Source organism: Nicotiana tomentosiformis, chromosome 10, assembly GCF_000390325.3.
Source record: "Nicotiana tomentosiformis chromosome 10, ASM39032v3, whole genome shotgun sequence".
NCBI lineage: Eukaryota > Viridiplantae > Streptophyta > Magnoliopsida > Solanales > Solanaceae > Nicotiana > Nicotiana tomentosiformis.
Window position 1 is genome coordinate 36,180,913 of NC_090821.1, and position 72,089 is coordinate 36,253,001.

A 72,089-nucleotide genomic window follows, 5' to 3' on the forward strand; every position below is an offset into this window, starting at 1 on the left:
ACAACTTCTGCCTAGAAAATAACCCTTCATGTTTGTGGAACATCTCTCGCGAATGCGAATACATGACTGCCTCTGCTACGCGATGGTGACATGTAACGACCTGACCAGTCATTTTGAGTTCTAGCATTTCGTTCTGCGATTTGATATTTTGAGTGTGTCATGGCCCCAAATCTCACCTCTAGGATTGTGATGGCACATAGTCTCTAAAACTAGGTAAGCCTAACACATGATGAGATTTAACAGAAATAAACAACATAGCTATTAAAATAAACTGATAAGTGACATAATAAAGCTGAAACTACTCAATAGTCATACATTTCACAAAACTGGTAGTACAAAATCATAAGCTCTAATAAGAGTAAACTAGAAATCTTAATACAACACTGTTTCGGAATGAAATTAAAAGTATCAATGAAAGACAACAGTAGGTGACTCCGAGGCCTGCGAGCGGGATGACAGGTATACCTTGAATGTCACGACCCAAAATCCACTAAAGGTCGCTATGGCACCTAACACCGCCGTCAGGCAAGACATCGGTGAATGATCAACTTAATTACTCATTTTAATATTCTGAAATCAAAATTTTCCTTAATTAAATAGTATGAAATAGAATTTACAGGGGTAATTGATAATATTTACACGAACTACAATAACGAACAACCCGTAGGAACCCCCAAAATCCGATGTCACAAGTACATGAGCATTTTCTAAGGAGTACAATAATAATACAACATCTGTTCAGAATGTAAAATAAGGCAGGATAAAATAACTAGTACGATGGAGACTCGGTGGACTACGATGCGTAGCCTAAGTTGCAGCTCACATAAAGTCTCCTTAACTGATGCGCCCACGCGCCAAGATGATCACCAAATGAACCTGTCAGATCCTGCACATTTAGTGCAGAAGTGTAGCATGAGTACGTAAATCAACGTGTACCCAGTAACTATCTAGCCTAACCCCAGAGAAGTAGTGACGAGGGGTCGACATCAATACTTACTAGAGGTCCAATAAAATAATATGATAATTCATAACAGATATAAAGTGCACAACAATAGTGGAGTAAATCCGTAAATTTCATAATTTTTTAATTATTTCTTTTAAAGTATAAATTTTTCGATCTTGTATTCTACCTTAATAGTTCAGAAAATGCCAAGTGTCAATATCAAATAAATAAGGAATACCATAAAATGCCGGGCATCAGTGGAAGGTTTATCTCCTGAATATTCAGACTACTAGCGATATAACGCATGATTCTGCCGAGGTCATTCGGCCCGATCCAGAATAATATGTACATTACCGAGGGTCGAGCGGCACGAACCATAGATGCATCTATTATACTGCCGAGGCATTTGGCCCGCTCCACAAGAAAGGAAAGAAGTTACCAAATTACGAGACACGTGTTTACAATACCGTACATTAGCACAAAAGGAATATAGTCTTACCGTTTCTCAAATAACTCACCCACAACTCAAAGTGTTAAGGCTCGGCCTATTATACATATATCTATGGCTAATCCAAATTCAGTTATAGCTTTAATTAATTAAGCCAGCAAAACGAGTTCAAATAATTCAATTATTTTCTTTGCAAATTACTTTCCCGTGCATTAGTCCGGCACCATGAAACATTATTTTCTTTGCAAATTTTACCGGGCTTTACACTTAAGTTCTTCAATATTTTTCGGGGTGTTACAACAAGGACCATTACCTCATCCTGAACTTAATAACGATATTTGCTCTTTAATATACCTCATATAAATCTGATTGCACCGATTTTAGGTCCAATAAACTCGTCTCACCTAGTACAAGCTATTCAGGCAATCAACCATCTTAAACACTGCCAAAACATTTCATACGACGTCAACAATGCGCCAACAAGCTACAAACTTAAATGCGATATATAAGAAAAAACAAACTCTGGAAAGGACCTACCCAGCCTGCGTAATGAATAAGACGGTCGAACAGACGCTATGAACCTACCTCAGGGATGAAAAACAAGACACACAAAATAAGTGTAAGGAACTATGCTCAATATCTCGCTATTACGGTGTATAACCAGATCCAATATGACACTGTTGCGGCATGCAACCCGATCCATATAACATGACCGTGGTGGCGTGCCACCCGATCCAAACAATATATTCGTGGCATCGTGCCACCCGATCCGCACTTAACAATCAAGAAGAAAACACACATCAAGCCGTAACACTTATACTTACGGAATGCCCAAATATCGACAACAAGCACGTCAAGTGCATAATACAAATCCTATGGAGACGGATAACGTCATACGCTATGAAACCCAAGCACAACTATGGTACAATAAATGACATGCATCTCGAGAGCCATCTTGCTCACATAACACCACAAGCTACACGGGACCTCAATACATGTGCGAATAATCAAGCCATATCACAACTCACATGGCACAATTGAGATTACACGAAATAGCTGACGACGGAAATAACATCCAATGCCCGACAACTCCTCCGTAGAAATGCTATGATGAATGAACACATCCGACCTGACGTACAACACACACTCATATTAGACCTACCAACGGACCTCAAACTGATTCTGATCATACTATACTGGGCCAATAACCTTCCAAAGATCCACAATGGCCCTATTTATGACACATAAGAACAACCGTCAAATCCGAAACAAACTCACACACGGTCCATAACCCCAGAAATAGAACGCCTCTCAGGCATAAACTCTCGCATTTGCGATATTACCATAACCTCCATACTTAGTTTTAATCTTTAACAATCAAGTGACTAACATGCCACACTTATACAAATCTCCCGTGGGGTACACTCCTACGACCTTCCACTCAAGTAGCAAAGTCCGCACATCCATACCACCAACCGTTCTAATTCTATAAATCAGATCAAGAATCTGCAAATAAATACACAAAGCCTCTTACACATAACGCCGTTCTCAGGTGACACTAAAGAAAATGCCAGCTTACTCTGAACATATGAATTTTCCCCTGCTCATCCGATCCCGTGACATTCTTGTCAACACCGAACTGCAACCTTGATTCCTCAACTTTCAAATTCCTATGCCGCTCACTGCACCTAACATGCCGCTATGTGATAATACAAGCATTCACCATAACCCTTGAACTACTAGTAGAATAAAAACTTCATTGGCTAGAAACCCTTCACTTAGTTCATTACACAAGAACCAATGCAACACGCAACTGAATTCCCAAACCACAGAAAATACAAACCTCAGGTGTTCCCATACTGAGTTTCCTGGCCTTTATTTGTATTACCCACAAAGCATACTGACTCTGGATTTGCTGGTCATAGATCACTTGTGTGACCCTCTCCACAAACTTCACAAAATGCCTAAACTTGTTACACTGGTTGAACTTGCTGCTTACTGAGAACCATGGCCATCTTATTGAACTGGTTGGCCAATGTAGCAAGATGCACCGATAATACAGAAATAGCATCTAACTCAAGGACCCCTGGGATTTTGTGGACTGTATGTCTGCCCGTTTCCCCTTGCCAATCAGGATTACTTTTGGAGAATTTGTTTAACAATGCATAAATCTCATCAAAGCTTTTCTCCAATACCTGACCACCGGCTGCAATATCTACCATGATCATAGTCTCTGGGAGTATCCCTTCTATGAAGGTATGAGCCAACACTTCATTAGTTTGATTATGATAAGGATAATCTCGAAACAGTCCCTTGAACCTCTCCTAAGTAGAATATAAGGACTCGCCATCCTTCTATTTAAAAGTGACTATCTCACTTTTGATCTTTGCAATTTTGCCTGAAGGGAAGAACCGTGCCAAGAATTTACAAGCTAATTAATTCTATGATGTAATAGTTAGCCGGTTTCGCCTTCAACCATCTCTTCGCTTTGCCCAAGAGAGAGAAAGGAAATAGTGTTAGCCTCACATAGTCTGGTGTGACTCCATTCGTGATTTAAGTATCACTGATCTCCAAGAAGTTCAAAATGTATTGTTGCAGATCCTTATATGGTAAACCCATGAATTGCCCGTTTGCATGTAATAGCTGGATCATGCTCTGTTTCAGCTCAAAGTGCCCAGTGATTCTAGGCTTCATGATGCTAGAGGTCACATTAGCAATGCTAGGTTTCGCCACCTCCTGTACCGCCAAAGATTGACCGTCTTCCATCTCTATATGTAGTTGAACAAGTGCTCGAAGATTATATGTGTCCCTTGCTTCTCTCAACCTTCTGTGAAATGTTCTCTCAGGTTCTGGTTCAAAGCCTTGAAGTCTATCTTGGCTCCTGACCCTTCACATTCAAACAAAGTTCCTGAGAGCGAGCAACCAATAAGAAATGTTAGACTTGATGAAATAAACAACAAAAGTTAAAGCTAGACTTGAACGAAATATATAAGTCTGCGGCAACGACACCAAAAACTTACTGCTCCCAAATGCACACGCAAATATACGTGGTCAACAAGCAATATAATAATGAGTAGAGTGTCGAACCCACAGAGACTTGTGTTTAACTATCTACTATTTCACTTAAATTGTTATTCAGTCGAGTAAATCAAGGTTGGGTTATGTGATTTATAGCAAAGCAGTAAATGTAACAATTAACTAATTTAGCAAGCAGAAAGTAGTTGTGTTGAGAATTCAATAGAGATAAACATTCTAGGGTCGTGATAGATTCACCAATTCTATTGTGTTCTAACTAACTCCTATTTTCATCCAATTCGCTTATGGTCGCTTATAATCGAGCAAAGTATACTCGTAATATTCTCCCGAATTACTACTGGCCTGTCCAAAATAGATTAACGCCTATGTTCCTATGGAATCAATCTATCAAGAATGCAATAAGATCACGATATTCAATTAAGCATGGTGATTAGGTATATTCTCATCCTAACCACAAATCTGCCCCTCACTTTAGAGTTAAGATCATGCCCTCTTCAATTCTTCTCTTTTTGCTTCAAATCGTGCCCTTTTGTAAGGCCCCATGAAATTTTACCTAGAATCCATGGTTTCGTGGTGTCGAGGCAGGCTAACGTTGGGGAGTTGGAAGAATAATTTTGTAGAACATGGTATTTTTGCGGTTCACTATGCGACCGCATAACCACTTCGCGAACCGCAGATCCATCGCAAAGTGAAACAAAAACCAAGCCAATTTTTGAAGGTCATTTAGCGGTCCAATATGCGACCGGATAATCATTTCGCAGGCCTCACTTCCAGGGTGATTCCGTAGTCCATTTTGGGGCCCCATAATTGGTATGTGGGCCGCAGACCTAACCCGAACAACCTAGTTTTTGGGACTATTTATGCGGTCCATTTTGCGGGCCGCAGACCTAATCTGTGGTGCACTCTACGACTGCATAGCTGAGTTCTGAGGGTCCATTTTGTATTTTTATAACCCGACCCCATTTTTATAAAACGGGTTTGGGGGTTATTTTGGCTGGTTTCAACAACTATTTTAGAGAGAGGAGGAGTGTTTTAGAGAGAGATCAAGAAGCTCCAACCCCTTGGCTCATCAATGCTTGTCCAATTTTGAAGATTCAATAGAAGCCACCCTCTAGACCATCAACTATCCGGGTAAGACTTTGTCCTAAACCTTCATGCACTTGTTATGAGTTTAAGTAAGTTGTGGAGTTGGAGATAGGCCATGCATGTGCCAATAGGAGGTAGTATGTGGGGTTGTTGAATTATTTCGGGTAGATTCCTGTTGAAATTGGTTGGGGAGGAAGGGCTTACTAATGTAGAGCCTTGTATTCAATTTTGCATAATAGGTGTTTGACAAAATTCCCAGGAGACTTATATCATGAGAATCCTTCTAATTATGATTCGATTTTTATCATCTTCCTATAGATTGAAATTCCTAGGAGTATTTGGACGTTGTAGTAACCTAAGTAAAGCTCAAGCGAGGTATGTTGGCTAAACTTATCTTATAGAGTCGAATTCCATGATGTTCTCGTATGCTTCAAGTTTGATTGGCCCTAGTTCTTATTTTTCTAGTTCCAAGTCATTCCTAATAAATTTGATTATTACAAATAAGCTTTGTGTCAAAAGATGTATACTTAAAATGTGTTTCGGTTGCTCCTATCACAGTATGCTCTCCTTCGGGAATGTATACAAGTATGGTTTATATATCATAATGCTATGGCATCAATTCATGTTTCAAATTCAAGATTTGTTATACCTTATTCTTGGGAGGAAAACTCAATGTGTTTAATACTTCCATTGCTCATATACATATTTATAGTCTTGATTACAAATGCTCTTATTTTTGGTAATCTATAATGATGCTTGAAAGTGAAAGAAGTGAGTATGAGATATAGAATGTGACCATCGTGCCAAGAATAAAAATTACACTTGCAGTCAATAGTGCCAATAAAATGAAAGAATGTGTGGAAGATTATGAAATGAGTTTTAATCCCTTTATATAATAAGTGTTTTGGGAGTATCGTTAGTCGCCGAGGAAGGGTAGGTTGAAATAACCTAACCCCGAAGCTACATGTGCCGGTGTAGGAGTAATTGATGGGTAAATCCCCGTATTGATGTGTTGAGATTATTCCCCTTAATTGGAATAAGATTGATGTGTTGAGATTATTTCCCTTAATTGGGATGAGATGATTGCTAGCGAAAACTGATGTCGACCCACACGGCATTATGGTGAGACGGCTTAGCCGATCAGGCTGAGATCAAATGCCACGCTACGCACATGGTGGTGTTGTGATTGGATGTCTTGGGGTTAGATGCCTTAGCCGATCGGGCCGAGATTGGACTCCATGCTAAAAGCACGGTGGTGTATCGGTACTAAAGATCTCCCAACTTAAAACATTGATATTCACTTGAAAAATTATCTTTCTCTTAACTTGATGCTTTAATATTGTTTGAGGCTCTCATTGACTCCATGTTTCTTTATCCTTGTATTGTTACTCGACTCATTGAGAGGGTGTTTAGTCTTACATACTAGCACTATTCCATATATACTAATGCCACTTTTGCCGGGGGTGCTGCATCTTTAATGGATGCAGGTGGTTCCATAGCAGGAAGCATGGATCAGTGATAGCAGAACACCCTCTTCTCAGCTACTTGGTTAGACCCACTTCATATCGAGGTCTTGTATCTTTTGCTCCTTATATATAGTATTTTGAGGTATAGATGGGGTCTTGTCACCGGCACCATCATATTACTCTTTCGCATCAATTAGAGGCTCTATAGACATAGTGTGGGTCGTATCTTGATTTTTAAAAGTCAAAATAAAAATGTTGTATATGTATCACATGTTTCCACTTCTGAACTATGAATATGTAATATATTTTTGGATCTATGAACTATAGACGGTGTGTTACACCCTATATTTTCGTACGTAAAAATGCATCGTAAGCAAACTAATGTAGGACCAAAAATGAGATAATATTTAAAAGTATATAAAGTAATTTAATCATGTTACCTCTGAGGTTACAAATATTGAAGATCATGAACAACAAGTACAAAGAGGGTTGGACGGTTCATAAGCTAAAGCAATTGAAGAAAATAATGTTTCGTCGAAAGTCGACAAGTTGGGAATGTTATAACATGTACCTTTCAGGTGAGACTAGGGTGCTTAACATTACAAGGTTATTATGTTATGATTTATGTTAGTCGTATGACATCCGTTTGTTATGTTTTGAAGTCAAGCGAGTTGTGGAACAAAAGTCGATGAAAGTCATCACAAGTTACATTCATAAGTTTTACTGAAACTTTGGGTCAAATATAACTGCGATTTTCTCCCAATATACTTAGAGTTATAGGGTGTTCCACCCATCAAATTAAAGATCTATGAGTCTATTTTCCAACACATTAAACCGTTTGTCAATACGACATTGGAGTAGAAAGATATGGGCATTTGTGTGATACTGCGCAAGCTGCTAGGTGACAAGTAGGTGTGTCACCTACTTGCTTAAATGAGAGCCCAAAAAATGGGCCATTTTGGGTCGTCCAATGAGTCCTTTTAAAGGCCTATTTTCTTCATATATTAGACTTAAAATAGAGCATAATAACCAGACATAAGCTCTGCAAAAAAAATCCTCCCAAAAATTTCCCACAAACCCTAATTGATTTTCTCTCCCTTTCAAGTTCTAATTGGAGGTAAAACCTAGAGTTTGAAGAACCAAGATAGGAGCTGAGTTATCCAACAAATAAGGTGAGTTTACTGCTCTCTTTCATCCAATTTTTCTTCTATAAATTCATGGTAAGTCGTTCTATACTTGTAAGAACTCACGGGACGGTGATCGGAAGCCGTGAGTTCGAGTTATTCACTTGTAGCGGACTGTTTTGTGGACTATTTTGTGTTGCTGTTGGGCTGCGTGTTTTACTACTATTTTGTGGAGTTTTGGAGGAGGAAGGGGGTTTATAAACACCATATAAATGTAGGGTGGTTGGCTGGTCGTTCGTCATAACATTTTCGGGTCGTTTGACACTACTACGGTGGTCGTTTTGTGTATGAAGAGATTGGGGTGTGTTGGGCTGTTTTGTAGTATTTGATGGTGTATATAGGGCTAGAAAATGATGTATATATGTTGTTATTGTTCTGTTCTTGTATTGTTGGTGTTATCTTGAATTTGGAGGAAGTAAGGATTATAGGGGAGATGCTGCCCGTTTTAATACAAAATAAGTTTGTCGTTCGTTGTGCGATAGTTGTACCTTTCGTAACTTAACGATAGTATTATTATCATTCTTGTAGATTAAGGTGCGAAGAGGTGAGTTCAACTTGGTGATTGGAAAGATTGTGATAAGGTATGTTAAGGCTAAGCCCTTCCTTCATTTTGGCATGATCTCGTAGCTACATGTGTTAATAATGAGACATAAAGAGAAGTTCGTATTCATGAATTCATTCACATTATTCTAGTCTCATAAGTTACAATATTATTCCTTATCGGGACTTCATATTCAGTTTAGTTTTGTCTTTATTCAGTCAAGAGAGCAGAGGGTCTATATATATATATATATATACAGTATTACACTATTTTCACCACCATCGAGCTATAATCGGTGGGCAGGCCCCTATTGGGCAACCTCTGATCAGATGGTAAGTTATATATACCGAGCCTACTGTGGCCGAGCGCCTATGAGCGAGACCAAGATGGCCGAGATACAGAGCCCAGTATGGCCGAGCGCCTATGAGTGAGCCTACTACGACTGAGCATTTACACGTACCGAGCCTTATAGGGCCGGACATTTATTTTGCTTACTATATTGAAGGAGTTTAGTCACTATCAGCAGGTAAGTATATATCCAGATCATCTTTGACTCCCAGTTACTTTCAGTTATTATATTATCAGTTCAGTTTTGATTTTCAGTTATGTTATTGCCTTACATACTCGGTACATTATTTCGTACTGACGTCCCTTTTCCGGGGATGCTGCATTTCATGCATGCAGGTTCAGATAGACAGACGAGTAGACCTCCTCAGTAGGTGTTTCCAGAGTTTAGCCTGATCGGTAAGCTCCACATCCTTCGGAGTTATCGGGTCTAGGTTTTTGTGTGCATCTTATGTATGTATTTATATATATAATATGGGTAGGTCGGGGTCCTGTTCTGATCACAATATATCTATCAGTAGAGGCTTGTAGACATATCATGTTAGTTAGTGCAGTATGTTGGGTTTGTAGGCCTAGTATGTATAATTTGGTGGTTTGTCAGTTGTAGTAGCTATGACGGCCTTTTCAGCCTAGCTTTATATTGATGTTTAGTTAGTGCTAGTTTCCATTCAGTTTTATATTTTGCTTCACAAATTGTTTTGCAAGGTGGCCCCATGGCCAAAGTATGACATTATATGTTCAGAGTCCCTTAGTTGCAATTTGGTACGCCAGGTTAGGTGAGGCACCGGGTGCTTGTCTCGCTCCTAGGTTCGGGGCGTGACAAACTTGGTATTAGAGCAGTTCTGTCCTAGGGAGTCTACAAGCCGTGTCTAGTAGGGTCTTATTTATAGATGTGTTGTGCACCACATTATATAAGCAGGGAACTACAGGGCATTTAGGAGTTGGTTACCCTTCTTTGAAATCTAAATCGTGCCATAGAACTGAGTTATAGGAAATTTGAATTAAACTTATGTGTTGGTATTTGCATGCATAGATGACGGTGACTAGGAAGACTACGGCTAGCCAGAGGAGAGATACAACAGCAGGTGAGGGGACCAGCAGGGTACCCCCAGTAGATGGGGCCCAGTCTGAGGCTCAAGGTGAGACCCCTACTCAGCCATTACCGGCTCCTCCACCAACTACGGAGATTCCTAGGGAAACCGCACATCCAGTTCCCCCTCCACTTCCATCAGATCAGGACTTGAGGAGTGCGGTGCATTTGTTGACACAGTTGGTAGCTACCCAGCAACAGGCTAGGGCATCAGCTAGTGCAGGAACTTCTGAGGGGTCTGGGAGTTCAAGGGTCCGAGAGTTTATTGCTTTGAGTCCCCCAGAGTTCACGGGGACAGATCAGAGGGAGGACCCGCAGGATTTCATAGATCAGCTTCACAGGATCTTTCGTGTTATGCATGCCACGGAGAAAGAGGCAGTTGAGCTAGCAGCTTTTCGACTCCGAGATATAGCCATCCTTTGGTACGAGGGATGGGAGAGGTCCAGGGGACGTGATGCACCTCCAGCTATTTGGGAGAATTTTTCAGATGCCTTCCTTGACCAGTACTTACCACGGGAGATCCGACAGGCTCGAGTCGATCAGTTTCTAGCCCTCAAGCAGGGTAATATGAGTGTTCGAGAGTATAGTCTCCGTTTTGACTCATTGGCCAGATATGCACCATCCATAGTTGCTACTATGCGGGACAGGATTCACAGGTTTATAGCAGGGTTAGCCCCAGAGTTAACCGAGGCATGTGCCACCGCTGCATTGCAGGATAGTATGGATATCTCCCGGATTCAGGCATTCGCCCAGAATATAGAAAGGGGTAGGCGTCGGCAGCAGGGTACAGAGAGGGCTGAGCAAGGGCAACGTAAGAGGATGAGATTTCCCAGGTCTCAGGAGCAATCTCAGGGTAGTTATAGGACCCAGTACTTCGGACGGCCACCTAGGCCTCCGCCACCTCAGTTACAGGGTTACGGGTATGACCGCTATACTCAGTCAGGACCAGGTGAGAGCTCACGGGCGTCGGGTTTGCAGCGACAACGAGGTTCTGCGCAGACATGGTCATTTCCTCTGCGATGTGACATATGTGGTAGAGGACACTTGGGCCAATGCTGAGCAGGTTCTGATGCTTGTTATACATGTGGGCGTTCGGGGCATATGATGCAAGATTGCCCAAATAGAGATTCTGGGGGAATGGCACAGCCAGCGAGTTCAGCAATAGGATTATCTATGTCCATGCATCCTTCAGGGCGCGAGTCTCAGTCTTCGGCTGGTAGAGGTCGAGGAAGAGGTAGATGTTCTAGTTCAGGTGGTAATCAAAACCGTATCTATGCTTTAACGGGTCGACAGGACCAGGAGTCTTCACCAGACGTTGTGACAGGTTTATTAACCATTTGCTCTCACGATGCTTATGCTTTGATAGACCCAGGATCTACTTTATCGTATATTACCCCATTTGTCGCGAGGAAGTTTGGTATAGTGCCTGAAATACTAAGTGATCCTTTTGCGGTATCTACACCGGTCAGAGAATCGATTATTGCTAGACGGGTTTACCGAGGTTGTACGGTGACAATTTGTAGTCGTCAGACCTCAGCTGACCTAGTTGAGCTAGAGATGATGGATTTTGATGATATCATGGGCATGGACTGGTTGGCAGCTTACTATGCCACAGTTGATTGCCAAGCAAAGGCAGCCAGATTTCATTTTCCGGGTGAGCCAGTCTTTGAATGGGTAGGTAATACACCAACACCCAGAGGTTGGTTTATTTCCTATCTGAAGGCGAGGAAAATGATCGCAAAAGGGTGCATTTATCATATTGTGCGAGTTAGAGATGCAGATGCTGAGATACCTACACTTTAGTCTATTTCCGTAGTCAAAGAGTATGCAGATGTGTTTTCAGATGAGCTTCCAGGTATTCCTCCAGAGCGAGAGATTGATTTTAGCATTGATTTGCTTCCAGGAACTCAACCAATATCCATCCCTCCGTATAGAATGGCACCTGCCGAATTGAAGGAGTTGAAGGAGCAGTTAAAAGATTTGCTGGAGAAAGGTTACATCAGGCCCAGTACCTCACCTTGGGGTGCACCGGTACTATTTGTGCGGAAGAAAGACGGCTCGCTGAGGATGTGTATTCGATTATAGGCAGCTGAACAAGGTAACTATTAAGAATAAGTATCCACTTCCAAGGATCGATGACTTGTTTGATCAGTTGCAGGGGGATAGATGCTTTTCAAAGATAGATTTGAGGTCGGGGTACCACCAGGTCAGAGTTCGGGAAAAAGATATTCCGAAGACAGCCTTCAGGACCCGATATGGCCACTTCGAGTTCCTTGTCATATCCTTCGGGTTAACTAATGCACCCGCTGTATTTATAGATTTGATGAATAGCCTATTCCGGCCATTTTTAGATCTGTTCGTGATAGTATTTATTGATGATATTCTGGTTTATTCCCGTTCAGAGGATGAGCATGCGGACCACTTGCGAGCGGTACTCCAAACCCTCCGTGATCGTAAGTTGTATGCTAAGTTTTCTAAATGTGAGTTCTGGTTGAAGTCTGTAGCATTCTTGGGGCATATTGTATCAGATGAAGGGATAAAGGTGGACACTCAAAAGATTGAGGCCGTGAAATCTTGGCCTAGACCTACCACTCCAACAGAGATTTGTAGCTTTCTAAGCTTAGCAAGATACTATCGGAGGTTCGTAGAGGGTTTTTCTTCCCTTTCGGCACCATTGACGAAGTTGACACAGAAAGAAACTAAGTTTCAATGGACAGAGGCTTGCGAGCGAAGTTTCCAAGAGCTTAAGAACAGGTTGACCTCAGCTCCAGTTCTAACACTTCCAGAGGGTCTAGAGGGTTATGCCGTTTATTGTGATGCATCAGGTGTCGGGTTAGGATGTGTCTTGATGCAACATGGGAAGGTAATTGCGTATGCTTCAAGGCAGTTGAGGAAGCACGAGAGGAATTATCCGACCCACGATCTCGAGTTAGCTGCGGTTGTCCATGCACTTAAGATATGGCGGCATTATTTATATGGTGTTCATGTTGATGTATTTACTGATCATAAAAGCCTACAATATATCTTCAAGCAGAAAGAGTTGAATTTGCAATAGAGGCGATGGCTTGAGTTATTGAAATATTACGATGTTAACATTCTCTACCATCCAGGGAAAGCTAATGTTGTAGCAGATGCCTTAAGTCGCCGATCTATGGGTAGCTTAGCACATGTAGAGCCCAAGAAAAGACAATTAGCTAGAGAGATTCATCAATTGTCTTCGTTGGGGGTTCGGTTAGTAGATTCTGAGGATGGTGGAGTTGTACTCCAAAACACTACAAAATCATCCCTCATAGCGGAAGTCAAGGAAAGGCAGTACGAGGACCCAGAGTTGGTCGAGCTGAGAGAGCGAGTTCCGCAGCAGAAGAAGCCACTGTTAGAGCTAAAGGGAGATGGGGTTCTCAGATATAGGGGTCGTTTGTGTGTTCCAGATGTAGCAGGGCTACGAGACAGGATTATGTCAGAGGCACATTATTCATGGTATTCCATCCATCCTGGGTCGATGAAGATGTATCATGACATTAAGGATGTGTACTGGTGGAACGATATGAAGAAGAACATTGCTGAGTTTGTCGCCCAATGTACTAGTTGCCAGCAAGTGAAGGTAGAGCACCAGAAGCCCGGAGGGCTAATGCAGACTATAGAGATCCCGACATGGAAATGGGAGGCGATAAACATGGACTTTATCACGGGTTTACCTCGTTCTAATCGTAAGTTTGATTCCATATGGGTGATAGTCGATAGGCTCACGAAATTAGCTCACTTCCTACCGGTCAGATCTACATATACAGCAGAAAATTATGCAAAGTTATATATTAAGGAGATAGTGCGGCTACACGGAGTACCAGTTTCTATTATATCTGACCGTGGGGCTCAGTTTATAGCATATTTTTGGAGGTCATTTCAGAGAGGTCTAGGGACTCAGGTGAATCTCAGCACAGCTTTTCATCCACAGACTGATGGACAAGCCGAGCGCACAATTCAGACGCTCGAGGATATGTTACGAGTATGTGTGTTGGATTTTAAAAGAAGTTGGGATGAACATCTACCTCTTGTCGAGTTTGCATATAATAACAGTTACCACTCCAGTATTCAGATGGCTCCGTACGAGGCTTTGTATGGGCGTAAGTGCAGATCTCCTATAGGGTGGTTTGATGTTGGGGAATCTGGGTTATATGGGCCAGACCTGGTTCAACAGGCCATAGAGAAAGTAAAGCTTATCCGGGAGCGACTGTTGACAGCTCAGAGTCATCAGAAGTCATATTCTGACGTGCGGCAACGAGACTTAGAGTTCAGGATTAATGACTGGGTATTCTTAAAGGTATCACCTATGAAGGGCGTGATGAGGTTTGGCAAGAAAGGAAAGCTTAGCCCACGGTATACTGGGCCTTATAGGATCATTCGGAGAGTGGGCCAAGTAGCTTATGAGTTAGAGTTGCCCTCAGAATTGGAGTCTGTCCATCCGGTTTTTCACGTATCTATGCTACGAAAGTGCATTGGCGATCCTACCCGAGTGGTGCCCACGGATGATGTACAGATTACAGAGGACTTGTCATACGAGGAAATTCCAGTTGCCATCCTAGACCGACATATCCGCAATCTACGAAATAAGGAGGTAGCTTCCGTAAAGGTTTTATGGAGGAGCAAGAATGTAGAAGAGATGATGTGGGAATCGGAGGAAGAAATGAAGTCTAAATACCCCCACCTATTTCAAACTGAATATATGGCTCGAGATGGGATGCTACAACACAGCTCTATTCAGGCTAGCAGGTCATCAGGTAAGCTTTTATTTTTCACTTTTAGTATTTATGATTTACGTTCGGTGAGGCAAAGTGTTGCTATTTATAAACATTGGCCATGTGTGGCATGCACAGTATGTTTTCTGGCTACGTGCAGGTTGGTTTTAACCTAGTGTACGAAGGATACTCTGGCAAAATTTTCCAAAGTCTCTACGAGTAAACATTAGAGGACGAATGTTCCCAAGGGGGGAATGATGTTACACCCTATATTTTCGTACGTAAAAGTGCATCGTAAGCAAACTAATGTAGGACCAAAAATGAGATAATATTTAAAAGTATATAAAGTAATTTAATCATGTTACCTCTGAGGTTACAAATATTGAAGATCATGAACAACAAGTACAAAGAGGGTTGGACGGTTCAGAAGCTAAAGCAATTGAAGAAAATAATGTTTCGTCGAAAGTCGACAAGTTGGGAATGTTATAACATGTACCTTTGGGGTGAGACTAGGGTGCTTAACATGACAAGGAGATTATGTTATGATTTATATTAGTCGTATGACATTCGTGTGTTATGTTTTGAAGTCAAGCGAGTTGTGAACAAAAGTCGATGAAAGTCATCACAAGTTACATTCATAAGTTTTACTGAAACTTTGGGTCAAATGTAACTGCGATTTTCTCCCAATATACTTAGAGTTATGGGGTGTTCCACCCATAAAATTAAAGATCTATGAGTCTATTTTCCAACGCATTAAACTGTTTGTCAATACAATATTGGAGTAGAAAGATATGGACATTTGTGCGATACTGCGCAAGCTGCTAGGTGACAAGTAGGTGTGTCACCTACTTGCTTAAATGAGAGCCCAAAAATGGGCCATTTTGGGTCGTCCAATGAGGCCTTTTAAAGGCCTATTTTCTTCATATATTAGACTTAAAATAGAGCATAATAACCAGACATAAGCTCTGCAAAAAAATCCTCCCAAAAATTTCCCACAAACCCTAATTGATTTTCTCTCCCTTTCAAGTTCTAATTGGAGGTAAAACCTAGAGTTTGAAGAACCAAGATAGGAGCTGAGTTATCCAACAAATAAGGTGAGTTTCATGCTCTCTTTCATCCAATTTTTCTTCTATAAATTCATGGTAAGTCGTTCTATACTTGTAAGAACTCACGGGACGGTGATCGGAAGCCGTGAGTTCGAGTTATTCACTTGTAGCGGACTGTTTTGTGTTGCTGTTGGGCTGCGTGTTTTACTACTATTTTGTGGAGTTTTGGAGGAGTAAGGGGGTTTATAAACACCATATAAATGTAGGGTGGTTGGCTGGTCATTCGTCATAACATTTTCGGGTCGTTTGACACTACTACGGTGGTCGTTTTGTGTATGAAGAGATTGGGGTGTGTTGGGCTGTTTTGTAGTATTTGATGGTGTATATAGGGCTGGAAAATTATGTATATATGTTGTTATTGTTCTGTTCTTGTATTGTTGGTGTTATCTTGAATTTGGAGGAAGTAAGGATTATAGGGGAGATGTTGCCCGCTTTAATACAAAATAAGTTTGTCGTTCGTTGTGCGATAGGTGTACCTTTCGTAACTTAACGATAGTATTATTATCATTCTTGTAGATTAAGGTGCGAAGAGGTGAGTTCAACTTGGTGATTGGAAATATTGTGATAAGGTATGTTAAGGCTAAGCCCTTCCTTCATTTTGGCATGATCTCGTAGCTACATGTGTTAATAATGAGACATAAAGAGAAGTTAAACCACCTAATCCATATGCTACTTTGCCACTCCCACTTTAGTTAAACCATCTCCTTTAAGCAACTTCTCGACCTCTGCTTTTCATAATTAACCTGCAAGCAAATCAACCACCGCGAGACACCTCCCACCATGTCCTTCCTCATCCTTCTCTACCCAAATGTTGAATCAAATCAAAATCCATCTCTGTAGCACCTAAACTAATAAATTGCTACCAACTCTAAGCCTCCTCGAAGGTCACCTTTCTCGAGCCATCAGCATTAGAAACACTGATTTGATTCTGAAACTGCAACACACCGCCATCTCTGACAACCGCTTCTCAGGCACCATTTCACAATACCCTATGCCGAAGGCAAATCAAGAAGACTATAACACCGACAACCCTTAATGCGTTCATCAAGGACGACGACACCACATCATATTTGAGAATTCCACCATGCTAAAAAATATCAAGTCTCGCTACTCCATCAACCAAAGCCTGAACATTCCTAGTCCAATTGCCTTTCTTCCGCTGGAATTAAATGTTGAACCTTTAAATCATGAACCGAGAAATCCTCCTTTCGAGTCATTCACTGCCTCGACACATAAACAAGTACCCTACCATTACACCAACACTGTGGGATAACAATGCATGGACATCATAATAATCTATGCATAGCCTCAAAACCATAGGAAATACTGATACAGGGATGGAAAGACAGAACACCCTTCCGTAAGGTGACGATAATAGCCTGCCCGAATATGCAGGGAGAAATATCCTGCACCATGCCTGCAGTACCACTACAACTTCTCGATGCCCAATTGATAACAACCACTCCTCGTTGCATAAGATTGAGTAGGAAGTAAATAAAGGCATAAGCTTAGGGAATCAAATCGCACGATGAGGAATCAAGAAGGGAAGTGCTCCTAACAGTCCTGTAGCCTCTCGAAGATAAGTACAGACGTCTCCGTACCGATCCATAAGACTCTACCAAACTTACTCATAACTCGTGAGACCCAAGTGAACCTAGAGCTCTAATACCAAGTTTTCACGACCCAAAACCTACTATAGGCCGTGATGGCGCCCAACGTCGTTGATAGGCAAGCCAACGGTGAACTATCACATTAATTATTTATTTTATTACTTTCAAAATCATAAATTTTATTAAGGAATGGAATTTACACTTTTAAATCCACGGGAACGTACATGAGTAGTGGTTTATAAAAGAAATGAAAGGCGATAATGACATATAAATCAGTAAGCAACAACTAGCATGTCCCAAAACCTGGTGTCATAAGTTAATGAGCATTTACTAAGGAATACAATAATAATACAACATCTGTCCGGAATGTAAATAAGACAGGATAAATTAAATAGTACAATGGAGACTCTGTGGGCTGCGATACGTGGCCTGGAATGCAGCTCACCATAAAGTCTCCTCAGCAGTTGCCCCTACGCGCCAAGATAACCACCCATTGAACCTGTCAGATCCTGCACATTTAGTGCAGAAGTGTAGCATGAGTACGTAAATCAACGCGTACCCAGTAAGTATCTAGCCTAACCCCGGAGAACTAGTGATGAGTGGTCGACATTGACACTTAATAGAGGTCCAATAAAGCAATATAATAAATCATAAGCAGATATGAAGCACACAACAATAATGGGGTGAATCTGTAAGTTACATAATCTTCCAAGAATTTCTTCAAAGGGTATGAATTTCTCAGTCTTGTATTCTACCTCAACGGCTCGGATATATCAAGTTCCAGGATCAGACGGATAAGGAATATCATATAAAAGGCAAGGCATCAGTGGAAGGATAATCTCGTAAATATTCGGACTGCCAGCGATATAATGCACGATTATGCCGAGGTTGTTCGGCCCGATCCAGAATAATGTATACACTACCGAGGATCGAACGACACGAACTATAGATCCATCTATTATACTGCTGAAGCATTCGGCCCACTCCACATTAAAAGAAGGAAATCATCGAATTATGAGACACGTGCTTACAATGATATACATGAGCACAAAGTGAATATAATCTTTTCCGTTTATCAAATAACTTGCCAACAACTCAAGGTGGTAAGGCTTGGCCTAGTATACATATATTTATTCTAAATCAATTTATATTATAAATACAATTAATTAAGCTAGGGAAATGAGTTCAAATAAATCAAATATTACGTGAAAAGGTCTTAAGTCTACCCGGACATAAACATGCTTTATCTACGTACGGACCCTCATTACCTCGTACATACGTAGCACCCAAAACTAGTAATACATAATAATTACATCACCTAGGGGTAGTTTCCCCCTCACAAGGTTATATAGTAGACTTACCTCGCTCTGAAGTTTCACAACCTGCTCAAATGTCTCTCTAATACCTCAATCTGATGCCCATCAATGAAAACTAATAAAAATATACTCCAATACTCATATTTAATCAATTTATAACAATTCTCAACTTCGTCTGAAAAGTCAACAAAGTCAACCCCGGGCCCACGCCTCGGAATCCAACAAAATTTACAAAAATCCGAACATCGATTCAATAACGAGTCCAACCATACGGAAATCACTCAATTCCGAAATCAAATCGCCACTCAAATTTCCAAATCTTACTCTCAAATCCCTAGCTCAAAATTCTCCAAATTTCACCTTAAAAACACATGTTCTAGGGGGAAAGTTCAGTGGGTATTCAATATTAATAAATAAAAATGACCAAAAGTGGCTTACCTCAAGAAATCTCGTGAAATACCTCTCAAGAATCGCCTCCAACCGAGCTTGCAAAGTCCAAAAATGAAGAATTATTGGAACCCTTCGAATTAATTCACTGCTCAGGCATTTCGCACCTGCGGTTCACTTAACTGCTTCTGCAGCCTCGCAAGTGTGGGTAGAACTCCTTTTCTGCGGTTTCCCCTGAAGGACCTTGTCGTCGCTTCTACGGAGTCGCACCTGCGACCTGGGCTCCATTTTTGCGAAAACGATGACCTCACGCCCCCTTCGCACATGCGCATCTCTTTACCACATCTGCGATCTCGCAGGTGCGGCCAAAACCTCGCACCTGTGCATCCCCTCTGCCCAGCACAACTTCGCACCTGCGATGCCAAACACGCCCTTACAGTCTTGCACCTGTGACCAAATCCTTTGCAAGTGCGATCGCACTAGACCTGGGGCACTTCATCAGTTCCCCAAGTCCAAACTCATCCCGATTTCCAATGCGAATCACCCCCGAGGGCCCTAGGACCCCATCCAAGCAGACCAACACATCCCAAAACATGATACGAACTTAGTCAAAACCTCAAATCACGTCAAACAACATCAAAATTATGAATCGACGGCCAAAACCTTTCTTTCAACTTCTATCCTTCAAACTTCACCGAACGAGTCTGAATTACACTTAAACATTCCGGAATGATGCCAAACTTTACGTACAAGTTATAAATCACGATATGAACCTATTCCAAGGCTAGGAACCCCAAACGGACATCGATAACACCAAAATTCACTTCAAATCAAACTTTGAAATTCTTAAACTTTCAAAATGCCAACTTTCCATAATAGTCGCTGAAATGCTCCCGGACCACCCGATACTCAACCCGAACATACTCCCAAGTCCAAAATCATCATATAAATCTATTGGAACCTTCAAATCCCGATTCCGAGGCCGTTTACTCAAAAAGCAAACCTCAGTCAATTCTTCCAACTTAAAACTTCCAAAATTAGAATTTTCCTTTCGAAACCACTCTAAACTTCCCGAAATTCAATTTCGACCACGCGTACAAGTCATAATACATGAAATGAATCTACTCAAGGCCTTAAACCACTGAACGATATGTTAGAGCTTAAAACAACCGGTCGGGTAGTTACAAACTTGACTTGCTTATTCATGTATATCTTTTCTATATGTAACTGTTAATGAAGTATTGATACTTCATGCCTATCTTCTTTATATGCAAACTGTTGATGGTATTCGATATTTCATTCGTATCTTCTCTATATGAAATTGGTGATGAATTACTTGCTATGAAATATGTATCTTCTCTATATGCCAAACTATTAGTTGGTTACAATGCTTGTGCGTATCTTCTCTATGTGCATTGATTGCATTATCTGGACTTATGGCTTTGATTTGGATAGTGTGTTTGGGCGTATGTATATCTTATGGAGCTCTACAGGTTATGTAAAGTGAGTATTCTTGGCTTGAGCCTTGTCACTACTTCACCGAGGTTAGTCATGATACTTACTAAGTATATGATGTCGGTTGTAATCATAGTAGACGTTTGCACCTTGCGTGAAGATCTTGGAGTTGCGCTGCTGAGGATGGCATATACTAGTATTGAAGATACACTTGTATCATATATGCTTATCTTTATGTATATTCAAATAAATGTTGTATTTATTCTTTAACTAGCTTTGTAAATCTAAATCTTGGTGACTCATGACTTGTACTACAAGTCCTTGAGATTATATATGAATTAGCTATTTTATGCATTGGTTATTGATGATATTTCATTCGAGTGGTGTTACTTATTGTTTGGCTTACCTTGTGATTGGATTACATGTCATCATGACTTGGTGGGATTTAGGATCGTGACGAGACTAGGCATTCGCAAATGCCAAGGCCAATCCTCTAGTTTCGAGCTTTAAAATGTGAACGCGACCCCTCCTGGCGCGAACACGAAGAACCCATCCACCATCCATCATGAACACGACCCCCGAGTCGTGAATGCGAAGAAGAAAATCTCCCTAGCTCCAAATTTCACTCTACGATCGCGATCCTGCCTCCACGATCACGATTAAGGGCGTGACACCAGCAAAAATCTGCAATACTAAAAATGCTCTGAGTGGTCCAAAACTCACCCGAGTCATTCGGGACCCCGTCCAATCATACCAACCAGTCCATAAAGACTATCGGACCTATCCAAAGCCTCCAAACACATACGATAACATCACATAAACTAATCAAAGATCAAATCAATAGTTGAACTTCTCTAAAGTTAAAGAACTTCCAAACTTCCAACCAAGTGTCTGATTCAAGCTTAACCAATGCGGATTATATCCACACTTTGCACACTAGTTCCAAATAATGAAACGGATCTATTTCAAGTTTCGAAACAACAATCTAAACCCAATATCATCAAAGCCAACTCCCGGTCAAACTTAGGAACTCTCCAAATCTTCAAATTGCAATCTTTTAGAAAATAGAGCCAAAATATCGTAGGAATCTCCAACTTCAAATTCGAACATACGCCTAAGTCCAAAGTCACCACATGATCCTATTTAAACCATCAAATCACCAATCTGACATCGTTTATATAAAAGTCAAACCTTGGTCAACTCACAACTTAAGCTTACAATAATGGGACTAATTGTTCCAATCCCAACCTCCCCGGAACCAAGCCTGCACCCCCAAGTCACAAAATAGCAAAGAAGCATATGGAAAATATCAAATAGGGAAATAGGGTTCAAATCAGGTCGTTACATATGAGGCCCTAAACTTTGATATATTATTTAAGATTTGTTCCTATTGAATATTTATACTACTCAAAATTTATATTTATTAGACACTTCTTCTACAATCAGCAAAAACTCGCCAATAAAGTGGCAAAGTAACAAATTAACTAATGAAATTTGGCATTTGGTTCCAAAATAATGATTAACTTTTTTTCTTTTGATGCTTTAGATTTAACTTGCTTCTAGTTTTTGATATGATAGTTTTTATTTTTTATCTAATATTTTCTCGAAGAAGAGAGGAAGGGGGAGAGAAAAAAAGTGGCGATAGTGGCAGATCTCCATTTTTCTAGCTAACAAGGTAGTGATAGTTGTCAAATTCAATGAAAAATAAGGAGGAGATGGTGGTGGTAGTTTTCAAATCTGACGAAGATGAAGAAAGTATTGGAGCATTTGTGGAATCACCGACGGTGATGGTAGTGGTTCAAAACATGAGGAGAAGTGGTGCGGCGGTACCGGTAATGGCATATTTGAAGATAAAACGACGGTAGTGATGAAGTAAGCGAGGTGGCTGAAAAAAGAAGAGAAAGGATAAGGGTGGATTGTGGTGGCAGTGGCGGTGGGGATGGTGGAGAAGTTGTGGCAAATGAAGAATAAAGAGATAAAGAAAATAACTAAAAAATTACCTCTCGTGCGTTGGATATAGGTGTATCACATACACCATGTCACATCAACAAAAAGTATCTATTAGGTATAAATTTTAAGCACTGTAATTATTAAGAAATAGAAAAATTAAATCAAGTTTAAGAGGCTGTGTATGTTTGTAGCCATTACAAAATTATCCTTATGGGCCGAGATCACGATACAGTTTATTTCACTAAAGCTGAATGGTTTTTTATTAAAATCTCACGGGCAAGCTATTTAAATAATTATTCAGACTCATTAAGTGATTGTAAAATAAAGTAGAAAAGAAAAAAGGTCAAATTTATCCCTCTAGTTTAAAAAATAATTTACTTTTAACCTATGTTATACTTTGGAAACAATAATACCCTACCGTTAACAAATTTGATAAAGATCCCCTCCGGTCGTTAAACCCTCCCACCATGGAATGTTACCTCATCGCCACAACCTTATTTTACTCCCTCTCTTTGTACCATTTCACCCTCTTGTCCCAATATTCTACCCCTTCCTTTTAGGTGGCAATATTTGATCCGGCATAAAATTTAAGAAATTAAAACTTTTGAAATTTGTGGTCTAAATAAACTATAAATATTTGTATGACTTAAATTATTTCGTTAAGGGTAAAGTACAAAATATAAAGTAAATTATTCTCAAATAAGGAAGTATGAAATTCTTTGGCAAAAACTTAAAAAAAATAACACATAACTTGAGATAGGAGTGTAATTTCCTACGGTGAGTTGTATATTGCCGGAGATGAATGGCCAAAATATTTTTTTTGGCATGTCTCAGTGGAATATAAATTGTAAATTTATTATATATTCGGCTGCCGTTTATTTGATCTATCTTCTTCTGTATCTTAATTTTTGCCGATGGTATTGCTTTTCCTTGAAATACCTACTGCTTTTTACATAACATTTGCGGAGAAGATTAAGCTTATTTTAATTAAACTTCTGTCACGACTTAAAATTTCACCAATTTCGTGATGACACCTAACCCAACCCGCTAGGTAAGTCAAACGGCATATAAATGTAACTACCCGACCAATTATTTTGAGCTCTAGCATTTCGTCCGGTGGCTTGAGACTTTGAGTAGCTTCACTTGATGTAATATGACTTGCGTGTATGGTTGGGTTTGTTCTCCGAGAGGTTCGTAGTTAATTTGAAAGAATAATTCTCAATTCGGAAGCCTTAAGTTGAAAGAGTAGGCCAAGGTTTGACTTTTAAGTAAATGACATCAGAATCGATTGAAGGCTTCAATAGGTTCATATGGTAATTTTGGACTTGGTCGTGTGTTCGGATTTGGATTCGGAGGTTCCTAGAAGATTTTTGCCCTATTTGTCGAAAGTTGGCAAATTAAAAAATTAGAGAATTAATAAGTTTGACCAGGAGTTGATTTTGGAGTTACTAGGCTTTGATTGGTGTTCTAGGACTTTGAATAGCTTCATTTGGTTAATTGAGACTTATGTGAAAAGTTTGGTTGTGATCTGGTAAGTCTAAGTGTGATTTGGACGCGTTCGGCGAAGTTTGACAGTATTAAAGTTAAGAGAATGATTTGGTCTTCGATTCTTGGTTTTGATATTTTTTTATGGTGTTCGAGCCTTTGGATAAGTTTGAGTTATGTATATGGACTTGTTAGAATGTTTGGATGGGTCCCGAGGGGCTCTAGTGTGATCCAATGTGATTTCGGATCCTTTCGGTGAAATTAGGAGTTGTTGAGGTTGCTGGTGTCAGTGGTTCATCGCGATCGCGGAGTAGCCTCCCGATCGCAGAAGGTAACTGAGTCAGTGGGTTTTTGTTCATTGCATTAGCAACCTCTATTTGGGGTTCACGTAGAGTCTTGTTCAGGAGTGCCGCATTTGCGAGATTTGGTACGCGTTTGCGAAGTAGTGGAATTTGGCTGGGTTTGCTGCTCCGTGTTCGCGATCAGAGTGCCGCATTCGCGGTTAGAGTACCAGTGCTCGCATAGAGTTGGTAGAAGGTACACCGCATTCATAGTGGAGGCTTCGCATTCTTGAAGTGTACCTGGTGGTTGGAGGTTGTTTGGCCTTCGCGATCGCGAGGGTTCTGATAGGCAGAGTATATATGTTGCTATTTTTGGGATTTTACTCATTCTTTCATCTTTTGAGCCCTACACGTTGAGATGAGGAGATTTTGATGAGCAATTTCACTACTATATTGGAGGATAAGCAATTACCACTTGGATATGGCCTCATATCTTGTTTTCCCATAGATTTCTACACCTAAAAATTCAAAATTTAAAGTAAAATTTAGGGTTTTTGTATACAATATAAGAGGGGTATATTCTGAGGATCTGAGGGTCGATTTTGACCCGATTTTAAAATCTAATCACATATTTGGATTCGTAGGGTTATGGGTAGTCGGGACTACCCCTGGCTCAGGTTTTGACCATGTGGGTCCGGTTTAACATATATTGACTTTTGAAAATTCGATTAAAGATCGAAGTTTTATTATTTGGAGATGTTTCCTATGACTTTATTTGACGTTATTGAGTTTATTTTACTAGATTTAAGTTGTTTGGATTTGAATTTGGACGGTAGGCGATTTTGCTTGATTTTCGCTTACCGGACAGATGTAAGTCTCTTATCTATCCTTGTAAGAGGGAATTTTTCTCCATAGGTTATATATTTGCTACTTAATTCATGATTTAGGAGCCACGTATATACGAGGTGACAAGCGTTTATGCGTAGCTAGGTCTTGACCATATCCAGTATTGTTGACTTGAATTTATGCTTTGTTAAATTTTGTGTTGTTATTCATGTCCAAATTGATTCTATGACAACATAATAATTTCTCTTCGTTATCTAGGAGTATGCTTAGGATTATAACTTGTTTATTTGACATGATGGATTATTTTTCCATGTTAAGCTTTATTATATTTCGTAGTCATACACTTGTCTTATTTACTCCATGATTTAGGTGGTTTCTATGGCCTAATTGACTCATGATAATAATATGATTAAGCTAGAACATACTAAATATCTTATTTAACCGTTGTGATAAATTGAGTTACATAATTTGGCATAGCCATCTTTTAGCCATATGAGCTTTCTATCCGCATTCTTATTGTCATGTCTGATGCCCCTTTATTACATTATTTCATATAGATATGCATCAGTTGGAGAGTTGAATGTCGTGAAAATATTGAGAAATTTGGCACTAAGGACAATGTGAGCAGACATTGGTTATCGACTATTGATGATGTTATGATTGGAGCGAGTTGTGCGCCGCAATGATATATTGATGGTCATTAAATATAAAATGATCAATGTTGGATATGGATTTGTCCCTCCGAAGTCAGGTGATTACCCATATTACCTTGGGTCCTGTGAGTGTAGGCACCCCTGATTCTTTTGGTGCTTGTTGGACATGTGGCCTATGTCAGCCACATGGATTTGTGTTGTAAGTTGTTGATATTGGATCAGGGGCATACATTGGAAGTTTTGACTCATGCATTGACTCTTATATATATTGGTATTGGATCAGGGTCATGCATTGGTAGCTTGGACTCATGCATTAGCTCTTACATACATTGATGTTGGATCCTGAACATGCATATTTACATATCTTTGACTAATGTAGTGATTTGATAAAAATGTTGTTGACACGACTCATGTCTTGGTATAAGGATCACAGTGTCAGTATCTTAATTGCTCTCCTTATCTGTTAAGCATGCCTAAATTTTATATTACCTGTGTATCTCTAAGTTGTTATATTTATTTGATGATGGCATGCTTATTTTCGTATTTCATTTATGCTTTACCTGATTATTGGATGGATAGTGAGTGTCTATGTCGACTCCTCGCCACCACTTCTTCAAGGCTAGACATGATACTTACTAGGCACCGTGGTTTTCTACTTATAATACACTTTTGTATATTTTTGTGCAGGTTCTGAGACTGGTACCAGCGGTAACATTGAGTTGAGTAGGAGTACTATATTGGAGACTTCGTGGTTAGTGGCTATACTTGATCCGTTTTGAAGCATAAGGATTCCCTTTCCCTACTTATCTCTTTTCCGTTTATATTCCTTTCATAAATATGTATTTATTTAGTTGACTCTAGTTACTCTTATTATATCCTCATGATGTAGTGACACTGGGTTTTGGGTAGTTGATTAGATAGTTATGGTCGTGTTTAGACCCTGTTAAAGATTATGTACTCATGTTATTGATTTGGAATTTATTTTGCTTTGTTAATTATATTATAAAAACAGTTAATGGCTTTGGATTTTATGATGAGGATTGAGTGTTGTCTTGCCTAGCTAGTATGTTAGGCGCCATCATGGTCTTTGGTGAAATTTTTAGTTGTGATAAGTTGGTGTCAGAGCACTAGATTCATATAGGCTTCACGAGTCATGAGCAGGTCTAGTAGAGTTTTGTGGATCGGTATGGAGATGTCTGTACTTTGCTTTAAGTGGCTATAAGGGTTTAAGAAACTTCCCTTTCTTCGTTCCTTGTCATTCTACTTTATACCGCTTGAAGCATATACCTTCCGTTCTGTCCTATTCCCTCGTATGTGAGGTAGAGTGCTCGATATCAGTTATGTGCTCGCATGCGGTGGTGATGTTACAGAAGTGGTGTAGGATTATTTTCCATGTGTTTCTAGGGCATACTACTATCATCTCCTAGTGGAGAGGTTTTTCATTTATAGCAACCTCGGTATTGGTGATACCCACAGGTCCAGGACCTTATTCAGTGCATTATGATGATTAACGCATGGGTCTCGATGCGGTGTTGGTAAAAAATGGTAAAGTGGTTGCCTACATGTTGCGGTAGTTGTAGTTAAATCCCCATGAGGAGAATTATCTGGTTCACGATTTGGAGTTTGGCATTTGTTCCAGTAGAGGAGAGGCATTTTGGGCTGTGAAAGTTCCAAACTTGGTTTATGGATTGGTGGGATCGGGCATCTCTGAGCATACTATGGCTCTTGCTTGTATTGTTGTGCAGTTGTCTTTGTTTGAGCACATTAAGGATCCTTAGTATCAGTTGTTTCCATTTTCTTGTCCTCGGAGACACGGTGTTGCGAGGTAGTGCTAAGGGGATGGTCCTTAGTATGGGTGGTGTGTTGTGACTTCATGGTCGGATTTGAGTTTCCAGTGTTGATGGTTCGATGGAGATGGTACTTGAGGAGGTTCGTAGTTTGTGGTATTTTTCATACGAATGATACAAAGATGTGTCATGGTTCAAGGTAGCATTATGGGTGAGGATGAAGAAAGACATTATTGGGTATGTTTCACGGTGTTTGATTATCAGCAGGTCGGGAATGAGCATCAGAGTCTGAATGATTTACTTTGGAAAATGGTTATACCGGTGGGGAAGTAAGAATGTATCATATGGGTTTGGTGGCTAAGTTGCCACAGATTTCGAGGAGTGTTGAGGCTATTTGGGTCATTATGAACCATTAAGGGTATTTCATACATGTTGGAAGGTTTGGATTCTACAAGAAAGGCTTGGTTGAGCTATAAAGGGGATGTGAATGCTTGATTATCGTCTTGGTGTGCAATATTATTTTGAGTTGGTATGTATTTATGGGTCTTCTAGTTGTTCCTTAATGAAATGAAACATATTTTTACTGCTTGTGGATGAGTGTGAACTCGGGAGATTAATTAATTACTTAGTGGTTATATCCACGGCAAGGTCATAGAAAGGTGTTGATATGAGGTAACATAGGTGGGCTATTTCTTTTGTGAGAAGGTTGGGGTTGTATAATTTCTTTTGAGGTTCCTATGAAGAGTTTTACCTTCTACCTATTGGAATGCATGTGCTACGATATAGGTTAGATCTCTTGAGTAAGATGGTACGATTGTCACGGGGCCGAGTGTGCATTTGGGCTGATGATTTAGGGTGCGTTATGGGTGGTGCAACATGCGTTTATAGGAATCCAGCTGAGTAACAGTGTGGGATCATGGCAGTTAAAGAGGAGCAGTCATTATGAGTTCTTGGATTATGTGATGTTGGCTTAAAGCCAAGTGAGGGAGTCTAACATCGATGACTCAGTCATCTAGCCATGTGTTGCTATAGATTATAAACTAAAGGACGCTTGTGGATTAGGTATGACTTAAGGAGGATGACGTCGAGGATGATTCAATCAAGGAATTGATGGGCGCATGTTGTATTTTGCCTTAGTGGTACATGGAGGTTGTGGAAGGACTTAGGTTCGATACTCTTATGTGGCGGTAGTGTGCAAGGGAAAGGATTTCCTCGGTTATTTCTTTTTGGAGTATTCATGTTCTAAAGGAGAACTAATCATTCAACATGGTTGGTTGTGTATTCATTACTAGGACTGAATGGGTGACTCTTGATAAGGTTCTAATGTATTCAAGATTCAATATGTGATATTTAAGGATTTTCGGATTTGTGTGTGCCTAAGGATTTGAGATTTACGTTGGATTGTGGAAGAGACTTGGAGCATTTCTGTATCATTATTGTCTCTGCAAGGCAGTGTTTGAGAGATGGAAGAAACAACTTCAAATTCATAAAAGGATTCTTAGAGCGGGCATTTCGGTTTGAGGTACTATCAGGTGCATGAGGGAGAATAAAGTGGCTTATGGGTCTCAAGATGACGTGGTTTCGTGTTGGGATCACTTAAGATGAGTTTTTGATTGAGCTCCATAGTATATTGGAAATGAGTAGTGTTGCCTTAAAGGAGGGTCATGAGTAATCTGAAGGAGTTGGGTGCGCATAACAGCGGTTTGGTTCATCATGGTAATGGAAATGATCGGTTCCTATGGTATAATAGAGCTTTGCAGGTGCTTTTGTGGTAGGATTTCTTAGGTTTGGAAATCTGTGAGACTTGCTTGATTTATAGGGATTAAGTTTTGTTGGCTTGGTCATGTGCAAATGGGTTTCGAAGAGTTTACGATGGTTTGACCACGACTTGAGGTGATGTCTTCTACGGGTATGGGGAGTTTGTTGCATGTTGCAATTTCCCCCCTGAATTGAGCTTAGAGGAAGGTTTCTGGTTGATGGAACGTGTATAATATCTATGATTCAGAGTTGGTAATGGGATCCTTGTATTTCCGCATAATAGCGTGATAAATGTATGATCTGTGTGAAATTGGGATTGAATAGACGAGGTTGCCGATCAGTTTTAAAAGGGTATTCATGAGTTTTAGATAACATGAGTGATTTCATATGTTCAAAAGTATGCTATCACTATCTTGTATCGCCTGAGAAGGGTATGTAGTGTAGAAGATGTATTGTGTAATATTTAGCGGAGGCTTGACTAGTACTATAGAGATCGCATGCCAATAATCGCTGGTGTCCCGGTTTGCTACTTGAGGTGGGAGATTGATAGAGTATTTCTTATGAGGTAATTGTGTAGGTGTGACCTATCATTCATTTAAGTGATAAGTTTAGAGATCAGGTATGGAGACTCTGGTACTTTTGCAGTTTGGTGATTCTATTTCTGAGTGGCAGACTACTTCCTCTGGTTGCGGACTATGGAAGTATGTTCAGGATTTGACAGTTGACTATATGTTTCATGGATAGAGTCACTGTGAACTTTTGAAAAGCTATTGACCTATTTTGGAATGATCTGAATCAGTTTGAAGGCCCATTGGTAGGCCTAATGAGGATATGTGTTCTATACTGGATTGGATTTGCTTATTCAGCGCAACATCTTCTATGGGTGTCACCAGGGAATAATCGATGTTATTCATGCCCTGATCTACTTCATTTATTACTACTCCCTTATGCTATGAAGAGTTGTGAGATGGTTTTGCTATTCACATGCATGTTTTGGCCCTGTTTATGCCTTGCGGTGATATATGAGTGGGATGGCTCTTGAGATGTTGATTTGCTTATGTCACCGCATATGTGCTTGCCTATTCGTAGCGCATGTTTCTATCTTTCTCTCCATGGTTATGATTATTCACTTTATGTTCTTGTTTTTGATACACATATATTTGAGAGTATGAGAATTATGGCCCAATGGTTATTGATGAGTATTATGTATGGAACGAATGGCACTTCACCACGGGTACATGTGTGAATCGGGTTGCACGCTGCAACGGAATTATGATAGATATGGTTCCTTGAGCTTATTTTGTGTGTCTTGCTTCTCCTTTATGGGATGAGGCCATAGCATTTTGTTTTTGTCGTTAAATGTGCTACACTTACTGGATAGTTCTCGTACTTGGATTCCATTTCCATTAGTGATCATACTTTAAGGATGGAACATATTGTTCATCAAGTGCATGAAAGTTGTTGGGGCATTAGTCAACCCAAACGACATAAACAAAAACTCATAATGCCCATACGCATCTGGAAAGCAGTCTTAGGGATGTCCAAAACCCTAATCTTCAACTGGTGATCCTCAAGTCAATCTTTGAGAATGCCCTAGCACACTGAAGCTGATCAAATAAGTCATCAATCTGCGGCAGTGGATAGTTGATCTTGATGGTCACCTTGTTCAACCGCTGATAGTCAATACACATTCTCATAGACGTATTTTTCTTCTTAACAAACAGCACCGGCACACCCCAAGGTGAAACACTAAGCCTGATGAATCGCTTATCCAATAACTCTTACAACTGTTACTTTAATTTCTTCAACTCTATTAGAGCCATACTATACGAAGGAATATAGATAGGCTGCATGCCCGACGCCAAATCAATTCCAAAATCAATATCCCTATCGTGTGGCATGATAGGTAGGTCTGCTGGAAACATATCTAGAAACTCCCTCACTACTAGAACTGGGTCAATAATAGAAGTATTAGCACTAAGATCTCTAACAAAGGCTAAATATGCCAAATATCCCTTCTCAACCATCCGTTAAGCCTTGAAAAATGAGATCACTCTACTAGAAGTGCAACCAAAAGAACCCGTCCACTCCAACCTCGGTAATCCCAGCATTGCTAACGTCACGGTCTTAGCGTGACAATCCAAAATAACATGGTACAGAGATAACCAATCTAAATACAAGATCACATAAAAATCCACCTTATCTAATAATAGAAAGTCCACCCTCGTCTCAAAACCTCAAATAGTGATCACACATGACCGATAAAATTGATCCACCACAATAGAATCACCAACAGGTGTAGACACATGCACAGAAGCATCAAGAGAACCACGAGGCATATTCAGATAAGAAGAAAAGTATGATGACATATATGAATAAGTGGAACCAAGATCAAACAATACTAAAGCATCCTTGCGGCACACAGAAACAATACTTATAATCACTGCATCTGAAGGAATGGCCATGATCCTCCCACTAGACTAAGCTCCCCCTCTAGGAAGACCACGTCTTGGATGACCTCCACCCTGAGCTGGCTGAGCGGGTGGTGTAGAAATCGGTGCGGGAACCATATCCTGACCTTCCTGCTACACTGGGCCTCTACGAAGATAGGGGAAATACTTCCTAACATGCCCCAAACTCTCCACACTGATAGCAACCTCTGACTGGAAATGACTGTATGGCCTAAGTCGGACCCCGTGAACCAGAATAGCCACTAGAAGAACCGGGTCCCGATGAACCCTGGACAGATGGAGTGCAATGAGAACTATGTGTTGTAAGTGCACTAAATAAAGACTACACGGAAGCTCTATGACTGGGTGGCAGTGAATGATAAGATGGCCTACTAGAAAGCCTTCCCCCGAATCAACCTAGGACTCTAGATGAGGCACCATTCAAACTCCCTAAACGTCTGGACCTCTTGTCCTTACCATGCATCATGTCTCTAGTCTCAATGCGAATGCGCTCAATACGACACGTTGGTTGCCCAACCTAGTGAAATGCAGTCCCAGTCTCCACCTCTCTAGCTAAAGAAATGTGAATACCATAGTGAAGACCATCAATAAATCTCCATACTCTCTCCTCCTCAGTAGGTATCAAAATCGTAGCATGATGGGACAGATCCCTGAACCTCATCTCATACTCAGTAACAGACATCAGACCTTATTGAAGGTACTCAAAATTCCTCCTCAACTCCTCTCTCCTAGTGCGGGGTATGAAATGCTTCAAAATACCATGGAGAACTTATCCCAAGTAAGAGGAGGTGATCTTTCCGATCTGCCCATCTCATAAACCTGCCACCACCTTTTGGCCAGACCCTGCATCTAGAAGGCGGTGAAGTTAGCTGCATCGAACTCGACTAGTCCCAAGTTGCACAATATCTCATGACAACGATCCAAGAATCCCTGGGCATCCTCTGAAAGTGTACCATTGAAGTGAGGAGGATGCAACTTGGTGAACTTATCCAGTCTCTTCAGCTCATCAGCTGACATCGCAGGCCTATCCTCAGGCTGCGCAGCAATAATAGGTTGAACTCCCCCAATCGGTAACACTGCAGGAGTCTGAAAACCATAGGCCACCTGCTCTAGGGTACGGGTAGTTGGAGTGTACGCTCCATCCCCTGCCTGGGAAGTATTTGCGATAATAGAAAATGCCCCAGCCTGAGCCAAACTCTCGAACAACCCAACCATACGGGCCAAAGCATCCCGAACAACTAGTGAAATAAATAGGCCTTGGGGAACCTGAGCTGGTACCTCCGGCTCATCATCATATCATGAAACTAATCCTTAACAGGATCTACTGATGGCTCTATATCATCTGCATGAGAAGGGGCTCTTGTTGTGGCGTGTGCTCCGGCCCCACCTCTGCCTCGACCCCGGCCTCTCATGGCCCTAGCCTGGGGTACCGACGCCTTCTCAGTTGCACCAGACGATCGCGTCCTTGCCATCTATGAGAGAAGCAAAGATTCAGACTTAGTGATAAACAAATCCGCATGACAGAGAATGAAAGAAAGAGAACTTTTCCTAACTACCTTATAGCCTCTCGAAGATAAGTACAGATATTTCCGTACCGATGCGTAAGACTCTTCTACACTCGCTCATGACTCGTGAGACCTAAGCAAATCTAGTGCTCTAATACCAAGTTATCATGACCCCAAATCTCACAAAAGTCATGACGACGCTTAACACTGCTTGCTAGGAGAGCTAACATTCAATATACAGAAATAAACTTCAATAACATTAAGGAAAATTCTCAAAAGTGGAATAGGATAGATAACTGTAGCAATATAGCGATACAACTGAAATACCATCCTAGAACCTGGTGTCAACGAGTACATGAGCTCTATAGAATTAATAAGTACAACGATCTGAATTACGATACAATACTGTCTGAAGTACATAAATAGTAATAAGAAAAGTAAAGGAATAGACTCCAAGGCCTGCGAACAGAAACAACAGTGCTACCTTGAAATCACCAACGAGTACCGGTGCAACTCACTAACAATCAGCTCTATCAGCAGTACCTGGATATGCACATAAAGTGCACAGTATAGTATGAGAACAACCTATCACATGTACTCAGTAACTAGCAAGCCTAACATCAGATTGAAGATAGTGACGAGATTGGCAAAGTCCACTACTAATTTTAAACAATCAACAATAACAGTAACAACATAATAATAATGATAAAGAGAAAGCAACTCAAGAATAACAAGTTCAACTGATTCACATTAACACGAAATAGGGATGCTTCCCAATCAAATCAGTTAAGTCATCAATTCCAGATATTAAGCATCAACTAGTATGAGGAAGGTACGTCTTTATGCTTGCATGACAAGTAACAATGTCAAAACCAACGAATTCAGAGTTGAATTATCAGATAAGCACAATTTCGGCACTGTACGGGTGCTTGACATAAATCCCTCACTCAGCACATACCAAGTGCCTGCACTCACAGGGCCCAAAATAACATGGGTTATCACCTGACTTTAGAGGGACGGATCCTAGCCCAAGCGCTGATTGGATCAAAAGTCAATGATCTTAACTCAACCCAAATGGCCTAGCATACGCGTCACCTCAATATTAATATCACTTAGACCAATAGAGGGCATGGCGTATGTGTCACCTCAATATCAATAATAACACGGCTCTATGGCCCTAGTCTAGTCGTTAATCCACTCAAATCACAATATGCCAACATCTTACTGTATCAAAAATTAATTTACTGCACAAATCATACCAACGTGCCACAAATCCACTCAAACCCATAATACTCAAGTAACAAAACCAACAACTTGTGAGATAACAAGTGATAAGTATACAGAAATAGTGATATAACACGTAGATATAATATCATGACTGAAGAAAGTATGACTACAATCAAGGAAAACAACTCAACATAGCAAAATAGCCATATCATGTCTCAAACCAGATAATGAATAATAGCTCAAGTAGTAATACAAGTGGGGAAAACACAGTAACATAATGGAATGATAGCAAAACAAGGCACATAGTAGCCTAAAGTCTATCCTCATGAATAACCACAATGCACGTATATATGCTCATCACCACATATGTGTGTCACCCCAACACATAACAATCATCGTAATCTACGGGGAAAAATAACCCCAAGCCAAGCCTATGCAATATACTTACCTCAAAGTGTGAGAATCAATAATCCAAAAATTTCTTGCCCCTCGAATCAGCCTCCAAACGGATCAAATCTAGCCAAAATAACTCAATTATGTCAGACAATTCTATAAATCAATTCCAAGTAATAAAGCTACATCTTTATCAAATAGCAAAAAGTTAACTCAGGCCCGTACCCCAAAACAAGACAAAAGTCACAAATCCTGATCACACATTCTAACGCAAGTCCAAATATACAAGTTTCATCGAAATCTGACTTCAAATCGAGGTTCAAATCCCAAATAATCACTCTCCGAAATTTCTTACAAAAACCCCAATTTTCTCCCTTAAATTTCACCAATCAAAAGTCAAAATAAATGATAGAATTATGAATAACAATCAAATCCAAGTTAAGAATACCTACCCAATCCAAGTGGGTGAAAATTGCCTCAAATATCGCCCCAATCCGAGCTCCCAATCTCAATATATGATAAATGAAGCCAAACCTTTGATCAAAATATATTCTGCCTAGTGATCTCACATCTTCAGTCTATTTTCCGCTTCTACGAAGTCGCATCTATGACCCAAGTCTCGCTTCTGCGAGCTCCACTTAAGTCCCAGACCTCTCGCACCTGCGGAGCATTACTATGCTTCTGCGATACTGCAGGTGTGTCAACGAGCCCGATTATGCTCAACTCCCCTAAGCATGCCTGCTCTGCTTATGCACCTAGAACTTCGCATCTGCAATCTTGCAAATGCGCAAACATCTCCGCATTTGCGAAACCTCTCATGTCCTAGCCATCCTTCGCACCTGCGCTCACGAGTCCGCACCTATGTACCAAACCTCACAAGTGCGAAAATACCAGACCAGAGCTGCCAACTAGCTCCAAAATGATCCGGAATCCATCTAAAATACATCCGAGCCACTCGGGATCCCGTACAATCACACTAACCAGTCCCAAAATATAATACGGACCTATACGAGGTCTCAAATCACATAAAATAACATTAAAATCATGAATCACACCTCAATTCCAACTTAATGAACTAATCAAATTCCTGACTTCCAAACTCATGGCGAACCACGTCTAACCAACTCGGAACAACCTCAAATATTGTACGCAAGTTCCAAATGACATAACAAACCTATTCCAACTCCTGAAACGACAATTCGAACCCGATAGCCTAAAAGTCAACTCCCGGTCAAACCTATAAACCTTTAAATTTCTAACTTTTGCCAAATAAGACAAAACAACCTAGGAATCTCCAAATCCAAATTCGGACATACGCCCAAGTCCAAAATCACTATACAAACTTATTTAAATCATTAAAATACCATTCCAAGGTCGTTTACATAAAAGTCAAACCTTGGTCAAGTCTTATAACTTAAATTTCGAATTTTGGAACTAAGTGTTCTAATTCACTTCAAAAACTTCCCGAAACCAAACCAATCATCCCCTCAGATCACTCAAACAAATAAGCATACATAAAGCATCAAATAGGGAAACAGGGCTCAAATATATAAAACAATCAGCCGGATCGTTACCAAACCACTTTCTAGGCAAGCAAATCATAGAAACAACTGCGAAATAAAATAACAATAACAGAACTAATAAGTCTGAAAGTCAAATGACCATAGATAGAAACTGAATTAATTAAATCCTCAAAGCTGGTAATAATGGATCATGAGCTCTATGGTACAAATACAAGTCTGCTAATACAAAATAATATTTGAAACTTGTCACGACCCAAAATTCAACTAGCCATAATGGCACCTAACCTCACCCGCTAGGTATGCCAAATAACAACAATCCGATTCAATTAATATTTAACTGATACTAATACACTCCTCAAGGACTGGTAGTACAAATTATGAGCTTCTAAGATAAGAATTTTCAAAGCTGGTGTGAAATAAAATACAACATCTGTTTGAAAATACATGAATAGATTACAAATTCTAAAGCTACCAAGAACAAGGGGCAGTTGTGACTCGATCGTAGGTACATCGTCAATGCTAGCTCCCGCCATGTACAGCAACATCAGCATCCAAAATCTGACTTCAGCAACATCAGCAACATCAACATACCAAGTGCCTGCACTCACAGGGCCCAAAATAACATGGGTTATCACCTAACTTCAGAGGGACGGATCCTAGCCCAAGCGCTGATTGGATCAAAAGTCAATGATCATAACTCAACCCAAATGGCCTAGCATACGCGTCACCTCAATATTAATATCACTTAGACCAATAGAGGGCATGGCGTATGTGTCACCTCAATATCAATAATAACACGGCTCTATGGCCCTAGTCCAGTCGTTAATCCACTCAAATCACAATATGCCAACATCTTACTGTATCAAAAATTAATTTACTGCACAAATCATACCAACGTGCCACAAATCCACTCAAACCCATAATACTCAAGTAATAAAACCAACAACTTGTGAGATAACAAGTGATAAGTATACAGAAATAGTGATATAACACGTAGATATAATATCATGACTGAAGAAAGTATGACTACAATCAAGGATAACAACTCAACATAGCAAAATAGCCCTATCATGTCTCAAACCAGATAATGAATAATAGCTCAAGTAGTAATACAAGTGGGGAAAACACAGTAACATAATGGAATGATAGCAAAACAAGGCACATAGTAGCCTAAAGTCTATCCTCATGAATAACCACAATGCACGTATATATGCTCATCACCACATATGTGTGTCACCCCAACACATAACAATCATCGTAATCTACGGGGAAAAATAACCCCAAGCCAAGCCTATGCAATATACTTACCTCAAAGTATGAGAATCAATAATCCAAAAATTTCTTGCCCCTCGAATCAGCCTCCAAACGGATCAAATCTAGCCAAAATAACTCAATTATGTCAGACAATTCTATAAATCAATTCCAAGTAATAAAGCTACATCTTTATCAAATAGCAAAAAGTTAACTCAGTCCCGTACCCCAAAACAAGACAAAAGTCACAAATCCCGATCACACATTCTAACACAAGTCCAAATATACAAGTTTCATCGAAATCTGACTTCAAATCGAGGTTCAAATCCCAAATAATCACTCTCCGAAATTTCTTACAAAAACCCCAATTTTCTCCCTTAAATTTCACCAATCAAAAGTCAAAATAAATGATAGAATTATGAATAACAATCAAATCCAAGTTAAGAATACCTACCCAATCCAAGTGGGTGAAAATTGCCTCAAATATCGCCCCAATCCGAGCTCCCAATCTCAATATATGATAAATGAAGCCAAACCTTTGATCAAAATATATTCTGCCTAGTGATCTCACATCTGCAGTCTATTTTCCGCTTCTACGAAGTCGCATCTATGACCCAAGTCTCGCTTCTGCGAGCTCCACTTAAGTCCCAGACCTCTCGCACCTGCAGAGCATTACTATGCTTCTGCGATACTGCAGGTGTGTCAACGAGCCCGATTATGCTCAACTCCCCTAAGCATGCCTGCTCTGCTTCTGCACCTAGAACTTCGCATCTGCAATCTTGCAAATGCGCAAACATCTCCGCATTTGCGAAACCTCTCATGTCCTTGCCATCCTTCGCACCTGCGCTCACGAGTCCGCACCTACGTACCAAACCTCACTAGTGCGAAAATACCAGACCAGAGCTGGTAACTAGCTCCAAAATGATCCGGAATCCATCTAAAATACATCCGAGCCACTCGGGATCCCGTACAATCACACTAACCAGTCCCAAAATATAATACGGACCTATGCGAGGTCTCAAATCACATAAAATAACATTAAAATCATGAATCACACCTCAATTCCAACTTAATGAACTAATCAAATTCCTGACTTCCAAACTCATGGTGAACCACGCCTAACCAACTCGGAACAATCTCAAATATTGTACGCAAGTTCCAAATGACATAACAAACCTATTCCAATTCCTGAAACGACAATTCGAACCCGATAGCCTAAAAGTCAACTCCCGGTCAAACCTATAAACCTTTAAATTTCTAACGTTTGCCAAATAAGACAAAACAACCTAGGAATCTCCAAATCCAAATTCGGACATAAGCCCAAGTCCAAAATCACTATACAAACTTATTAAAACCATTAAAATACCATTCCGAGGTCGTTTACATAAAAGTCAAACCTTGGTCAAGTCTTATAACTTAAATTTCGAATCTTGGAACTAAGTGTTCTAATTCACTTCAAAAACTTCCCGAAACCAAACCAATCATCCCCTCAGATCACTCAAACAAATAAGCATACATAAAGCATCAAATAGGGAAACAGGGCTCAAATATATAAAACAATCAGCCGGATCATTACCAAACCACTTTCTAGGCAAGCAAATCATAGAAACAACTGCGAAATAAAATAACAATAACAGAACTAATAAGTCTGAGAGTCAAATGACCATAGATAGAAACTGAATTAATTAAATCCTCAAAGCTGGTAATAATGGATCATGAGCTCTATGGTACAAATACAAGTCTGCTAATACAAAATAATATTTGAAACTTGTCACGACCCAAAATTTAACTAGTCGTGATAGCACCTAACCTCACCTGCTAGGTAATCCAAATAACAATAATCCAATTCAATTAATATTTAACTTACTCTAATACACTTCCCAAGGACTGGTAGTACAAATCATGAGCTTTTAAGATAAGAATTTACAAAGCTAGTATGAATTAAAATACAACATCTGTTTGAAAATACATGAACAGATTACAAATTCTAAAGCTACCAAGAACAAGAGGCAGATGTGACAGGATCGCAGGCAAGGTGCAGAAGTGTAGTATGAGTACAACCGATCCCATGTACTCAATAAGTAACAAACCTAACCTTAGGTTGAAAGTAGTGACGAGCTTGGACAAAAGTCAGAGTCCATTATCAATAGTCAAGAAACAGTTTATAACAACATAAATAAAACAATACAAGTAATAACTCAAGATATGATGCTCTGTTCGTTCACAATTTCCAGAAAATAGACATTGTTTTTCAAAGATAATAGTAAAACTCAGTTCTTTTTACCAAATCACCAAAATATGAGTAAATTTGAAAACTGTGATTTTTCCCCAAAAATATTCTTCCACAATAAAGAATTTTATTATCAAATGACATGAGAAAAGTACATCTCTATGCCTACATGTCAATGTACATGTGAAATAAATGATTTCACGATGATATTCCCAGGCACTCTTGCCCTGGACATACTCAAGTTGTCTGAGTCACATGCCTACTTCATCACACACACACACAATCACTCAGTACTGTATGGGTGTCTGGCCCATAAGCCACTCACCAAAGCACGTGTATATATTTATATGTCATCGTGCTTGTGCTCATTGCTGGTATGTCAGACTCCGGAGGGGCGGATCCTGCCCAAGTGCTAATATAAGCCAATCTGGCCTATTGCGGCGTGCAGCTCGATCCCATAACAATAAAGCCTATAAGGCCTGCAGCGGCGTGCAACCCTGATTCATATATATATATATATATATATATATATATATATATATATATATATATATATATATATATATATATATAGCCAATTTGGCCTTCTGCGGCGTGCAGCTCGATCCCATAAATATCCTCATAACTTGATGAGCATGACTAAGTATGAAATTACAATTTAAACAAATAATTCAACAGCAATACGACCTCTGTGGGTCTCAATAATACCGGCATATATCCTCAGCATAATTTTTAACATGATTCTCAGCTCAATTTCTCTAACACATGAAAGTACATGGATAATGCCAAGATTATTTGACTACGTAATTTCACGGAATCAATTACATCACAATTTCTACGGTGCACGCCCACACGCCCATCACCTATCATGTGTGTCACCTCTACACAAATCACATAACACGTATATTCAGGGTTCATACCCTCAGCTCCAAGTTTAGAAATGCACTTACCTCGAACAAGCTGAATCCGATGTCGAGCAAGCTAAACAATATTTCGGAAATTCCATTCCTCGTGTATCAACCTCCAAATGCCTTTCTATCTCCTCAATTCAAGCCAAACGATCTGTATCTATTCAAACAACGTGCAAATTAATCACAATATACTCTAATGCTTACAATTTAACAATTTATAAAAAATTTCAACTCTGCTCGAAAAATCGACAGTGGGGCCCACGTTTCGGAATTCGATAAAACTCACAAAATCCGATACCCCATTCAATTATGAGTACAACCGTACTAGTTTCACTCAAATCCGACACTAAATCGGCATTCAAATCTCGAAAATTCATTTTATGAAACTATAGACAATTTCTCTTTAAAAATCAATAATCCAATGCCGAAAACGAAGATTAATTCATGAAATATAATCACAAGTGAGTCAAGAATACTTATCCCAAGTCGTGTGGAAACATTCCTCTCCAAAGTCGCCCAAACCGAGCTCCAAAATCCGATAATGATGAAAGAAACCAAACCCCCGAATATATGTTCTATCCAAGTGTTTCGCATGTGCGGACAGTATTGCGCACCTGTGCCTTCGTTTGTGAGAGCAAAATGTCGCATTTGCAGACTTCCCTTGCCTGCCCATTTTGCGCACCTGCGAGGACACCATCGCATTTGCAAGGCCGCATCTGCGGGAAAGACATCGCAGATGCGAAATATCCTCAGCTCCCAGCCATCTCGCTTATGTGCCTAAGTCTTCGCATTTGCGATCACGCAGGTGCGAAAAATAGCATCACACCTGCGACCTCTGCCCTATTCCTCCCCAATCGCTTTTACGACCATTGCCTCGCTTATGCGATTGCGCACCTGCGACCAAATGCATCGCAGGTGCGATTGCATCAGTGGCTTCCAAAACCAGCCTTAACAAAATTTCCAAAAATGATCTGAACCTCGTCCGAAACTCATCTGAGCCACTCGGGACCTCATCCAAATATACCAACAAGTTCCATAACCTAACACGAACCCAAAATGATGAATATGACTGAGTATGAAATTGCAATGTAAGCAAATAATTCGACAGCAGAAATGGCCTCGGTGGGTCCCAACAGAATAAGTATGTAGCCTAGACATGGTTTCTAACATGGATCACAACTCAATAACTCTAGTACGTAGAGATTTCATGTTTACAAATAAGTTCAGGTAACTACACAGCACCACAGAAATAATGTAGTTACAATCCACACGGTGCACGCCCACACGCCCATCACCTAGTATGTGCATCATCTCAACAGCAAACACATAACACGAAATTCGGGGTTTTATACCCTCAGCACTAAGTTTAGAAGTGTTACTTACCTCGAACAAGACAAATCCAATATCGAACAAGCCAAGCGATGCTCTAAAATACCATCCCGTGCGTACCGACCTCTGAATAGCCCGAAACTAGCCAAAAGCAACTCAAATACATCAAATAAAGCCCAAGGAAACAATTCCAATTGATAAAGGTTGAATCTTAATCAAAAACCCGAAATCGACCCAAAAGCCCAACCCAGGCCCGCACCTCGGAACCCGATGAAACTCATAAAATCCGACAACTCATCCAATTATGAGTCCAATCATACTAGTTCACTCAAATTCGACTCCGAGTCGATATTCAAAACTCAAAAAAGAAACTCACTCTATGAGACTTTAGGCTAAAATCCCCAATTTTCTCTTTAAAGCCCATAATCCAATTACCAAAAATGAAGATAAAATATCTAAATATAATCAAAATCGATTTTAGAACACTTACCCCAATCCTTGTGATGAAATTTGCCTCCAAAATTGCCTCAATCTGAGTCCCACATCTCAAAATATGAACAAAACGACCAAACCCTCGATTTAAAGCTTCTGCCCAGTCATTCCGCTTCTACGGACACAAGAGCCGCTTTTGCGGCGTCGTTTCTGCGACACGAGCTCTGCTTCTGCGGACTCCACTAGCCAGTCAACTCCTCGCACTTGCGGATCTCTATACGCTTCTGTGCAACTGCATGTGCGAAGCCAAATGTGCTTCTGCACTCCTTCTCGCTTCTGCGCCCAAGGCCCTCACTTTTGCGGGGCTGCAGATGCGCTCCAATTTCCGCTTCTGCGATCTTCCCCAGCCAAGCCTACTTGCACTTTTGTGATCAAATGTCCGCATCTGTGGACTCGCATCTGCGCCCATTCTTCCGCAGATGCGGAAACACCAGAACCAGCATACCTATAGCAATGCAACATGAAACGAAAATGATTTGAACCTCGTCCGAAACTCACCCGAGCCACCCGGGACCCCGTCTGAATATACCAACAAGTTTCATAACATAACACGGACCTACTCGAGGCCTCAAATCACACATAACAACATCGAAACGATGAATCGCACCTCAATTCGAACTAGAATGAACTTTGAACTTTCAACTTCCAAAACTCGCACCGAGACTTATCAAATCAACCCGGAATGAACCCAAATTTTGCACACAAGTCCCAAATGATATAACGAAGCTATTCAAATTCTCAGAACTACAATTCGAACCCGATATCCCCAAATTTAACGTCCGATCAAACTTATGAACTTTCCAAACCTTCAATTTTTTGACTTTCGCCATTTAGTGCCGAATCCTTCTAGAAATATCCAAATGCAAATCCGGGCATACGCCCAAGTCCAAAATAACCATCCGGACCTAACGGAATCATCAAAACTCTGTTCCAGGGTTAAATTCACAAAAGTCAAACTTGGTCAACTCTTTCATCTTAAAGCTTAAATCATGAAATTCATTCTTTCAAATCGATTTCGAATAACCTGCAAACCAAAACCGACGATTCACATAAGTCATAGTACATCATACGGAGCTACTCATGCCCTCAAACTACCGAGTGAAGTGCAAATGTTCGAAACGACCGGTCGGGTCTTTACAGTATCACAATTCAAACTTAATGAACTTTAAATTTTCAACTTCTAACTCTCGTGCCGAAATATATCAAATCAATTTGGAATGACTTCAAATTTTGCACACAAGTCATACATGACATAATGGAGCTATTCCAATTTCCAAAATTGGATTACGACCACGATATCAATAAAGTCAATTCTCGGTCAAACTTCCAAACCTTCAATTTCTTATTTTTCGCCATTTCAAAGCCAAATTCAACTACGGACTTCAAAATAAATATCCAGGCACACTCCTAAGTCCGAAATCACCAGACGGAGCTATTGGAACCATCAAAATACCATTTCGGAGTCGTTTGCACAAAAGTCAAACTCTGATCAATCCTTTTTATTTAAGCTTCCAACATGAAATTTATTTTTTCGAACTAATTCTGAAACACCTGAAATCAAAACTGATGATTCACACACGTCATAATACATCATATGAAGTTATTCAAGATTTCAAATAGTTGAAAGGAGCATAAATGTTCAAAATGACAAGTCGGGTCGTTACAAAATAACAACAGTAATAAAAGATAGGAAGAGATGCCAGGGACTGCGATCGGGAAGAAGCTCTACTTCGGTCTCAATAGCGCAGCAATAGCTCACCTCACAATGCTCAACTGGGTCCAACTCCTGAATCTGCACAATTTAGTGTAGAATGTAGTATGAGTACAACCGAACCCATACACTCAGTAAGTATCATGACTAACCTCAGTGAGGTAGTGACGAGAATTACCAATAATACTCACTTAACAACCTGTTCATTTCATAAATATGCAAGTACACAGCAATAGTACTGAAATCTAAACATAAAATACAGGTACAACCAATCAGTGCACATAGAGAGGATGTGTGCAAGACTTATAACAGTTTAACAACTCATCATATAGAGAACATATTCGTCTAATACCAATGAACTATTAACATTTGCATATAGAGAAGATATGCATAAATAATCAAGTCAAGGAGCATAGGTTAACATATAGAGAAGATATGTACCGTGATTCTATTATCCAAGCAAGCAACATATAGAGAATATAAGCATAAAGGGCATGTATACATTTTAGTACTAGAATATAGAGAAGGTAAGCGATAAAATCAAGTATATACCCAAGGTGTTTGCATATAAAGAAGATATATAAAAATCAAATACTGATCAGTTTTTCTTATACCACGTGTACGTCATCGAGAGAGAAACATGAGAGGACGACCCTCGGATAACTCACATGCAATAATAACAATCGCATTGACCACTCACGTGCTATGATAATTCAACCTGCTCGAACCACTCACGTGCTGCCAATTTAGTCGATCACACAGAAAGCATATACAAGGATATATGTATATGAACAATGGATATCAAATCACATACTCATGAACGGATAAAAAGTAGCATGTGCATGTGCGAAGTATGCTACTACAACTCAGATTAGACGAGTACGTCATAAAATAACAATTACCATGTTTGAATAGAAAATTAACCCACACATGATCTCTAGCATGATCAAGAAGTTCACGAAGTCGTACAAACATATGGATCATGATAGCCGGAAGCATAGTATCCAAAATAAGACATAACACATCCTAAAGACTACCTCGAATATGGATAAAACCCTGTGCATTCACACATGCTCAATGCCCCGCATGTACGTCACCCTCGGCATGTATCCATCATCAACAATTCAAGCAAGTAGTCCTTAAAACCAATATTAGGCAAGATACTTACTTTAAACGAGCAAAATTAATACTCCAAGAATGCCTTCCCTCACCAATCGACCTCCGAACGGCTCAATTCTAGTCAAATAATACACTACGATGTCAAATAATGCTAAAGAAAATAATTACGGAGCATAAATGCTCGATCTATAATCAATTACACAAAGTCAATCAAAAGGTCAGTCCGGACTCGCTTTACGGAACCCAACAAAACTTACAAATCTCGATTAATCATTTGAATACGAGTCCAAATATACGAGTTTTATCCAAATCCAAGTCCAAATCGAGGTTCAAATTTCAGTTATTCACTCTCCAAAATCTAGCACAAAAACCTCAATTTTTTTCCTCTTTCAAATCCATATTTTAAGTGTACAAATTCATGGAAAATTGAGATACATAGTTAAATCTAAGTAGAAAATATCATGGAAAATTGAGATACATAGTTAAATCTAAGTAGAAAATACTTACCCTCAAAGTGGTAATTAAAATCTCCAAAATATCGCCTCTAGCCGAGCTCCAAAGCTCTAAATAATAAAAAATGAGTAAACCCTCGAAATAAAAAAGGTCTGCCAGGGATCTCACATCTGCAGCCCTCAATGTCGCATCTGCGATGCTGCTTCTGCGGCCAAAACCTCGCTTCTGCGAGCATCATCAAGCAACTGACCCCCTCGCACCTGCGGAGCTAAAACTTCGCTTCTGCGATTACGCAGATGCGACCGAAATTCGCTTTTGCGCTACAACCTTCGCACAAGGTCCTTTAGCTCCCAACTCCAGCCTGCATCTATGCCAATCACATCCGCAGGTACGACATTGCATTTGCGCACCTAACCACCTCACAGGTGCAACACACCAGCACCAGAATTGCGATTAACACCAAAAATGGTCTAGAACCCATTCAAAACACACCATAGCTCTCCGAAGCCCCATCTAATTATACTAATAAGTTTGAATACCTAATCTAAACTTACTCCAAAGTTTAGAACATCACAATAATATCTATAATCACGAATCACACATCAAAACTCAAGTTACATAACTCTTAAGATCAAGAATTTTAAAACTTCCAACCAAGCGTTTGATTTATGTCTAACCAACTTGGATCACAACCAAAATTTACATACAAGTTCCAAACCAATAAATGAACCTATTTCAAGTTCTGAAAACAAAATCCGAGTCTGTTATCATCAAAATCAACTTCCGATCAAACATATAAACTCACCAAACCTTCAAATTGCCAACTTTCGGCAAATAGAGCCAAAACATCCTAGGAACCTCCAATCCAATTTTGGATATACGCCTAAGTCCAAAATCACCATACAATCCTATTGGAATCATCAAATCACCAATGCGAGATCGTCTACTCAAAAGTCAAATATTGGTAAACTCTTACAACTTAAGCTTCCAAAAATAAAACTAAGTGTTCCAATCATTCTCAAACCTTCCCGAGACCAACCCAAACATTCATGCAAATCATCAAACATCATGTACACATACGGAAAAATATCAAGTAGGGGAATGGGGCTCAAATATACAAAACAACCAGACGGATTGTTATACTTTTATGTCAAGTCCTTTAAATTTAGTTGATTTAGAATCTAACATGCCGTTTTTCTTTATTTTGTTTTTTTCTTCTGTTTTGGTTCTGATTAAGTCTTTTTTCTTGCATTTTGTATGATTATTTTTTTTGCTTTCGTTATTTCTTAATCTCATAACACCATGTAAACTATAGTATGATTTGATAAAGAAGTCAGACCTGTTGATTACGAATTACACAATTGAAAATTATTTTTTGGTTACATTGTGTTGGAACGTTTTTTATTTTTGATTTTATACTTGATGAAAATTATTAATTCTTACAGGTGTTTGACTGCAGAATTTTTAATTAAGTACTCCATGTGCCATCATGATAAAATACAACAAAGCCCGACTTTAATTCGGAGGATTACAGAATTTTACAGATAAATACTCACGTATTCAATCTTATTAGAGAAGAGATATTTTAAATTCAGTGTTCCGGTTGCTCAAGTATTCTTAGTAAGTGTTCTCAATATAGTGGTTTCTTTTGTTTGCTAATTAATTATAATAGCTTTAATAGATCTGATGTTAGGCCAAAATACTATATTTTTAATACATTACTTGCCCTATATTTTACTGGTTTAGTGATTAATTGTGCGACATTTGAGCTAAATTGTGTGGTTTTATGTGTAGGAACATCGGAGAAAATAGTCGAATGAAAGTTGCACAAAAAGAGGACAAAAAATGCAAGAAAAGAGCGCAAAAGCATCAAGTACCCAAATCGTGCTACATGCCAAGTAAAGCCACCTCTATAGTCTACTCTACCGTGCTACAAACCAGGCTTCGTGAGTTCTATAGCCAGCTTGACCGTGCTACAGACCAGGCTTTGCGAGATCTATAGCCAGCTTGATCGCGCTACAGATCAGGCTTCGCGAGGTCTATAGCCAGCTTGACCGCGCTATAAGCCTGGCCTCGTGAGGTCTACAACCCGATAATTAAAAGTCGCAACTTAAAAGACTCTGACTCGGATTTGGACTCAAGGACTTCAACCCTAGCCTATAAAAACTCCCTAAACATGTCTGAATGGAGGAGGACATTTTTAGAGCAGATTTGACCAAAAGGGAGACGTTTTTGAACGGGTATTCAACTTAAGGAGGCAAGAACACACTAGGAGCAAGGCGGAGAATTCTTCTACGAGTTTTTCACTTCCTTCTTCCTATTTTCATTATTGGTTATGAATTCTAGTATTGTAGTTTTGCATACAATTATGAATAGCTAATTTGTTATCTAGGGTTTTGATGAAACCTTTTGTAGGATGAATTCTTGTTATGTTTTTATATAATTGAGTCGTTGGATTTCTCTACTTGTTCAACTACGTATTTATTGTTGTTGATTGAATGGCCATCAATTGATTGTGCCTATTTAGTATGTATTGCCTGAAAAAGGATACATATTTAGGTAGTTATTGAACAACATCACTCCTAACGTATGTGAGGAATCAATACAGAGGGTTTAAAGGTGGTATTAGGAATAACAAAATCTTGGTGCAATCTTAGTAAGCGGTGAATTAGTGCCAACTAGCGTAGTTCGGAAGAATATGTCTAGTAAATTGTGGTAGTTGCTCGGAAGAGAATTACGACACCCAAAGTACTCACGATCGGTAGAGAATACTTAGGCGAAATTATAGAAAAGGTAGCAAGAAGAATTTCGACAATTGGGAAAATCACAACTCTAGACCTCCTTAGGCTTGTCTCCAATTTTATCCTTGTTAGTTGATAATTTTGCTGCTTTATAATATTTGTTATTTAATTAGTATAAATAAAAATCAAATCTTTATAACTAGAAAATTATTTGAACTTGTGTTTCTTTGCGATATTGAACAACTGTAGCTAAGCCTTAGTTCTCTGTGGGATTCGACATCTGAACTTTTAGACCGGATTATATTGGCAACGACCGCTTATCCTTTTTAGGACTAGAGTTGGACGTGATCAAATTTTGGTGCCGTTACCAGGGAACTAACGGTGTAGTTGTAGGTGTACATATTGCTAGGTTTCAAGTTTGAAGTTTTATTTTATTTTTTTAGTATTTGATTTTTTTTAAAATTTTTATTTTTGACTTGAGAGACATGTCAACTTGGAATTATGAGAGTTTTGATGTTGGTAGTTCTACTTTTGATCCTCCTTACGCATATAGTGGAGGAACCCACCTGTGGCAAAATTATCAAAATATTCCCGAGAACGAGTTATGTGCACCAACTCAATCTTATGTGTGGAATGTGTGTGATATGTGTGGTGGTCAAGATGGTCACTTTCATGGTTGTGCTTATATTTCTTATTGTTTTTCCAACCCCTTACTTTGATGGTTCTTCTTTTTCTTGTGAAGTTAATAGGAACAAAGAACCCAAGGATGATGACCTGAAAGAGATCAAGGATATACTAAGGTGCCTTGTGGAACAAAATAATGAGAAACAACTACACATACAAAGGCAAGATGTTGTTATTCGCAACCTGGAGGCACAGGTGAGTCAACTATTTGAAGCATTTAATGCTCAACGAGACAATATTGTGGATAGTAGCTAAGAAAATCATGAATTAGATACCGAAATTGAGGTTCTAATGGAGGAGGTCAGAGTAGAAAACCAACAATATAACCAACTAGAATTTGAGGATGCCGATGTTGAAGAAGTAATACTAGAGTCAACCAGGGACGTTGAAGATACAAATTTAGTTGACTCTAGTGTGATTGGTATTGAGGAGGTTGAAAATCTTGAAGTTCATGTATTGGAGCGCGTTGGGCCTCATTCCAAACACCTCTTTACATTATGTTCAGATGATGAAATGGAAATTGTTCTGTATGACCCAATGCAGGAGTCAAAGGAAGAGCTAGATGAGCTCTATATTCTGAAGTTTTCAAGGTCGTCTAGGCAAAGTGACACTCCTCGGTTGAAAGCCAAAAAGTGCATAAAGAATCATTTAATTTTTGGCTCGCAACAATTTGTATCGCCCCAAGAGCATGATCATAGAGCAGAATCAAAACTTGGGGTCCAATTCATTAGTTCGAAGTGGAGGCAGAAAGTGATTTACGTCGTGCCGCGACATTAAATCAAGCGCTTGTTGGGAGGCAATCCAGCTTTACTACTTTCTTTTATTTTTTATTTTTTATTTTTTTATTAATTGTATTATTTTTGTAGTGTCTATTGTTGATTTTATAGAGCATGAAACGCAAAGCTATTGGAAGGATGCAACAACAAACTAGATGGTTGGAACTAAGTGTGAGGTACCCGCATGAAGGACCAGGCCTCGGAGAAGTCTGAATACCCCATGAGCTGCTAGTGCTTCGGCCTTTGGCCTACCAGGGAGTTTCTTTTACCCTCTTATTAGTTATGGTGTGCATTGGGGAAAATGCACAATTTAAAGTTGTCACAACCCAATTTCACCTATAAGTTGTGATAGCGCCCAACACTACAGCTAGGCAAGCCAACTTAATAAATTAAGCATACATTGACAAAATTTAAAACCAAAAAAATAATAAAACACCAAATTCTACCAATGTGTGTGCCAAGACCTAGTGTCACAAGTGTATGAGCATCTAGTAGATTATACAAAACCTCAAATACTGTCTGAAATAAAAATAGACAGAATGAAATATACAAGGAGAGACACTAGAAGCTGCAGATCGGATCAGAAAGGCATCTCATCACTATGCCCATGGATAACGTGGGTGTAAGACGATAGGTCCCCCACTAGTACTTGCCTCAGGTCCTGCACAAAAAGTGCAGCAAGTGTAGTATGAGTACGTAAACAACGTGTACCCAGTAAGTATCAAGCCTAATCTCGAAGTGGTAGAGACGAGATGACCGACTTTGACACTCACTATGGGTCAATAATAATAATTGAAATACAACTAGGATATTTAAATCAGCATGATTTACAAAATTTAAAATAATTTATTTAATCAGCGGAAATAATCAAATTCCTTCAAATGCAACAATTCTCAATATATTAATTAAATTCCTTAAATTCAAATAATTTCCAATTTATCAATTAAATATCATTTATAGGAATAACAATTAATTCTTTAACAAGCAAGAATAATAATTCATTAAATTCCAAGAATTTTTCAATTTATCAATTAGGTTCGTAAGCTGAAATAAACTATTAAAGTATCGTGTAATTATTATTATTATTAAGCACGATTTCTGCTGAGGACATACGGCCCGATCCAGAGTGCCGTGTACACTGACGAGGGACGTGCAACGTGATCCATAAATGCATCTATCCTGCCGAGGCGTTCGGCCCGCTCCACAAGAAAGGAGGACATTTTTGTGTTCCTCCGGAAGGAGAGTATATTTATTATAAGATAAATTCGGAAGGAGAATAATTTTTTTTAACAATTAATTGATTTAAACAGAAAATCAAGCATATGAGATTTCCATCCTTTAATATCTTTATCTAACAATTCACAATATATTCATATATATATATATCAATTAATATTAATTAGTCAAGGAATACAATTTACACAAGTAATTCATGCTTTAAGTCATAAACTACCCGGAATTTAGCATTTATAGTAGCTACGCATGGACTCTCGTCACCTCATGCGTACGTAGCCCCCGCAATTAGCAACAATATTCAATTTAATCCCTATGGGGTAATTTCCCCCTCACAAGATTAGACAAGAGACTTACCTCGTCTCAAAGTCCACTTACCGATTATCGCGTCGCGTAAAATTCTTGATTCAATGCCGAAAAATCCGAAACTATCCAAACGTTATATAAAATAATTAATATATGTTCAATAATTCGAAATTCATCTATTAAATAAATTACCCTATCCAAAATGGTAAAATTTTTAAAATTCACCCCGGGCCCACGTACTCGGATTCTGGAAATTTTCGGATGAAAACGTTACCCATAATCTCAAGAACTTGAATATATAATTTCTACCCAATTCCATAACTTTTTCCGTGGTTAAAATCTCACTTTTATAAAAGTCTAGGTTTTTCATTTAATTCTTTGATTTCTAAGATTTACTAGTTATAATCTACTTATAATCTATATATTTAACTCAAGGGGTGTAGAATTAACTTACCTTCAAATTGCTAGTTGAACCACCCCTCCCCCCCCCCTCCCCCCTCTTAAAAGCTCTGAAATCGCCCAAATGTGGAGAGAAAACAGACAAAAATGGTGAATTCTCGTTCTTTTAAGCTTTCCGCCAAACAGGTCTTTCGCACCTGCGAAAGAGGTACCGCACCTACGGAAAAACCTCGCAGGTGCGAGCTTAGCTTGGCTGCCCAGTTTCCGCATCTGTGCTCTTTTTCTCGCACGTGCGCGTTCGCACGTGCGCCCGAGATTCTGCACCTGCGATGGCAGGCCTCCCTTCCCTTTTTCGCTTCTGCGCCTAAACCTCGCATCTGCGAGAGTCACACATGTGGCTGTCCAAGCGCAGGTGCGAACATATCAGAAGCAGAAGACTTCAGCTCTTCTTCAAGTGTTTCCAAAAATTGATCCGAGCCTCGTCCGATTAACACTCGGGGCCCCCGGGAGCCCGCCTGAACATACCAACACGTTTGAAATCATAAAACGGACTCGCTCGAACTCTCGGAACGCGTAAAACAATATCAAATCTAAGAATCATACCCTCAACCAAATTGATTCAAACTTAAGGATTTTAAGTTTTTCAATTTACTTCCAATGCGCCGAAATATACTTAAACTACTCGGAATGACACGAACTTTTGTGTGCAAGTCTTAAATCACTATACGGAACTATTCCCAAACTCGAAATTCCAAACGGACTTCAATTACTCAAAATCCTACTCCAAACCAAATTTAAAGAAGTTTTAAACCGTCAAATAGTTGATTTTTACTATTAAGCGTCAAAACGCTCCCGGGTTATCCAAAATCCAATTCGAAGATACGCCCAAGTCCAAAATCATCATACAAACCTATTGGAACCGTCAAATCCCGATTCCGGGATCATTTTCTCAAAATGTTGACCGAAGTCAAACTTGTCCATTTAAAGATAACTTAAGGAACCAAGTGTTCCGATTTCAACCCTTACGCTTCCAAATCCCGAACCAACCATCCCCGCAAGTCGTAAATAAATAAAAGCATGTTCGGGGAGTTTTATTTTAGGGAACGGGTTTCTAAAAGTTAAAATGACAGGTTGGGTCATTACATTCTCCACCTCTTAAATAAACATTCGTCCTCGAACGGGTTTAGAATAATACCTGGAGTGTTAAATAAGTGTGGATATTTGCTCTGCATGTCCTCCTAGGCCTCCCAATCGCTTCCTCGACTGGTTGGCCCCTCCACTGGACCCTTAGTGCAGAATCCTCTTGGACCTCAACTGGCGAACTTGTTTATCAACAATGGCAAATGGCTCTTCTTCATAACCCAAACTCTTATCTAGCTGAACTGTGCTGAAGTCCAATGCATGTGATAGGTCAGCATGATACTTCCGGAGCATAGATACATGAAAAACCAGATGAACTCCCGATAGACTGGGAGGCAATGCAAGCTCATAAGCAACCTCCCCAACTCGTCTCAACACCTCAAATGGGCCTATAAACCTTGGGCTCAACTTGCCCTTCTTCCCAAATCTCATAATTCCCTTCATCGGCGAAACCTTCCAGAGAATTTTTTCACCTACCATAAATGATAAATCACGCGCTTTCTGATCCGCGTAACTCTTATATCTGGAATGTGCTATACGAAGTCGCTCCTGAATCAACTTTACCTTCTCCAAGGCATCCCTTACCAAATCAGTACCATATAACTTAGCCTCACCGGGCTCATACCATCCGATAGGTGAACGGCATCGACGGCCATATAAAGCCTCAAATGGAGCCATCTCGATGCTGGATTGGTAACTGTTATTATAAGCAAACTTGACCAAAGGCAGGAAATGATCCCACTGACCTCCAAAGTCAATCACACATGCCCTGAGCATATCCTCCAAAATCTAAACTGTCCGCTCTGACTGCCCGTCAATTTGTAGATGAAAGGCTGTGTTGAGCTCTACACGGGTCCCTAATTCATTCTGTACTGCTCTCCAAAAATGTGAAGTAAACTGAGGGCCTCTATCTGATATGATGGAAATTGGCACACCGTGCAACCGAACTATATCCTGAATATAAATCTAGGCCAACCTCTCTGAAGTATACGTAGTCACAACAGGAATAAAATGTGCTGACTTGGTCAACCTGTCAACAAACACCCAAACTGCATCAAACTTCCTCAAGGTCTGCGGCAACCCAACTACAAAGTCCATAGTGATGCGTTCTCATTTCCATTCTGGTATAGTCATCTGCTGAAGTAGGCTACCTGGCCTCTGGTGCTCATATTTAACTTGCTGGCAATTTAGACACTTAGCTACATACTCAACTATGTCCTTTTTCATTCGTCGCCACCAATAATGCTGCCTCAAGTCACGATACATCTTCGTAGCACCTGGATGAATAGAGTACCGAGAACTGTGTCCCTCCTCCAGGATCGTTTTCCTCAGTTCATCCACATTAGGAACACACAGACGATCCTGGAGTCGCAAAACACCATCCTCACCAATAGTAACTTCCTTGGCACCACCTCGTAGTACCGTTTCTCAAAGCACCATTAAGTGTGGGTCATCATACTGGCGAACCTTGATCTGCTCAAATAGTGAAGACTGAGCTACGACATATGCAAGAACTCGGCTGGGCTCTGAAATATATAGCCGCACAAGTCTGTTGGCCAAGGACTGGATATCCAAAGCTAATGGCCTCTCTTCTACTGAAATGAAAGCCAAACTACCCATACTTTCCGCCTTTCTACTCAAGGCATCTTCAATTTTCTTTACCTGGATGATATAGGATAGTAATATCATAATCGTTTAGTAATTTCAGCCATCTACGCTGCCTCAAATTTAGGTCCCTCTGCTTGAACAAATGCTGCAAACTGTGATGATCAGTGTAAACTTCACAGGACACCCCATAAAGATAATGCCTCCAAATCTTAAGGGTGTGAACAATCGCATCTAACTCCAAATCATGTACCGGATAATTCTGCTCGTGGGGCTTCAACTGACGTGAAGCATATGCAATAACTCGCCCTTCCTGCATTAATACACAACCCAAACCAACGCGTGAAGCGTTGCAATACACTGTATACATCCTCGGACCAGAAGGTAACACTAACATTGGTGCTGTAGTCAATGCTGTCTTGAGCTTCTGAAAGCTTGACTCACAATTATCGGACCATCAGAACTGAACACCCTTCTGGGTTAATTTGGTCAAAGGTGCTGCAATAGATGAAAAACCTTCCACGAATCGACGATAATAACCTGCTAAACCCAAAAAACTCCTGATCTCAGTCGCCGAAGTGGGATGATGCCAATTCTAAACTGCCTCAATCATTTTGGGATCAACCTTAATACCATCACCCGATACAATATGTCCCAAAAATGCTACAGACTCAAGCCAGAACTCACATTTAGAGAACTTAGCATATAGCTTTTGTTCCCGCAATGTCTGAAGCACTACTCTCATATGTTGCTCTTGTTCCTCCTTACTGCGCGAGTAGATCAAAATGTCATCAATGAAGATAATGACAAACGAATCAATATATGGCCTGAATACCATGTTCATCAGATCCATAAACGATGCCGAGGCATTAGTCAAACTGAAAGACATTACCAGAAACTCATAATGACCATATCTAGTACGGAAAGCAGTTTTCGGAACATCCGAATCTCGAATCTTCAACTGATGATACCCCGACCTCAAGTCAATCTTAGAGAACACCCTAGCACCCTACAACTGGTCAAATAGATCATCAATACGTGGCAACGGGTACTTGTTCTTAATAGTAACTTTGTTCAATTGGCAATAGTCAATACACATTCGCATTGTGCCATCTTTCTTCTTCACAAATAATACTGGTGCACCCCAAGGCGATACACTCGGTCTGATGAACCCTTTGGCTAGTAACTCTTCAAGCTGTTCTTTCAACTCTTTCAATTCTTTCGGAGCCATACGATACGGTGAAATAGATATAGGCTGGGTATCTGGAGCCAAGTCAATACAAAATCAATATCACGATCAGGTGGCATACCTGGAAGATCTGAAGGAAATACATCAGAGAACTCCCGAACTACTGGCACTGAATCAATAGCTGGAGTCTCTGCAGTAGTATCCCAAACATAGGCTAGATAAGCCAAACAACCCTTCTCAACTATGTGTTGAGCCTTTATAAAATAAATAACCCGATTAAATGAACTAACTGACGAACCCTTCCACTCCAACCTAGGCAAAGATGGAATAGCCAAGGTAACAGTTTTGGCATAACAATCTAGAATAGCATGATATGGAGATAACCAGTCCATACCCAGAATAATTTCAAAATCGATCATCTCGAGCAATAAGAGATCCGCTCTAGTTTTATAACCACAAAATGTAATAATACAAGACCGGTAGATCCGGTTCACAATAACAGAATTGCCTACAGGAGTGGACACATAAATAGGAGTACTCAAGGACTCACGAGAAACACCCAGGAATGGAGCAAATAGAGATGTCACATATGAATACGTGGATCCTGGATCAAATAATACTGAGGCATCTTTGCCGCAAAAAGAAATAATACTTATAATCACAGCATCTGAGGCCTCTGCATCTGGTCTAGCCGAAAAAGCATAGAACTGAGCTGGAGCGCCAACTGGCTAACCTCCACCTCTAGGACGGCCCCTACCTACTTGTCCTCCACCTATTGATGGTCGGACTACTGGTGGAGCAATTGGTCCGGTAAGCATAGGTTGTTGACCCTGCTATACTAGTCTACCCCAAAGCCTGGGGCAAAACTTCCGCATGTGACTGGGATCCCTGCACTCGTAACAACTCTTCGGTGCGATGGGCTGCTGACTAAGTGTCTGGCCCTGGGGAACTGAATACCCACTGGGAGGACCCTGAATAGTTGGTGGGCGGTAGGAACTCTCTGGTATAACACTGAGATAAGGTCGCACTGGAGCACCTCGAGGAGGTGGTGGTGCTAGAAATGGGAGTCTGCTGGACTGCCCCCTTACGAACTGACCTCTGCCCCCAGACGGAGCACCTCTGAACTCTCCAGAGTACCTGAACCGCTTATCTCTCATAATCTGCTCTCGGCTCCACTGACGCACACCTTCAATCCTCCAGGCTATTTCCACAACTCGCTCATAAGAAGTACTTATCTCAACCTCTCGAGCCATAGTGACCTGAATACCAGTATGTAAACCGGCTTAAAACCTCCGCACTCTCTCCGCCTTAGTAGGGAGTATCATAAATGCATGGCGAGATAATTCAAAAAACCTCGCCTCATAATCAGTCACTGACATCTGACCCTGCTGGAGCTGCTCAAACTGAAATCGCAACTCTTCCCTCTGGGAGGGTAGAATATACCTGTCCAGGAAGATACGGGTGAACCTATCCCAAGTCATAGGAGGAGAATCTGCTGTTCTGCCAAGAACATAAGATTTCCACCATCTACGGGCATTGCCCTCTAGTTGAAAAGTAGCAAAGTCAACCCCATGAAATTCCAATATCCTCATGTTGTGCAGTCTGTCCCTGCAATGATCAATGAAGTCCTGTGGATCCTCATGTCGCTCACCCCCGAAGATAGGAGGATGTAGTCTAGTCCATCGGTCCAATAATTTCTGAGGATCGGCGGCTACAGCTGGCCTAGGCTCAGGTGTAGCTGCTGCCACTGGCTGGGCTCCACCCACGAGTAGTGCACCCTGGGTCTGATATACAGTAGTTGTCTGTCCATGAGCCTGCGCGGTAGGGGTCTATGCTCCCCCGCCCGCCTGAGATGTGGCTGGGTCTGCCGGAAATAAACCGGCCTGAGTCATATTGTCCATGAATCGCAGCATACGACCCATGACATCCTGAAATCCCGGTGCAGATGTGAAATCCACCGGAGCTAGCTCTGCCACAGGCACCTCATCCTGTTCCTCAACAATGGGGTTCTCTGCTGGACCCACTGGCGGCATAACTGGAATAGTCCTGGGATGTCCTCGCCCTCTACCACGGGCTGGAGCCCTCCCTCGGCCTCTGCCTCGGCCTCTAGCAACTGGCGGAGTAGCTCTTCCCTGGCCTGGAACCTCATTCGAGCGCGTTCTCACCATCTGAGAGAGAATAAGAGAAGGATATTTAGAACTACATCAATTGTACGATGGAATATGAAGAAAGGTAATTTCCTAACACCCTGTAGCCTCTCGAAGATAAGTATAGATGTCTCCGTACCGATCCGCAAAACTCTATTAGGCATGCTCATAACTTGTGAGACCTACGTGAACCTAGTGTTCTGATACCATGTTGTCACGATCCAATTTCACCTATAGGTCATGATGGCGCCAACACTACAGCTAGGCAAGCCAACTTAATAAATTAAGCATACATTGACAAAATTAAAAACCAATAAAAAAATAAAATACCAAATTCTACCAATGTATGTGCCAAGACCTGGTGTCACAAGTGTATGAGTATCTAGTAGATTATACAAAACCTCAAATACTGTCTGAAATAAAAATAGACAGAATAAAAAATACAAGGAGAGACACTAGTAGTTGCAGAACGGATCAGAAAGGCAGCTCACCATTATGCCCCTGGATAACGTTGGTGTAAGACGATAGGTCCCCCACTAGTACTTGCCTCAGGTCCTGCACAAAAAGTACAGCAAGTGTAGTATTAGTACGTAAACAACGTGTACCCAGTAAGTATCAAGCCTAATCTCGAAGTGGTAGAGACGAGATGGCCGACTTTGACACTCACTATGGGTCAATAATAATAATTGAAATACAACTAGGATATTTAAATCAGCATGATTTACAGAATTTAAAATAATTTATTTAATAAGCAAAAATAATTAAATTCCTTCAAATGCAACAATTCTCAATATATTAATTAAATTTCTTAAATTCAAATAATTTCTAATTTATCAATTAAATATCATTTACAGGAATAACAATTAATTCTTTAACAAGCAAGAATAATAATTCATTAAATTTCAAGGATTTTTCAAGAAAGGAGGACATTTTTGTGTACCTCCGGAAGGAGAGTATATTTATTATAAGATAAATTCGGGAGGAGAACAATTTCTTTTAACAATTAATTGATTTAAATAGAAAATCAAGCATATGAGATTTTCATCCTTTAATATCTTTATCTACCAATTCACAATATATTCATATATATCAATTAATATTAATTAGTCAAGGAATACAATTTACATGAGTAACTCATGCTCTAAGTCCTAAACTACCCGGACTTTAGCATTTATAGTAGCTACGCACGGACTCTCGTCACCTCGTGCGTACGTAGCCCCCGCAATTAGCAACAATATTCAATTTAATCCCTATGGGGTAATTTTTCCCTCACAAGATTAGACAAGAGACTTACCCCGTCTCAAAGTCCACTTTCCGATTATCGCGTCGCGTAAAATTCTCGATTCAATGTCGAAAAGTCCGAAACTATTCAAAAGTTATATAAAATTTAATATATGTTCAATAATTCGAAATTCATCTATTAAATAAATTACCCTATCCAAAATGATAAAATTCCTAAAATTTACCCCGGGCCCACGTGCTTGGATTCTGGAAATTTATGGATGAAAACGTTACCCATAATATCAAGAACTTGAATATATAATTTCTAGCCAATTCCATAACTATTTTCGTGGTTAAAATCTCACTTTTATAAAAATTTAGATTTTTCATCTAATTCTTTGATTTCTAAGATTTACTAGTTATAATCTACTTATAATCTATGTATTTAACTCAAGGGGTGTAGAATTAACTTACTTTCAAATTGCTAGTTGAAACCTGCTCTCAAAAGCTCTGAAATCGCCCAAATGTGGAGAGAAAACGGGCAAAAATGGTGAATTCCCGTTCTTTTAAGCTTTATGCCAAACAGGTCTTTCGCACCTGTGAAAGAGGCACCTGCGAAAAAACCTCGCAGGTGCGAGCTTAGCTTGGCTGCCCAGTTTCCGCATCTGCGCTCTTTTTCTCGCACCTGCGCGTTCGCAGGTGCGCCCGAGATTCCGCACCTGCGATGGCAGGCCTCCCTTCCCTTTTTCGCTTCTGCGCATAAACCTCGCATCTGCGAGAGTCGCACATGCGGCTGTCCAAGCGCAGGTGCGAACATATCAAAAGCAGAAGACTTCAGCTCTTCTTCAAGTTTTTCCAAAAATTGATCTGAGCCTCGTCCGATTAACACTCGGGGCCCCCGGGGCCCCGCCCGAACATACCAACAAGTTTGAAATCAAAAAACGGACTCGCTCGAACTCTCGGAACACGTAAAATAACATCAAATTTATTCAAACTTAAAATTTTCAAGTTTTTCAATTTACTTCCAATGCGCCGAAATATACTTAAACTACTTGGAATGACACGAAATTTTGCGTGCCCTTAAATCACTATACGGAACTATTCCCAAACTCGGAATTCCAAACGGACTTCAATTACTCAAAATCCTACTCCAAACCAAATTTAAAGAAATTTTAAACCTTCAAATAGTTAATTTTTACTATTAAGCATCAAAATGCACCCGAGTTATCCAAAACCCGATTCGGACATACGCTCAAGTCCAAAATTTTCATACGAACCTATTGGAACTGTCAAATCCCGATTCCGGGTTCGTTTTTCCAAAATATTGACCGAAGTCAAACTTGTCATTTAAAGCTAACTTAAGGAACCAAGTGTTCCGATTTCAACCCATACGCTTCCAAATCCCGAACCAACTATCCTCGCAAGTCATAAATCAATAAAAGTATGTTCGGGGAGTTTTATTTTAGGGAACGGGTTTATAAAAGTTAAAATGACCGGTTGGGTCATTACAAAAGTGTGGGGGTGAGGAGATTGTCTTGGTGACTTTTTATGCTATTTTAGTTGTATTAGTTTAATTGAATAGGGCTTTTTTAGAAAAACGAAAAAAGATTGAACTTTTCCCGACGATGGATATCCTAGACAATGTTTTTAAGGGTTTAAAGTCTGACCAAAAACACCCAAAAAAAATAAAAAATCCAAAAATAATCATTTTATTTTTGTAGGTATTAATAATCTCCCGTGACTTTTCTTTATGCCTCGGTTCTTTTCCATGGGATGTAGTTTGAATCGGGTAATAGTTTTTTATTTTTAGAGTAGAATAGGATTTTTGAAATTAAATAAGAAAAATGAAATTTCTAGGCGCCCTTTTGACTTGTTTGATAGTAGCATGTGTATTACCTTCCCTATGGTTTGAAGTTGCTTATGACTTGTTGAGTTAGATAGCATGTCTATTGACGCATATGTCTCGTTTTATTGTCTTGTGTTCACTTTATGCTTGATGCTTAATATTTTGTGGCTCCGTGAATACTTGCAATTGTTTGAGAATCGGAATAGAACCGTCCTTAGTGAATCATGTGCCATGTGTGGTGAGATCTTCTTGTGTAGTCCATGTCATTGTAACTGAGTCTAGAACTGGCCCGACATGTGAGTTGAAGCGAAATCCTAGGCGTGCTTGGTTTGAAAAATGATTTTAAGCTTTCTTTGATCTTTTTTGAACTTAATGTCTACCACAAATAAAATCTATCCCTAGTAACTCTTTTGAGCCTATAGACTTTTATTTGACACCCACATTATGAGCCTATACTATTTTGTTCTTATTTGAAATTATTTTGATCCTTTTACCTCTTAAAGCACTTTAATTGTGAAATGAGCGCTAGAAAAAGTAAGAACTAAGTATGGGGTGGCTTTCGAGTGGAACCAATGAAAGAAAGAAGGGTGCACTTATTTTGTAAAATAATACACCACTAGCGAAAAACTGAAAAGGAAAAAACAATAGTAGAAAAAAAAAAGAAAAGAAAGCAAAATATAGATGAATAAATTATTGTCTTGTTCTTGCTAGTGGGGTATAAAGTAAAGTAGTGCTTAAAGAAAGAAGGAATATTTTTGGGGTGATCTTGTTTGTGAAATTGAAGTGGATTGAAGAATTTGCGCTTGAAGTTTATTATGTGATGTGTTAAAGTACTTAGAAGGATGAACCAGTAATCCAAAATATATCTTACCCTTCCCTTAGCCCACATTACAACCATGAAAAATTTCTAATTGATTTTAGATTGAGCAAGCCTACATTAGTAGAGGTTTACATAATGGGCAAGCCTATTGTACTTTGTGCATGCATGTGACTTCTTTGTGAGAGTGAGGAATTTCATTGATATATGTGAATCCTTGCAATATATTTGAGAATTTGATTCGAATGTGAGAATTCAACTTACTCTTTTGTTCTTGTTGTGAGGGCACATGATTTCGCAAATGATAAGTGACGTTATTAGATGTCTCTATGATGTTAAATGTTCAAGCCATTAATGCATTGTGATATTGAGTCGGTTTGTGAGGCTAGGATTGTTATAAGCATGTTGTATTGTTGTTGAATAAATTTTTGAAGTATGGCATAGAGTAAAGGGAAGTGTGTGTTGAAAGAATATGCTAAAGTTTAATTGTTTCTATCAACCATAGTCATAGGTATAGTGTGCTTCGGATGTGCTAAAATAAAATAAAGTGCTCAAGGTTAGTATGATTTGGTGGTTGACTCGAGGACGAGCAACGTTTAAGTATGGGGTGGTGATGTTAGGACAAAATGTTATACTTTTAGTACATTACTCGCCCTATATTTTATTGGTTTAGTGATTAATTGTGCGATATTTGAGCTAAATTGTGTTATTTTATGTGTAGGAACATCGAAAGAAATAGTCGAATAAAAGTTGCACAAAAAAAGGACAAACAATGCAAGAAAAGAGCGAAAAAGCATCAAGTACCCAAACCGTGCTACAGGCCAAGTAAAGCCAGCTCTATAGCCTGCTCTAACATGCTACAGACCAGGCTTCGCGAGGTTTATAGCCAGCTTGACCGTGCTACAGACCAGGCTTCGCGAGGTCTATAGCCATCTTGACCGCGCTACAGACCAGGATTCGCGAGGTTTATAGCCAGGTTGACCGCACTATAAGCCTGGCCTCGCGAGGTCTATAGCCCGATAATTAAAAGTCGCGGCTTAAAAGACTCCGACTTTGATTTGGACTCAAGGACTTTAACCCTAGCCTATAAATACTCCCTAAACATGTCTTAACGGAGGAGGATGTTTTCTAGAGCAGATTCGACCAAAAGGGAAACGTTTTTGAGAGGGTATTCAACCTAAGGAGGCAAGAACACACTAAGATCAAGGCGGAGAATTCTTCTACGAGTTTTTTACTTCTTCTTCCTATTTTCTTTATTGGTTATGAATTCTAGCATTGTAGTTTTGCATACTATTATGAATAGCTAATTTGTTATCTAGGGTTTTATTGAAACCTTTTGTAGAATGAATTCTTGTTATGTTTTTATATAATTGAGCCGTTGGATTTCTCTACTTGTTCAACTACGTATTTATTGATGTTGATTGAATGGTCATCAATTGACTGTGCCTATTTAGTATGTATTGCTTGGAAAAGGGTACATATTTAGGTAGTTATTGAACAACATTACTCCTATCGTATGTGAGGAATCAATACGGAGGGTTTAAAGATGGGATTAGGAATAACGAAACCTTGATGCGATTTTAGTGAGCGGTGAATTAGTACCAGCTAGCGTAGTTCGGAAGAATATGTCTAGTAAATTGTGGTAGTTGCTCGGAAGAGAATTACGACACCCGAAATACTCAAGATCGGTAGAGAATACTTAGGCGAAATTATAGAAAACGTAGCAGGAAGGATTCCGACAATTGGGAAAATCACAACTCTAGACCTCCTTAGGCTTGTCTCCAATTTCATCCTTATTAGTTGATAATTTTACTGCTTTATAATATTTGTTAGTTAATTAGTAGAAATAAAAATTAAATTTTTATAACTAGAAAATTATTTGAACTTGTGTTTCTTTTCGATATTGAACAACTGTAACTAAGCCTTAGTTCTTTGTGGGATTCGATATCCGGACTTTTTGACTGAATTATATTTGCAACGACCGCTTATTCTTTTTAGGACTAGAGTTGGGCGTGATCAAGATCCATGATGCTAAAAAATCGAGCCCGCACCGGGCTCCAACAACAAGTTAGGGTAATGAAACTTCATCTGCACTCCATTCTAAATTCGTTGCACAAAAAAGAAAAAAAATTACATACAAATAAACTACACACATACGAGAGTTACGAATATACTTTTTGGCATTAAAGATTTTTTCTTAAATCTACAGCAGTCCCACAAATGGTCATTTAACTTATAGTTTTTCGTCAAAAGTCATTAAATTAACTCTTATTACTATAAAGTCACTTAACTTATTAACGGGTTCTAAAAAAATAATATGACCAGTAAAGCAACTAAATTTTACCGAAAATTTACTTAAGCCACAGTTAAAATGACATAATGGCTTAAATCGCAAGAGATAGTATTACACGTATCCTTTTATATTTTAATATTTGTCGTTTGTTAATTTCTCATTTTTCTGTCCTGAAGTTACCTCTGCGAAAATATTGGAAGCTTCGAAGGATGCTGTTGAGTCAAATGGTGAAGTTGATTAAAAATAGTTGTAAATTTCTCTAATGCATTCGAGGTAACAATATCTAGCTGAAACTGATTGTTTTTTCTCTCTTAAAGTAGATGATGATTGCTTCATTTTCTAGTTTTGTGGCTTTTTATTATATTTCTATTTACTTTATCATGATCCCAAATGATTGACGACTTCTTTGGAGTAGGGACTCTTTCTTTAATAAATTAGCTAAATAGAATCATCAATTAATATTTTTATAAACTAAATTTTTAAAAAAAAAAATTATTTTACAACTCAAATATAATTTTTAATATAATAATATTATAATTTTTAATTTTTTTATACTTATTGAGACGGGGTACACATGCAATGAGCATACCCTAAGACAAGTATTGTTTAAAAACTATTCCGTGAATGGGTTCATTTATCCAGCCCATGCTTTTAATGTGCAATATTAACCTAAATAACCGTCCATCCAATTGCTAAGCTAAAAATAGTTAGAGAATATATAATATATGTAAAATTTATATATAATATATTATTATGTGTAATCTATATATACTAACTAGACAAAATAAATATTAAGAGCCCGTTTGGACATAAGAATTTTTTTACTTTTTTTCGAAAAAAAATCACTTTTATCGAAATCAGTGTTTGACCATAAAATTTTTAATTTTCACTTGAAAATGAATTTTGAAATTTTTCAAAAATTTGAGAAACTCCAAAAATCTGTTTTTCAAAATTTTCACTCAAATCACTCAAAAATATTCAAAAACAATCCAAAATTATATTCATGTCCAAACACAACTCTAATTTTTAAATATCACTTTCACTTGGAAAAATATTTTACTTTTGTTTTGAAATTTTACAATTATTATGTCCAAACGCCCACTAAATTCGGGTCAAAATGGCATGGCATAGCCATTTTTTACGGCTGGCTATCCAAAAATAGCCACAATCGCTAATGTAATCGATTTCTAGCCATTTTAACTTAAAATATATTAGTAAATAACAAAATTGCCCTTGAACTTTTTAACATCCTGTTTAGTTACTTTTTATTTTTTATCGCTCTTCTCTTTCTTTTTACAGCAGTGTATAGTTTTCGCTTTCGTGAGAGCACTTTCTTCAAATTTAGTGTGGGTTAGGTCCAATTTTCTTCAAAATTATCTAGGTGAGTGTTGTTTTTACAATAATGTATTTGAATTTTTGTTGTTATTGTTGTTTCGTTAGTTTTAAGTCTGATTTCCGTACTGTTAGCGTTTAAATATTTGTGGTATTTTAACATTTACGATTTTTTCTTTGTTCAGTAGTTCGTCTTATTTCTGATAATTTTGTCACTCTGTTATTAGTTTTATGTTGTAATGTTGTAATCGCTGCGTAATTTATTTTGATAAGTTGTTCAAATATTTTTCTAGTCTCTATATATTAGGGTTAATGTTTAAGTATTTTTTTTTTCAACTGCATTATAGATTTCTCGAGTTCTTGTTAAAACTTGAAATCCAGAACAATGTGCTGGACTTCATATTTAAAATTTTGATTTTTTTTGCAATAAATATAGTTCCAGTATATTATTTTCTTTAATTCTAGACCATTATTTATTTATGGAGTTTTATTTTTGTAATAAATTTGGTGTAGTATATTATACGGGAAATCTGTCTTCTGAAGGCTTGTTTCCTAGTATTTTATATTGAATGGTTTTTGATTATGTTTTTTGTTTATGGAGTTTTGTAATAAATTTTATCCAGTATATTATACGGGAAGTCTATCATCTGAATGTTTGTCCTCCAGTATGTTATACTGGATGATTATGATAATGATAATATACTTGAGTTTTGTTTGATTCCAGTATATTTTACGGAAAGTTTGCCGTCTGTAAGCTTGTTGTCCAGTATGTTATACTTGCAACGAATGAGATCCCCAAGACATGATGCTGTAGTTCGTAAAGCATTGCAATCATTTGCTGTAATGATACCATTGTTGCTCAACACTACTACATTTTATGAGCAAAGAAGTGACATTGCAATGAATAGATCACATTACTTGGGAAAAGAGGATCTATCTTAACCATTTCCTTTTATATCAGTGGATGACTTGCCTCAACAGGAAAAAACGTAAGTTGCAATATTTTTTTATATCATATTCTTCAGTTTTTACTCCTTTATTGTTTATCTTATTCTTTCTTAATATGTGTTTTGTATGTAGTGATTGTGGTATATATTGTTCTGCATTTGCGGAGTATTTCATTGAAGGCAAGAAGATACCTGTTGACAAGAACATCTTTGATCCTACACATGTACGAACCAGATATGGAGCATTATTATACAATTATGGTAAGAAGAAGCAATTGGAATATCTGGTTAGTGAAGATGAGGCCACTGGAAGATTAGACAAACCTTGTGTTTCAAAAAGGCACAACACACATAACAATAAATAGTTTTTTGTTTTTTGTTGTAATTTAAAAGATATTTTGGATTGAAATGCAGATTAATATATTGGAATATATATTTTTAGCATGTGTTTGTGTTTCTATTTTTATATTTTTATGTATAATGTGGATTGGAGTTTATATTTTTTATGGTGTATTTTTATGTATAATAAGTTGGATTACATAAGTTTTGTTGATGATATTCTAGTATAATTAGCTAAAGTTCTTGTTTTGTTTGGTTTCCTGTATATTATGCTAGAAATACTACTTATGAAACCCTATAAGTCAGTATATTATAACGGAGAAGTGTAAAACAATATAGAAGTTATATCTAGAATAATTTGCTGGAGTTAAAGACTTTAAAATTTTGCTTCCTGTCTATTCTGTTGGAGATATATCACCTGAAAGTATTTTCTCCAGTATTTTATCCTGGATGTGTACAATCAAGTTTTTTTTTGCTGAATTTGAAGCGATTTATTGATTAAAATAAAGATTAACGGATTGGAGTTTATATTTTTTTACGGTTGTGTTTTTGTAACGACCCTATCACGACCCGAAATTTCCTACCGACAGGACCGTGATGGCACCTAACATTTCACTTGCTAGGCAAGCCAACGCTAGAGAATCATTAACCAATTCCTTATTTCCATTCAGTAATTAACAATAATTAACTAAGATAAAATATAATAAATACGCAATATCATAAAATTGTATTAATTACTACCAACCGGATCTAGAGTCACAATTCACGAGCATTCTAGAATTTACTACAAGTAATAATCTGAAAGAAATACAACTGTCTGAATGAAAGAAATAGTAGAACAGAAAAGATAGGTGGGGACTTCAAGGTCTGTGAATGCCGACAGATCTACCTTGAGTCTCCGGACAGCGGACCAATAGCAAAATCTCGATCAACCCGAACCGGTATCAAAGTCTGCACAGAAAGTGCAAGGTGCAGCATTAGTACAATCGACCCCATGTACTGGTAAGTGTCGAGCCTAACCTCGGCGAAGTAGTGACGAGGCTAGGAGAAGACACCCACATATAACTTGAACAGTATAATTATGCTAGTGGTAACAACAGTAAATAAAAAAATAACGCAGAAATAATTGGAAGGGAGCATACAGTGGGGGAATACAATATAAAGAGTGAGAATAATGAAAAGACAGAATTAAACCGAAAATCCTTAAACGAATTGAGCATTTAAAACAACAAGGAAAACTGTACGGCATCACCCTTCGTGCTTTTAATCTCAACCTCACCAAATAAATAAATAAATAGAACGGCACGGCATCACCCTTCGTGCATTAAACCTCTCATAATATACACGGCATCACCCTTCGTTCTTTAAACCTCTCATAATATACACGGCATCACCTTTCGTGCTTTAAACCTCTCATAATATACACGGCATCACCTTTCGTGCTTTACACTCTTCCTCACAATATAAATAATGCATGTACGGCATCACCTTTCGTGTTTTACACTCTTCCTCACCATATAAATAAATCACGCACGGCATCACCCTTCGTGCTTTACACTCTTCCTCACAATTCACAGAATCAATAACAACGGATAGAGAGAAGTTTCACAAAGAAATTAATATTTCATCAATGATTACTTTCACAATTTAACATCTCAACCTCGCATCAATATTCACAATTTTATCAACCTTGGTGGAACCGGATACAAGTCTCCCAACATTTCAACAACAACAATAAGCATGGATAACAAGATTTAAGACTACAAATTTGCAAAAATAGAATTTTACTCGCATGCTATGACTCGACCACAATGCATAGATGCTCGTCACTTCAACTATACATCGTATTCAGCAACAAAACACGTAGCAAATACTCACACAATACCTATTCCCTCAAGCCAAAGTTAGACACAATACTTACCTTACTCCGAAGGCCACTTAATTCTCAATCACATCTTTTCCTTTGGAATTCACCTCCAAATAACTCGTATCTATTCAAAATGATTCAATAATATCAAACATTGCTAAAAGAATCAAGTTTAATGAATAATTACAGATTTTCCAAATTTTTTCTCCAAAAAGTCAAAAATCGACCCCGGGCCCACTTGGTCAAAACCCGAGGTTTGGACCAAAATTCATTTACCCATTCACCCCCGAGCTCGAATATGTAATTAGTTTTGGAATCCGACCTCAAATTTGGGTCTAAATCCTTAAATTTCCGAAATTTCTAAGTTCTACCCAAAATCCTAATTTCACCATAAAAGTTCTAGATTCTAGGTTGAAATCTTATTATAAGATGTAAAAGATTAAAAGAAAAGAGTTAGAAATCACTTACCTATGATTTGGGGAAGATTTTGTCTTTGAAAAATCGCCTCTTAAGGTTTAGGATTTTGAAAATATGAAGAATGAATGAAAAATCTCGTCTAAGCCCCTTTTACTCAGTTGCAGGTGTCGCAATTGCGACCTGAGCTTCGCAAATGCGAAGCTCGCAATTGCGAAGGAACAATCGCAATTGTGATGCCCTTCACAATCCCGTTTCCTTCGCAAATGTGAGGAAAGTGTCGCATTTGCGACCACTGAACCTCACAAATGCGAGTAAATGTTCGCATTTGCGAACCTGCCCTTCCCAGACTCCCTTCGCAATTGCGAAGGTAACCTCGCAAATGCGAGAACTACTGGCCCAGGCTTCTGATCGCAATTGCGATGAAAGCCTCACAATTTTAGACCCTGTTATGTCCGCGTTTGCGATGCCTGATCTCGAAATTGCGAGATCAGAGGCCTGCAACAGGTTCAGTTATACCAGCAAAAATTTTTAAGTTCAAAACATCTCGTGGCCTATTCGAAACTCACCCGAGCCCTCGGGGCTCCAAACCAAACATGCACACAAGTCTAAAAATATCATACGAACTTGCTCGCGCGATCAAATCGCCAAAATAATACCTAGAACTACGAATTTAGCACCAAATCAAATGAAATCCTCAAGAAAACTTTAAAATTCATATCTTCTCAATTGGACGTCCGAATCACGTCAAATCAACTCCGTTTCTCACCAAAATTCACAGACAAGTCTTAAATATTATAATAAACTTGTATCGGGCTCCGGAACCAAAAATACGGACCCGATACTAACAATGCCAAATATCAATCAATTCTTAAAAATAAATAATTTCCAGACTTTTAATTTTCATCAAAAATTCATAACTCAAGCTAGGGACCTCCGAATTCAATTTCGGGCATATGCCCAGGTCCCATAATTTGATACGGACCTATCGAGACCGTCAAAGTATAGATCCGGGCCCGTTTACCAAAAATATTGATCGAAGTCAACAAAAATTAACTTTTAAAGCAAAAATTCTTATTTTTATTAGTTTTTAACATAAAAGCTTTCCAGAAACCTGTCCGGACGGCGCACGCAAATAGAGGAGGGTAAAATGAGATTTTTAAGGCTTAAGAGTGCAGATTCAATTTCTAAAACATAAAATGACCTTTTGGGTCATAACAGACCCAACTGGTCGTTTTGAGCATTTGCACTTCGCTCGGTAGTTTACGAGCATGAGTAGTTCCGTATAATTATGTGAATCATCGGTTTTGATTTTTAGGTTATTCGGAATCGAATTGGAAGAATGGATTTCATTGTTGAAGCTTTAAATTAGGGAAGTTGATCAAGTTTGACTTTTTGTGAATTTGAACCCGGAACAAAGTTTTGATGGTTCTGTTAGCTCCGTTGGGTGATTTTGAACTTAGGAGCGCGTCCGTATTATGATTCGGAGGTCCATGGTGGAATTTAGCTTGAAATGGCGAAAGTTGGAATTTTGAAAAGTTTGACCGGGAGTGGACTTTTTGATATCGGGGTCGGATTCTTATTCCGGAAGTTAGAGCAGGTCCGTAATGTCAAATGTGACTTGTGTGCAAAACTTGAGGTCAATCAGACGTGATTTGATAAGTTTTGGCATCGGTTGTGGAAGTTGAAGTTTTAAAGTTCAATGATTTCGAATTGAAGTGTGATTCATCGTTTCGATGTTGTTATGTGCGTTTTGAGACCTCAAGTTGGTCCGTGTTATGTTATGAGGCTTGTTGGTATATTTGGACGTGGCCCGGAGGCGCCCGGGCGTGTTTCGAATTAATTTCGGAGCATTTTGGAAATTTTGGCTAAGGTTCATTGCTGCTGGTTCTGGTGTGACCGCATCTGCAGATGGTTTGCGCAGGTACGGTGGTCGCAGAAGCGATAGTGGGGCCACAGAAGCGGCGAGTGGCGCAGAAGCGAAGGTTGTTGACGCACCTGCGCGTGCGCAGAAGCGACGGGTTATCCACATGTGCGGAAGGGGCAGTCTCCATGGGCTTCGCAGATACGAGGCATCATCCGCAGAAGAGGTGGTCGCGGATGCGACAATTTGACCGCAAATGCGGATTTGCTGGGCAGAATGTTATAAGTTCGAGGGTTGGTCATTTTTATCACATATTGAGCTATGGACTTCGGAATGGAGCGATTTTTGGAGCAAATTTCATCATAAGGATTGGGGTAAGTGTTCTCTACTCAGTTTTGATTACATTTCATGAATCCTCTTCGTTTTTAGCAATTGGTTGATGAATTAAAAGAGGAAACTTGGGGGTTTTGGCCTAAAGTTTCATGATATGAATTCTTGAGTTTTGAACATCAAAATGGAGTCAGAATTGAGTGAAACTAGTATGGTTGGACTCGTAATTGAATGGGCTGTCGGATTTTATGAGTTTTATCGAATTTTGAGGCGCGGTCCCGGGTTGGGCTTTTTGGCCGATTTTGGGCTTTTGATTAAAGATTCGACCTTTTTCGATTGGGATTGGTTCCTTTAGCATTGTTTGATGTATTTGAGTTATTTTTGGTTAGTTTCGAGCTGTTTGGAGGTCGGAATGCGTGGGATAGAATTTTGGAGCATCGCTTGGCTTCCTCAGTATTGGAATTGGCTTGTTCGAGGT